At 44.5% G+C, this 72,089-nt stretch overlaps 1 protein-coding gene across 1 annotated transcript; it reads right to left on the reverse strand.

Moving 5' to 3' along the window:
- Window positions 1-10,819: 10,819 nt before the first annotated feature.
- NUDT22 (nudix hydrolase 22) lies at window positions 10,820-36,381 on the reverse strand. Its single transcript, XM_085625820.1, has 7 exons — window positions 36,243-36,381; window positions 35,362-35,445; window positions 27,366-27,860; window positions 24,590-24,697; window positions 14,671-14,768; window positions 13,745-13,838; window positions 10,820-12,398 (listed from the first exon to the last, which is right to left on the reverse strand). Exons 3-7 carry the CDS (start codon window positions 27,831-27,833, stop codon window positions 12,300-12,302), a joined length of 867 nt encoding a protein of 288 aa, XP_085481946.1. The 5' UTR covers window positions 27,834-27,860; window positions 35,362-35,445; window positions 36,243-36,381; the 3' UTR covers window positions 10,820-12,299.
- Window positions 36,382-72,089: the final 35,708 nt, after the last annotated feature.

Here is a 72,089-nt window from a genome sequence, read left to right on the forward strand (position 1 = left end):
TTAGTTGCTGAATGACCAGGGTTGGGGTTGTTTGTAGCAACCAGTTCCGGTCTGCTTCTCTTCAAGGGTGGGCTAACAGTATGAATTGAAGACTCATGCACAGTCAACATTGTAACCTTGGGCCACACAGCGTTATGTGGATGAATTTCGACAGATATTTTTTTGCGAATAGGTTCAAAGCCTACTGGGCAGGAGTGGTCTTGCACAGTCTGAGTGGGCAACTCTCTTTGCATTCGATCGGGGAGATCTAAAGTGGGCTACACAGCATTGCCGCCAAGTAGGCCAGATTGCCTTAGAGTCGTGTCCATGCTAGCTTCCGCGGGGCCAATCTCGGTCTCAATAACCCCCATGACAGATGTAAAATAGCTAGTAATCAATTTAGGGACGGTTTTCCCTTTGTTGGGACGTGGCTTCGTTTGCCCATTTAACATTTTTTAGACACAGTGAGTAAACAACAAACTTAAGACCTACTGATTCTCCAGGAGAAACCCATCAGGACTCAAGAAAATCATAAGCAGGAGACTTTGGCCCAACCTCATCCGGGCTCTGACAGGCCCGTCCTTGGCCACGGGAGGCCAGGCGCACTGAAAGCGGGAGGCTGTTCTGGTACCACCCCTTCCCCGTGACCAGTTGCAGCGCCAACGCTTCTAGGCGCTGTGGATTGCAGGCATTGGAGTCCTGTATGGGGGTAATGGGCGAAAGCAAAGTCAAAGCCCCCCTGACTCAGAACCTCAAGCTGCCTCTAAAGATCCCCTGAAGGCATCGGTCTGGAGAAAGGGCCCTGAGAACTGGGGAGCACAGTCTCCTGTGTTTCAGTTTCTGCCCCCCTCCCCCCAACTGGAAAGTGGTGAATAGTGTCGGCCCCTGGGGACTCAATAAGCGCACAGGAGGCCCTGAAACCGGAGCGGATGCCCCCCGCCTTTGGGCAGCGGCGTGAACCAGTCAGTGCAGGGCAAAGGTGGGCACGGACTCCTGTGGCATCCAAGAGGAAGGGAGCCTGAGGGAGATTTCCCCCCCCCCCCCCCCCCCCCCCGCAGTTTGGACATTGAAGGCTGCTGCTGGCCCCTGAGGGCCCAACAAGTAAGCAGGAGAACTGGGAGGAGGCTCGATTCAATGCAGGGGTGTCCTGCCAACCGAGAGGAAGCTGAGAACACTCATTATAAGGTGCATTCCTCCCCTTTCTTCATCCTTTTGACTGTTGGGGGTTCATTGGTGGACAGATAAAGATTTGGGATAGGCCGCACCGCCATGGAGCTCTGAACACCATCCTTCTTTATGCCGTCACCAACCTCAGGGTTAACGTCTAATTTCTTGCAGCAATTTGTTTGTGGGTGATCTTGGTTTTCAAATTCTGTAACTATTTCAAATGTTTTGTGAGCTGCTAGTCTGCATTGGCAACAATTCTTTGTAAAATGCTCAGATACCCCCATGGGTCTTGTCTGCTCTATATAAAATTGCAACAACAACAAAATGCACAAAGACTTTTAGGTACTGAGCATCATCGTATCATGCAACATAACTGCTGTCTGGCCAACAGGCTGAAAAAGCTGCTGCGGACATCAGCGCTGAAGATCGCTGATGTTCATTGATGCCCTGGTGGAGCTGGAGGTTGCAACGTTCAAAAGCACACCCACATACTCATGATCTGGACCACTGGTTGCACCGGATGTATCCGCGTGCCTTCCTGCATCTGACCTGGGCGGCTGCCAATGCTGAAGACGAGTTTCGCTGTCTGAGTCTGTCGTGCTGCTTCCGCCCTGTGGCTCGTGTTCAGAGTGAAGTTGCCCCCACATCTCCTGCAGTCACAGAAGGTCTTAATTACTTAGTGGTGGGGTAGCTGGACAGCTAGTTATTTAGAGGTTCTCACAGTTCCATATCAGGTTGATAGAGTAATTTTAGTGGATTCATCTTTGATGGAATGAGGGGTACCATTAAAATGTGAGAGGAAAAGAAACTGGGGATAAATTAGAGATTCTAATGTTACTGTGCACTTCCTCCTTGATGTGTACTTCGCTGCTGCTCTTCATCCCTCTGATGTCCCCAGACAGATACATGGCACACGCGGGTGGTTATTGTACTTAAGCATGTGTCATGAAGTTTTTCTCCCCAGTGCCCAACTGGCCACAGGCAAGGCACAATCTCCACAACAGCTCTTAAGGAGATAGGCCCAACAAAGTCTAACAAAAACAACGTAAGCAAACAGATTTGACATGTTTGTGCCATTGGGCTGACATTACTGTCTCCTTTTAGGACTTCTGGGCAACTGCATCTAAATGCAGGGAGGAGGTGAACATAGATGCCCTGTGCAACTAATATGCTGGAGTTAAGCTTAAGGAGAGCTTAACTCCAGCCTGAGAAGGTTCCCACCTTCCACGGTGATACAGATACATCAACAACGAGCGTTCTTAACCTCTTCACAGTCCCTAGGAGTTCATCGGTAGAGATATTCTTGGCCAGAACACCACATCAGCTCATCTTGCTTTTCATCTACCAGCAGACACGATGCAGAACATGGGACGTGCTTCTTCAAAGTAGAAAGTTATCTACTTTTCCTAATACTTTAGGTACAATCTGCTTCTTGCAGCTTTTGTTGATCGATGAGCAGTAGAGGGCCACACATCCTACAAGTATAGACTAAAAACACCCAGTATCCCTTCTTAGCAGGACCCAACAAGCAGGTATCATTGTGCCATTTAACTCCATTTCTTACCTTTTCAGCACCTGACCAGTCACCTAGATTTCTGCTTGATCAAAGAGCTGGGTGTATTACTCAAAAAACAACTAAATGAGGTATGAAATATTGGAAGCATGGACCAGCCTAAGCGTCCCCATCATAGCCCCCTGACAATACAGCCCTCTGCCAATCCAAGGTTCCTTATTTGGGGATGGCAGGTTCTTTCCCAACGAATCTCTGTAAATCGGCAGAAAGAGCATGCCTCCAGGTGTGGCAGCTGCTTTTTCTTAGAAAAGGGTGAAGCGGGTGATGGACCACAAAGATCTACCTTTTGGAGGCAAATGTTTCAGCAGGAAATCCAGTGCACAAGCAGCAACAAAAATTACGCATCTCCTCTCCAAATTCTGAATTTGGCTTTAAGCAGAAAAAAAAGCAGTCACCTTTGTGTGAAAAGAATAATCTGATATAAGTGAGAAAATCTCTAAAATACACTTGTCGTCAAGGTGACTATGACATTTTAGAGAAAGTAAAGTTGTCATGCAGGACACATTTTAAAATCCAGGTGAAGAACACAGTAAATTATCGGAAAAGAGCGAGCATGGCACCTCGCTACTATGAATCGGTGTTCACAGTGTTTGGTAGCCTACATCATGTGCCCAGATTTATGAAGCCATTTAGTAATTGCAAACCCTGTCATTCGCTAAAGCACTGGGTTTGCAAGCACAAAATACATTTATCAAAATAAATACTAAATATGAAATACATGAAGTGATTCAGCGAGAGCACAATGGGTTTATAAATGCACACCGAACCACAATATTCAGAATATTATGCATCATTGGCTTGCGATCACAAAGGAGTCCAAATGACCCCTTCCCCTATGTGAATGTTTTTTTTTTTAAGTTGGATTGGAAGTGCCAGTGGTCCAAGGGATTACTGTAAACTTAAACGTTATAAAAATGCATTTATTTCCTTAAACGCAGACCCTTTTCCTAAAAGGAAAACAGGCTGATGACATCCACTGGGAGTGAATTTTAATTTGCGACCTATCTCATGAATAGTAACTGGATGGGTCTAAGTGTGAACCACTCTCAATGGCGATTTTGACCGATCTATTAGTACATAGGTTGGTATGAAACATCAGAATCCATTCCTAAAAGGCAGTGGAAACTGACTTCATAGATCTGGACCCAAGTATGCAAAGCTGGAAGCATTGTTCGAAAAATGAGGCATTGGATTCAATCGAATTGTGGGAGGCCAATCCACAGGCAGCTTAGTCAACCAATGTGAGGAGCCTGGTATTTAAGACATAATACTGTTACACTCCACCTCCTAAGCATTTTAAAAGATTTCACAACGCTCTGGAAATTTGGTGCCATAATATATTCAATATAGAAATACAGATATTTCTAGGATTTTCTTTTCAAAGTCTACAGTGCCCCTTTTACTGCTCCTTTGAAACTCATTCTCTACTGAGACTGTAAGCGCTTTGCTGTACAAACTTAGGAACCCTACCTGGCTGGTGCTTGTGCCGCTAATCCTGGTCCTGCCGAAGGTCTCTCCCCGCTGCCGCGTCCTCTTCCAGTGGCGCGGCCGCAGTGAGGGAGGAACTACAGTACCCACGATCCCTTGCGGCAGGAAGCCGTCATCGGGGAAACCCATTTCGCGCCAGGAGGCATTTAAAACTGAGAGGATTTCCCCGGCAGAGCGGGCGCTTTGCTGTACAAACTTAGGAACCCTACCTGGCTGGTGCTTGTGCCGCTAATCCTGGTCCTGCCGAAGGTCTCTCCCCGCTGCCGCGTCCTCTTCCAGTGGCGCGGCCGCAGTGAGGGAGGAACTACAGTACCCACGATCCCTTGCGGCAGGAAGCCGTCATCGGGGAAACCCATTTCGCGCCAGGAGGCGTTTAATACTGAGAGGATTTCCCCCGCGTCGCGGGACGCGCGCGGGCGGCGCCGGGCTAAGGGCGGGCCCTCTGTGGCCCTCAGGGGACGGGACGGGCAATCCCCCTAACAACTTTCATCAGGGTGTCATCGCTGTAAGGTGATATCATCGTGACATTTAAATGCCATTTGGCAGATGTGTGCCTTGTAAACCCTATTCTGTATTACCCCAGCACTTGTATCCTATTGTATTTCTAAATAGCTGGATATCCAGTTTAAAATGACCAAGTCTAGAAAGACCACTATGGCAACCAGATCAACCACGAGAAATAAGTCTGTGCCAGCAACACCACTACCATCCCTTACAGCCATAGACCTAATGTTGCAAAAAACCATTGGAGTGGTCGCTGATGCAATCCAAAACACGGAGAGACGCCTCTCACTTACTCCTAATCTGTGTTTTCCGAACCTCTCTATGCACACTTCAGTGCAGAATAACACTGTGGAGTCTATTATTAGTGTAGAGGATTCGTTATTACTGCAGTCCTTCTCGGGATTGCCTAATGGTAATAGCTGCAGAAGAAACACGTTACCAGTCCCTCTCATTCTACCGACTAGTATTGAAGGCAGTCCCCAATCTACTGCTACTGGTGGGGTTATTCCATGTTCATTACATCTAAGAAACATGTCATTGACTCCCCCAGGGGTTGTACTTGCAGAAAGCTCCCCTTTAATTAACACCATAGATGCAGATAAATCTCCTTCTCCAAAACTAAAGAGACTGCGCTATGGAAGGAAAAAAACAAAACCAAAATCGATTATGAGGAAGACATATAAACCCATAGGCAAACATAAATCTTCAGCTAAAGATGTATGGTTAAACTTTAGATTGGCTAAACCAATAACCAGTACTTCTAATATAATTACAACAGCCGCAGAGCAAGCAGTAATACTGCCTATTGAAAATTCGTTTAATAGCAAAGCTGCTATAAACGAGACAACACAGACTGATGAGGTGTGTGTAATTGATAAATCATATTTGATGAGATTGGAACAGATGATCACATCCCTATTCCAGCCTATAAATGAGAAAATATCTAGTATAGAACAAACCTTAATGAATCTTGATAAATTTCAATCTAAGGATTTTACTAATTTGCCTAAATGTACTAATACCCTCACCCAGACAGACACCCTAGATATCATGGGTCATAACTTAAAATCCTCCATGCTACTGAATGCTAAAGACCAGATCAATCCTAATCAACATACAAGTATACGTAATAATGCATCAATCTCTCCGGCTATGCCTACTATTATGACGGGACCCTCATCCGGTAGTGATGAGAGTGAATGGGCCACGGAAGGTACATCTTTCATACCACCTGATATTCAGGTTGAGCCTGAAAGGCCTACTCCTACAGTACCTTCAACCCATAATACACGACTAGCGCAAAAGTATACGCAGCCCCAACAAAACAAGAAACCCATTCACATTAATCTCCCTCCTGAATCCCAATTTTACACCATAGCGATGATAGGTGTACCGCAATTAGAAATGGGTAAGACGGAGAGATATGGTGATTTGAAAAACAAAGTTAGCCATTGGTTAACCAGCCATAGGCCGCTCCCTCGTCACATTAATGGTAAGATCACAAACGTTAGGAGGGTCGATTGGGTGGGCCATAGATTTAAATCAACTGAGGGTGACTGTATTGTTGTTACTTTTGATGATAATCGAGTGGTAAGGCATATCACCAGTTGGAAGGACAATCTGATCCACAGCTTAATTCGCACCAAGGATTTAAGCTATTTCTATCCATCAAGAAATCATAGTAATTTATATCCCACTATTGAGGACGAGGCAAACTACACTATGCATAATTCAAATTATAATGGTGCAACCCTGAGGAATTATGAACCCTATACCATAAAGGATCAAAGTCATTTTAGAAGTGATATATTAGGTATGTCCAGTAAAACTAATTTCTCAACATTTCATCCTGAGAGTTGGGAGGACACAAATGGATTATATAATAATCATAATCCTCCCCGACTAACATATCCTAACATCCAATATAATGTTCCTACCTCAAATAGGTTCAACGCCCTCTATGAGCGTAACGGTTTGGAGGGTGTTGATTGACTGTACGATTTACCAGCCACATCTATGTCTATCGATTTTAAACCTAGTAACCTTGTCTATGTCGGGAACTTTTCCCCCTCTTTTACTGAATTAGATAGTAATGACCCTACAGAAATAGTCACAGATCTGTTTTTAGCTAGTTCTGAACTTGATGGCTTTGAGCATATTAGTACAATGCATTATCAGTTAGAAGCTTTTAATATTCATCCAACCCATGCAGACTTAGAACCCATTGCAGCAGAAACTGCGGGAGCTATTAGTGTTGAACAACCTGATCGAACATTAGTTCCTATTGTCATCGAGGCTGTATCCGATAGAGAATGTTGCTGTTTGTAATATGAATTTAGTCTCTTGGAACGTAGCAGGCCTGGCTGATAAAATAAGTGATCCAACCTGGCTCGCCTTTGTTAAAAAATTTGCAATTATATGCCTCCAAGAGACATGGTTGGAAGGAAATAATGCCTTCATTGATGGATATCAAAGCTTCCTTAGGCCAGCAGCCCCCTCAGCTAGTGGCAGAGCAAAGGGGGGTCTTGCTATTTTTGTTAATCTGGCTCTTTTGTGCGATATAACCAGCCTTAAAACTGTGAATTGTAATATTCAATTGCTTGTACTGAAGCGAGGTAAACATGCTTTAACTCTAGTCAATTTTTATAATGCTATAATTAACGAAGGGGAGTGTAATATACTATCATTGAATGAACTGTTGAAAGAAGGACCAGGTACAATGCCGTGTAACGTTTTAATCGTAGGAGATTTTAATGTACATCCCTGCGGTAACCCCCGAGACACCCCTATGGGTGTCCTGGGGTGTAACAGCATGGATGGATTCCACTTTCGTCACACTAGGCATGGGTCATATTTAAATGACTTGCTAAATGAAAATAATTTGCTTGTAGCTATGTCACTGGTCCCTGAGACCAAAGTCTACGATGTTCCAACATTCAAAGGCTCTGGTCCTGGGTCATTCATTGATCACATATTACTATCTGCCGATCTTGTCAATCAGGCTTCTAATTTTACGATTCAAACAAACATCCACAGTGATCATAACCCCCTTTCCATTAAATTGAGTGGGGGTGTATTTGAACAGCGAAAGCACTGTGAAGATGTGGGCATATTAAAATGCATCAATGGAAAACGTCGCTTGAAATGGCATCTGGTAAATCAAGAAAATTTCTATAAAGAAATTAACAAAACATGTGGCAGGGATCTAATGGATTGTGTATCAATATGTATGCCCCCAGAGCAAATTCTAGCCATTTTTGAAGGTATAGTGACAACAGTAGGGTCGTTGTTATCAGTTTCAGTGAAGGGGCAGGTTAAAAACACTCCTAAATGGTTTGATAATGCATGCTCCTCGGCAAGTAAAAACTTAAGAAAGGCGTTAAAAAATAAACCCAGAGACCCAGGTAATATTAAAAATCTCCGTTTGATATATAAAAAAACTCTTGTTAAACGGAAAAAGGAAATAAAAGCCTATACTTGGGAGTCTTTGCTTGATCCCTCAGTCCTGGGTAACAGTAGTAAATTCTGGGAAATTGTAAACAAACCTTTGTTCGACAACCCGAGTGATACTGCATTAGGTACAAACATTCCAGAGAAAGATTGGGTTACTCATTTTAGCGCAATTTTTAAAAGTGATGATCAACAGACAGTATATGATCTTTTAATACCAAAGGAGAACTTTTTATGTTTCTCAGACAATGAAATAGAAAAGGCTATCCAAGGTTTAACTGGAAATAAGGCTCCAGGCCCAGATGGCTTGCCACCGGATCTTTTTAAATCTCGTATCTCGGTATGGGCACCTGTTCTCACAAAGGTGATAAATGCAGCTGTAATCTCTGGATGCCCAAAGTCTTGGGGACAATCAACCATAGTCCCTGTGTTCAAGAAGGGCGACCGTAGTAGTCCACTATGCTACAGGCCAAAATCGTTAATTAATTCTGTAGCTAAAGTGGTAGGTGGCGTAATCTTGAATAGGCTAACAACATGGGCGTCAGAGAACAAAGTCATTTCCTCTATACAATATGGTTTCAGACCTGGTCATTCTACAATAACTCAATGCCTGAATCTATACCTGATTGTAGGCAAATACACTCTGGCCCGGCAGGGAACCATTCACATGGCTTTTATGGACCTATCGTCCGCCTTTGATTGTGTTGATAGAGGTAAACTGTGGGACATCATGTTAAAGATGGGCGTTGAGCAGAATCTAATTTATGTTTTGGCTGACTTGCACTCAGATACTAGAGCTAATGTCCGTTACACTCAAGATCTGAAAGTAACAAGTGACATTAGAATTAACCGGGGAGTCCGTCAAGGGTGTATCCTAGCACCATTTTTGTTCAATTTATATATTAATGAGCTAGAGGATTACCTGATAAAAACAGGAGCTGATTACCCCTATGTCAGCCGAAAAGGCGTCCCGGTTCTGCTCTACGCGGACGACGCCGTCCTTATTTCCAGGACGGCAAACGGCCTTCAGCTACTTTTAAACTCATTTTATGATTTCATGAGTTCTCGAGACTTGAGTATTAATAACTCAAAGTCATACGTCATGAAAATAGGCCAAGGGTCGCGAAAGCCTAATTTGTTCTCCATAAATGGGGAAAAAATTCCAAACTCTAAAACCTTCTCATACCTTGGAGTTCTACTTGATAATCAATTAACCTGGGGCCCAGCTGTTGTAAAAAAGAAGGGCGAGGTAACACGCACCAATGCAGCCATACTCGGGTTTGCTAGAAAAATGGGTAATAGCCCGGTGGCTGCTTTATTTAAACTTTATCAAGCTAAGAGCGTCGCCATCGCCTGTTATGGCAGCGAGCTCTGGGGCTACAGTCAAACACAAGCCCTGGAGATTGCAGAAAATAATTTCTTAAAGAAGGTTTTGAGGCTGCCAAGGGGAACTGGAAACTTCTCGGTGCATGAGGAGCTAGGTGTACCTTTTCTCAGTGATAGATTAGCAGCAAGCCCCCTGTTATGCTGGTTGACATCCTGGCTAAACAAAGATATACCTCTCACACATGATATATTAAAAGAAGCCTTAACTTGGGACGGCAGGTTCAAGGTCCCATGGTTAAGGTATATAAATGACCGCCTCACGGAACTGGGACGGCCTGACTTGTTCTCAGCCCCAGAGATTATAACTAGAGCTGATGTTACCTTTGTGAAAAAATCATTTTCGTCCATTAGGTATTTTGCCCGGGAGGAGAGCGAACTGTTGAAAGCTAGCGTCAGGAAACATGCCTTACTCCAAACAAGCCTATGTATGGAACCGTATCTATCATGGCCTATGTCTGGCTTTGAACGCTATTTACTGACAAGGTTCCGTTTTGACTTATTTCACCTCCTGTTGGCAACTCCGAAAGGGGCACACCGAGGTCAAGTGCTTGCGGCTGCGACGGGAAGTCTCCGCAAGACTTGGTGCACTTTCTATTTATTTGTCCTTATTACACAGTACCGCGGAAGATATATTTAAAGCCTTGTTTAAAAAAGTTAAATTTCACACAGATTAAACCAGCTCTTTATTACCTTCAACTTCTAAATAGCGACTGCACTTTATATATATGCAGCTTCTTGAAACTAGCCATTATTTTCAGGAAAAGTATGGAGGGATAATTATGCTGCTTTTAACATTGTACTCCTCCTTTATTTTTAACTTTGCATACTTATTTATATTTTTAACTTGTTCAATTTGTCTGCTGCTCTGGTTTTATAATAATTTTGCAATTTATCTTGTCTCATAACTTTGCTGTTCAAAAACGGAACTGGATGATCTGTCTTTTTTATTGCCTATCTGTGAAATCTTGCTTATGATTGTATATTTGTGACATGAACTTTTTTATTGTTTATCTGTGAAATCTTGCTTATGATTGTATATTTGCGACATGAACTTTTATGATTGTAAAGATTACAATCGAATAAAGATATTTGAATTGAATTGAATTGACTGTAAGCACACATCAGAAAGGCTTTCCTCCATACTGTACCTTGGCATCATTGTTACTACCAAATGGACAGTCACACCTCCTGTAATTCATGGAAACAATTACCATGCACAGACCCAAGAAAATGGACAATCAGATAGGGCATGCTGTAAAAAATACTGCAGCATTTAATCAAAAACAATACTTTATTGAAAAAATACATTTTTGGGTGCTGAAAGCACAACAAAGCCAGATGGCAAACATGTAAATCAAGACAGCGGCTCCAAGGGCGTGTGCTTCTCATATTGAGATACTTGTGCGTGTGAAATACTCCCATACCCTTGAATCCACCCACACAGGTGAGTACAATACATTTGATAAAGCTGTGCAAACGAATAACTGATATCTTTATCTCTGTGCAGGCTCACACAGATGGTGACCATAGTTCATAACCTATCAGAAGTCAATGTGCATCTTTCGTATCTCAAAGAAAGCTTCAAGCTGAAGTACAAGCATTCTTAGTCAAATATGCTTGAACCAAACACCAGGGCCAGACTGGGTACCCATAGCAGCCCTGGCAATGTTGACGGAGCAGCCGCCTGCTACTTTTGTTACTGGGTGCCGATATAGTAGAACTTCAGCAAAACAGGCCCCCAGTAACAAAAACGGCACCCACCCTTCCAGCCTCTCGGGGAAAGCCCGATGCCCGCTATGGCCAGTCAGGCCCTGCAAACACCACAGCTCGAGACACAGATCCTACCCTGGGCATAAGCTATACAGACGTTTGTATAATATACTTCAGAGAATCTTGATCTCTCAGAAAGTTTGCTTATTGCACCCCAATGTGCTTTGGTCTTCATGATAAGATCCAAGGCACTCATCCCACCTCCATCTATGCAAAGAAACTATGCATTTCACAGTAGATCTCCATACCAAGGGCCTGCTAAGCTGACTGTTCAATGCTTCCTTTTTATCTCCTACAGAGCTACTACATAACCGGATTCCCCTATTCAACACCACTTTCGTTCCCCACAATACCTTTAAATGAAAGCATTGCTGATGAGCATTCAAGCCAACAATCTGATCTGAGGAACGGGTGGTTTGATCTAATAAAGTGACTCCCCTTTGAAAACCATCAGCAGTTGTGTGCAAGAGGGCGTTCAAAGACAGCGCCACTATCGATCGAGCACATGCCCAATTCGCCCATTATGCTTGCCATATGCAGAGTTTTCACATTTCTGTGGCCAATCATGAATGCCACTCTGGTCCCACAAGGGCGATTTCTAGTCATCCGTTTAAATGCTAAACATCACCTTATTGGTTAATTTGGGCCAAAGAAAGCAGGTCCATCCCTAGGAAGTACCATCATACCTTTAGACAATCTGCAGACTGGAAATGCATGGGCTTCTAACTCTGATGTCCCATGAAGGGTGGCAGGAGGGCGCTTTCTGCTATTCAGAGGCCGAAGAGTTACAGTGCCTGCTAGTGTTGCACCAAACCCTAGGGGAGTCCACTTCAACCCTTCCATTCCTCAGGAGCGGCCCTCACTCTGTCCCTGGAATCAAGTGACACCCCATTCTTTTAGAACACTGACATGCACTGGGGCAAGAGACCCGCAGGTACAGTTGAGTCCGCAAGCAGAAAGAAGGATCCTTCGACTGTCAGCGTCATCGTCCCATCACGAGGGCGTAAAGTTTAACTCCGCCTTTCGCTGACGGGCACAGCTCCTTCCAAAAGTCTTTGTTTTCTTCTTGCCGCAGAACGTCCTACACAGGGTTTCAAATATAAACAGAAACGGCAGGTGTCAGTGGAACCAAGGGCCTGTATTATACAATCTATAGACAGTAAATATGGGATGGTCATACAAATAGCAGTGAAGCACAGAAAAGGAGCTTAAGAAGTGATGTAGACAAATTTATGGCTTTAAAAATTTCAGTAACAGCACAGGACTGAGAAAGAGGAGACCAGCACCAAAATAGCAGGCAGGTAGGCAGGATTGCTCAACCAGCAGTTCTGACCGAGAAAGGAAGCGGACAGCCCCTTTTCCTACACCTATAAACGAACCAAAACTCATAGCCTCTGTTATGCAATTGGATATTCCAACTAGAACTGGCACCTGTTTTTATCTAAGCACACCTGATTTTGGCAGAATAGCCTAAGGAGTAATATTGGCGGAAGACGATTTGCACAACATCACATATTAGGTAACTGAGGAGAGGGGACTAGAATTCTTGTAATTTGCTTCTAGATCCAACGATCAAGTTATACACCACACTGCCTCCTCGCTGAAAATAGGACTTTACATTCTTTGAAAAAGGCAAGCCCACTCTGCCTGCCTGGATTGTCCTATAGGGACAGGAAGGCCACTATCACAAGGGGAAATGAAGGGAGTGAGTCTCACCACTAATGAGATCCTTTTTTCTGTGCTCCTCCGCCAACAATCAGAGAATATATTTCCTCAGTGTTCTTCAATGTCTATCTCATTAGGTCTTTCATTTCTCTTTGCCCGGATGACATGGCACCACTATTAATTTCTAGTCTATTTCTATCTCTATCTCCTAAACGGCTGCACTTTGACTCTGGGTCACAGCTTATGAACTGAAGAAGAAAGAAGCAGAAGAGCTGTGACTTGTTAAATGTCTCTTTGAGCAAACCAAACACCCACTTCCAGCTTTTTGTAGCGGTCCTAGTGGGAGTGTGGTGAGGCAGAAAAGATTCAAAACACCTCTCCCTCCCCAGCATCATTTGAACAGGGAATAACACAAGCTTTCTACATTGGAACCGGTTACCCTCTCCCTACAAGCACAGGAGGGTGCATTCTCAAAACACTATTCTCTTCATGAATTAAAATGTAGAATGTGCCAACCTAAGGAGGAAGCATCAGAGTACTGTAAAGTCAGTGTGTTCGGTTTCAGTTAAGACTAGCTCACATTGCCCTGTTTTTTGCATGGATTTATAAAGAGTAAAAACCAAAATGACAAGTAGAGCAACGCCAAGAGGGAACTCAAGCTTGAAGATGAACGCCAGAGTTGGCGAGACTGCGAGCACGATCCACAAGGAACGCTGGAGGCAATAAAAGGCAGCATTACAGTTCATAGATGGTACCTCTTACCTGCCGCTTGACAAAAACAATGGAGGTGGACTCATGAGCTTCTGGGCCTCCGATGAGGTAGCACTTGCGCACCTGCTCTGTGCTCAAGCTGCATCTGGGGGAAGAAAAGAGGTAGCACTTATGAGCCAGACTCAGATATTGGGCTGGACAAGAGAGGGCATGAATCATCACAAGTGGCATAGCAGCATGACTGGACACCTCATGATTAGCTGGGACACCCAGGAAGCACAATCTAGCATCTGATGAAGCGCCCAATCGTCTTGCCAAAGGTGTTAGCGAAGTATGTCCAGATTTCACCTCTTCAAGTCCCAAAATACCGAAGACTCCTGAAAACAAACACTGGATGCACCTAGCTTCCAAATTAATTTCCCTTTGCCAGCCTCCTAACTAACAGCTGCCAGCAGCTGCATCTGAAAGAAAGCAGAGCTTCCCAACAATGTTTTACTCCCCCCCCCCCTCCAAATTAAACACAGCAGCTAGCTATAAAAACGAGCGACGGTTGTGCTCCTAAACCCTTTCTAAGCCAATAATATTCTCCACAAAATATCTCTGAAAACAACCACTGCATGAGCGGCATGTTTTAAATAATCTTTCACCCGATCTGCATATGCCCTCAAAAACAACCCCATAAGGCACCAAGCATCCCAAACCATCACCCCGACCATTCATGGTCTTCTATCCAAGTATCGCCCACCAACCACCTCTGAAATCAAGCCCTGTCCACAATTTCTGAATGTGCGACCATGCCAAGTCTTCTAATCTCAATGACTTTCTCAAACTAATCGCTACCCAACTTCGAAAACAAATACTTGATACGCCCAGCTTCCTAAACCTTCTCTATACCAGGACTCACCACTAACCAGGGCTGAAAATAAACCATCAAGTGTTGCAGACTCATTCAGAGGGAAGAGAAACACAGGTACTACCTGACATAGAACTCAGCACTGGCCCTGCCTGCACTGGTGTTGTTGCGGGCAATCCCAAGGAGGACTGGTCGGCTCAGTACTGGCAGTGGAATGTTCACCTGGAAGGAAGAAGGAAAATACTGATAGACACAGAAAAAGATCTGTTGGGTCTAGAGAAGTGACATACAATTTCCATTTAGTGCTTCCAGAGTGAACGTAAGCCCATGTTTGCCAGGCACCTTACCACGCTAGGTTACATTCACGATGAATGACAAACAGCTGGCTTAAGGACATGACAGTGGTCAGTTTTAAGCAGGTGGGCTCAACATGCAAGAGTTAGGAGTTCAATCCAGATACAGACAGTACAGTGATGTGAAGGAAATCTTCGATTTCCATTACAAAATTGTACTTCAAGACAAGCTCATGTATTCATAGGATTGATCTTACGGGACCAAACAATGAAGCTCAGAAACAAGCATGGATTGGGATTCTTGTTCGAGACAAGAGACCTAGTTGTTGTGGTAGATGCAATGTTTTCCACTTGGCTAGGGCACAAACAAAACAAATTTATTTTCTTGTTTGTATTTATTTTTAAATGTTGATAAAAATGGAAATTGGGCTGATATCATCAAGCGGGAGTTGAGCAGCCGCGCGTGTCTGTGCTATCTACCCCCACCTTGCTACCATTAGCGCGATGTTACCTGGTGCTTGAGCTGTGTTTCCCGTGGACACTTTCCAGGAGGTTGGAGGTGTAGTTGCAGAGTTTAGCGGGAGAGAGGCGAATGCTCATGGAGCCCCCCGGTGCTACCAACCCGCCCTGCTTTCCGCGCTGGTGCACGGCCGCCGTGGAGATGAGGCGTGGCCGCAGAGCGGTGGCTCGCGGGCTCCTCCGGGTCGGCAGCGCCAGTATCAGTTGCTTCTTCGGCGCAGCAAGTGCTGGTCGAGCGGGGTGTGTGTTCTGAGCCATTCCCATGGAGCTGGTAGGTCCGTCTCCTACAATTACTTTGCCCGAGTCACCTGGCCCAAAGTCGTCTCCGGGCAGCAAGAGGGATGTATACCCTGGCCAAATCTTGAAGTCCTCATTTTTAAATATAGAAGATCACTCGCACCCAGGAGGCAAGATTTGCCATCCAGCACAGGAGACTGTGGGGGCAACAAGAATCTTAAGAACCTTAAAGAATCCAGAAAGCTGGGATAAATCTGGTGCAAAACGAGGAGGGAAAAAAAAGGTAGGAAACGTGGGGGTGTGTGCCTGGCAATAGCAAGGTGAAAACTAAGGAGAAGGAAAGTGGGGGGCCAGGAAGTCAGCTAGAGGAGGGGCAGGCTTTGGAAGGAGCAAATGTCAAAAGTACCCCTAGTTCCTCCAGTGCGTTCAGTGACTGTTCTGCTTTTCAAACCTACCAGTTTAAGGGCAGGGGTATAAAGGGGGGGGGGGGGGAGAGGAGGAACAAAAACATCTCTATACATAGCAAAGTTAAAGTTAACCCCTCACTGAGGTCCTTTTTTAGGGTTCAACCGGAGGTAATGATTATCACAAAGCAGGGAGAGGACCGCAGGGAGGATGTTGATATCTGTTCTTCTGGCTCTACTGGCTGTGTATCGGGCGAATCCCTAGATAACATGGAGTCCACAGGAGCCTCACTTACTGAGAAGATATACCCACTGAAATTTAAAAATTGATACCTGAACCAGTGTTTTGGGGGGGGGGGGATAGAACTAGGCATTCAGAGCCCACCCGCAGTCACTAGTCAAACTATTGATGGGTATGGGCCAGGACAAAGGTTGCAGGAGCAGACTGGGCCCCCACTAGTCTCGATGGAAGCTCTGTTCGCCTCATTAAAGGAGGGTATCAAGCAAGGTTTTGCGGTATCAGCTGCTAATCAGGGAGAAATAAAGAACTCGTGCGAGATCCTAGAAAAGAAGGTGGATCTCTTAAATGCTAGAACAGAGTCCCTAGAGCACTCTGTAGACGAACTCAAGGCTGATTTAGGGTCTGCAGAGTCCAAGATCCAGGACCTACAAAGAGGGGAAGCTGCTCTGCGAGACAGAATGGAGACGCTTGAAAACACCTCCCGCAGGAATGATCTTCGCGTTATGAACGTTCCAGAGGGAAAAGAAGGGTCAGATCTCAAGGCTTTCAATGTTAAATTGATTAAGGAAGTCCTGCCACTTGAAGAGTCAACGGAGTTCCTGGAAATAGATATACAAAGAGTTCATAGGGACCCCTTTCGCCTAAATCCAAATAGGCGAAAGCCAAGGAAGATTCGTATTAACTTCCTCACCTATGCAGTAAAAGAAAAGATTCTGAACTTGGCCTTGAAAACAAAAATACTAAGGAGCAAGGATTTCTCTTTTGAAGTTTGCTCGGATCTCTCGAAAGTTACGTTAGAAAGGTAGTGGGAACTCGATAGAAGGATGGAGAATTTCAAGAAAATCGGCGCAGTAGTAAAACTCAAATTCCTGGCCTTCTTAAAAGTTATGTATAATAACAAAATGCAAAACATTAGGTCAGTTCAGGAGGCAGATGAATTGCTGGATACTATTAGCAAAGAGGTCCCATAGGCCCTTATGGATAACCTGAGTGGTTCGCCCTAAGAGAGGCTCAGTATAGCGAATCACAGTGCAGAACTGAATAAAGCTTCACATTGTTTTATAATGTAACTATCGGATCACATCATCGAAAGGTCTGTTTGGCTGGGTAATAAGTTTTTTTAGACCCTGCATAAATAAGCAAGGAAAGAATAAATGTAAAATATAGAAAACTGCAAGTCTTATAGGTCCCTTGGGCCTCTTAAGTTGCGCAAGAAACACAATTTTTACTCTTTAGGTTTTTGGTTCACAATACTTCGTTTTTGATTAGGAGCAACTTTTTGTTGGGTAACTCATTCGGAATAGGGGTGGGGGGTAGATCACGGATGCAATATCTGGGCAACACCTGGTCCAGACAATTGGGGGAAGGGTTCTCCAAGGGATGGGGTGGGAGGGGAGCACAGGGGGATAAAAAATAAAATCACCTCATTCTTCTTAGATCTCTTAGACCCGTTAACTTTAGCTTGGATAGATTTGGTCGAAATGCAATGATCCAGGTGCTGTCTCAGCCTCGGCCTAGTGAGGGCTTGGATTGTTAACCTTCAAATAACAGGACTATATTTGAGATCTTGTCTTGGAATGTAAAATTGCCTGCGCGTGAGGTCACGTAGAGAAAAAAATCCTACAATACCTGAGAGATTCCCCAGCGCAGGCCATGGTCATCCAGGAGACTCGTCTTCTTGAGGCAGACACGAAAGAAATGCTTAGAACCCAGAAATGGGTGGATTCTTTTATCTGTACCAACCAGACGGCTAATATCAGAGGGGTGTTGATTCTCTTCAAAAAGCAAGTTAAAGTCCAGATTTTACAATATAGGGGGGAGGTGGCTGATACTGAAGATTACTTTAATGGGTATCCTTTTTACCTTAGTTGGCTATTACGGCCCGAACCAGGATGCCCCCTCTTGTCTCAAATCTATTTTCTCGCATCTTTTGGATTTCCCAGAACCAGTGATATGGGCAGGAGATTTTAATATTGTCCTTGATCCCAAATTAGATAAATCCCCAAATAGTAGAGCGATAGCTCCCTCAAGATCCAGGGCGTCCCTCTTGACAATAATGTCCCAATTGGGCCTCTGTGATATATGGAGGGAAAGGTCAGGTCAACAATTGGGGGTATCTTATAGGTATTTTAAATATAAACATAAATCAAGGATGGATAAGATTCTGCTCAGCTATAATCTCAGGGATAGAGTTAAAGATATAAAATACCTGCCATCACACCTGTCGGACCACTCTGGTATTTTATTAGCCCTCGACTGTATACAGGTACAGCAGGCTAGAGTATGGCACTTTGATCGATCATTCATCCTTGAAGAGGATGAGACAGGCTTCTTCTCTAGAGAAACAAACCTATTCCTAGAGACCAACTTGGGTACAACCAATATCACTATAGTATGGGACACTCTCAAAGCCTTTTTGAGGGGTATCATAACTAATAGGTCGAGTTACAGGTGCAAAAAATATAGAGAAGGGACTCCAGCTTTTGAGGTACAAATGAGGTATGTGGAGTAAAAAATGAATAGCCAGGTGGGTATCGGCTTGAAGGAAGATTTGAATATATTCAAAAAATTAAAGGAACAGCTGGAGGGCACTCTCCAAAGGAGGCTCATGCGTAGATGGGAGGCAAGCAAGATCACCCACTTTGAGTATGGGGAAGGAGCCGGAAAATTACTTGCGTGGAAAATCAAAGCAGACCAGCTCCGGAACCACATAAAGGAGGGGGGGGGGGGGGAGAGAAGGTGTAGCCTCCACATCTTCGGACGAAGGTATTGGTGAGGCCTTCTTGGAATATTTTCAAGAGATATATAAAGAGACCTCCATAGAAGATCGATCTAAAGCACAAGTATGGTTGAAGAGAACAACTTTAACACCCATTAGTTCCAAGCAACAGATAGATCTGGAACAAACAATTACGCAGGAGGAAGCGAGAAAGGCTACGGCGGGTTGTAAAACGGGCAAAGCTGCTGGTCCTGACGGACTACCAGCTGAACTATATAGATCTTTAGGGGAGGGTATAATTCCAACACTAACCCAACTATTCAACAAGATATTTTTGGAGGGAATTAGCCCTCCTGAATCATGGAATGATGCTATAGTAGTCCTGATTTTGAAACTGGGCAAAAATCCTGCCAGCTGTGGGTCATACCGACCCATATCGTTTTAAATGACGATTATAAAATCTTTACTTCTATTTTAGCATCTAGGCTGGGGATGGTGGTAAAGGACATCCTTCACCCCGACCAGAAAAGGTCTGTGAAAGGGAGACAATTGGCAGACCTCACATCCAATCTGGTCGGTGCAATAGATATCGCTTCCACCTATTCACTTCCTCTTGCAGCTTTAACTCTGGATGCCACCAAGGCTTTTGACAGGGTAAATTGGACCTCCCTGTCGGAAGTCATGATGAGATTTAATCTGGGTGATAAGTTTTGCCGTACCATACAGCTGCTATATCAAGCGCCATCGACCAGGCTTTTGGTTAACAGAAGTCTTACTAAGGCATTTAGGATCACCAGGGAGACTCGACAGGGCTGCCCCCTCTCCCCCCTGTTTGATATGTACATAGAGCCTTTTGCGCAGAGGCTCAGAGAAGATCCTGATATTAAGTCTTTCTGACATGGGGATTGGGAGATGTAGGTGGCATTGTATGCGGACGACATCCTGATACTCTGCAGACTTGGATACATCCCTCACGGCAGTCATCAGACTGGCAGAGGAATTCTGGCAGGTCTCAGGGTATGAGGAAAATGCTGGGAAGACTGGGATTATGATTTGGAACATCACAGGCACTTTACATCAGATTAGTCACAGCATGTGTTACCTAGGGGTTAGAATCGTCCAAGACATAGATAAAATCGCAGAAACCAACTAAGCGCAAGTCCTTCAGGAATGTCAATCAGATGAAGTCATGGGCCCACCTCCCCTTATCCATCTTGGGGAGGGTGAATCCGGTTAAAATGACGATACTAACTAAGATCACCTTCCTCTTTAACACAATTCCCCTTCACTTCAATAAACGCATCATAGATAAATTCCAGCAAGAAATAAACTCCTTTATCTGGGCATACAGATCTAACAGAATAGCCTGGAAAAAACTAAGGCGTTGGAGAGAGAAAGGAGGTCTCGCGTTACCTGACCTACAGTATTATGCCTGGGCTTTTCAACTTTCACACTCTCGGATGCTATTAAAAATGCCTACTTGCACTGGGGGAGGCGATATGTTTTTGGCTAGGTTAAAAGGGGTGGGTCTACCGGAAGAGAGCTTCAGGTTTAAAGTTGGCGACCAAATAAATTTTATTAAGAAAGTCAAACTTAAGGTCATTCAGGCATTTGCCAGAATATGGGCAAGGTTAAAAAATCTCGTAGGTCTCAATTACTTCTCAAACCTAGCACCACTTTGGGACTCACCGGGCTCGCCGGAATGCCTTGAGGACAGGCTGGCGATGCCACTTAAAGAAGCCTGACTAAAAGTGTGGGGAGATCTTGTTAGCGAGGAAACACTCATCTCATGGGAAGACCTAAAAAGGAGAGTGGGTAGCGGTCTCTCTAGATTTAAGTATATCCAGTTACAAAGCTGGGCTCAATCCCAGATCAGACAGAAAAAAATCTATTGGTGGGGGAAATATTCTTGAGCATCAGTTAGTCGAGAGGCCAGTAGGGAAGAAGGAGGTTTCACACTGGTACTGGGCTATAGAAGAGGTGGTGGATGGTGAATTTAAGCTTGCTAATGAGCTATGGAGTGAACAGATGCCAAATGCACAGTGCGATCTCCTATGGCAGGATTCGTTTAAAAAACTCTTTAGTTTAGTTAAACCTGCCTGGTTGAAGAGGAACCATCTATTCACTGTGCATAGAGCATACCTATCCCCCCTAAAATCCTAAAAGGGTCTCAAGTCAACTGTAAAAATTGTGGGTTAGCCGAAGCCTCAGACTTACACATGTTTAAAGACTGCCCCCCCCCATTGGTGTATTTTGGGAAGAAATACGGACGATGGAGAGTATCTTGAGAGTACCAATTCAAATGAACCCGACGTTGATATTTTTTGGCCTTAACAGCTACATTGTAGGCACAGCCAGATGTCTTTTATTCTATTCGATCTTACTGGCCAGGAGACAAATATGTAAACATTAGGTGGACCCAGCCCCTCCAAAACACTCGGATTGGTTGACCTCACTATATGAAACATCTAAGATGGACTTGTCCAGAGCTTGCAGCAGAAAAAAGACTGCATATTGGGATCTGCTGCTTCAATGGAAATAAACCAAGAAATAATTGTACATTTTATCCATGCTTTGTTATTTTATTTAAATCGGAAGGGAGGGCGGGTCCGATGATTATGCCTTTTGGATACTCCTTGGACTATGCCGGGTTTCCCCGAGTCATCGAAAGCGTCCATCTGGTCTTTACAGATCAAGCTGGAGTGAAACCCATCCTCTTTTTGAGGGGAAGTAACATTCCGGTCTGGCAATATACCCCTACAGGCTGAATGCACCAAGAGATTCCATCAAAGAGCCTATGTCGTCTCAGGTCGTTGAGTAGGGGTATGAACAGACTGTCTGTTTACAATGGTTGAAGGCGAATGAGGACAAAAAAAAAAATAATTGAAATTGGGTTGCTTTTTCATTGATTCTAAATGCTGTCAGTCATGACTGCCAGCCCAATAGCACTGTGTATTGACAGGTAAGGATGGTTAAACTAAAACAAAGGAATTTTAGTAAAGAGGCTTAAACAGCATTAGATATGCACATGGTTGATGATAAAATTTGCAGCAAAAAAAACATGAGCAAGAGAGGGAATATAACCAGTTAGCCCTCCACTCAAGGATTCCATACAAAACTAACCTGGTTAGGCAGAACACTTTATAGACTTTATAACTTATGTTAAGCGGGTATTATGTACTCTTAGGTATGGATATGCTAAATTATCTAGGCATGCCTACCTCTAAGTGTTCCTCATTTAAAAATGATCAACCATCTACAGCTAGCCTCACACCCATCAAAGACAAAATGTGAGAGATGTCAGAAAGTGCCTCACGTAAGCACCATCCATGGAGCTACTGGTTGGTACTCACTAGTTTGCTCGTTCTGTCATCGGCAACTTTCTTGACAGAGAGAAAAAATGTGTGACCTAACTCTTAGGCTCGTGTGTAGGGTGAAGAAATAATAACGTGTAAATGATGGTGTCATCTATCAAAAAGTCCAAGCCCCGTAGTGGAAAAAAAGGTGAATAAATATCCTAATTAAAAGTGAGTTGTGAACAACTATTCCACACATTCTTTATTTTCATAGTGTCCACACTCTGTTAAAAGAAACTGTGGCTCACCATGGGGGTGCCAGCAAGTTAATGCATACCCTACCTTTGCTACCATAGGCAGCAACCGCGTGGCCTAAAAGGAAATTAAGTACAAGAGTCCGACTTTATGAATAATGGTAATAAGATGTGAGAATGCCACTGTGTTGAAGCATTGTGGGATGACCAGAGTTTGTGTATACCCTCCGGAACGTGAAAACCTCAGTGTTTGCAAGGGTGACAAAAGGTTATCATTTGTTTTGATAAGCAGGGAAGTGTGTGAATAGTGTGAATGCAGGTGAATGAGCTGAACAAAGAACTGCCTCCATCTGCCCATCCATCTGGTCGTAGGTGCAGCGGTGGTGGCTCCTCCGTTATGGCTGAGGAACCTCACCCCGCCTGCTGCCAGCGAAGCCGGCACACACATTCATAATATGGTAAAAAAAAAAAATACAATTTTATCATGTGTGGCAGGCTCACGCTGCTACAGCACGAGGGCAAGGGGCGGGCTGATTAGTGCAATTGCACTATTACGTCAGGCCCCGGTCAGTGCGCATGAAAGATTGGGAGGCTGTCTACAGCCGACCAATCTGACCTGTGCACTTCAGAGCCTGCAATCCCAAGTCTGAGAAACAGCAGAGACATGGCAGCCGCAGGTCCACAGCCTCAAAAGCGTATGGTTAGCCTACTCCAACCAATCCTGGAGCTGTGCTGCAGCTCCAGGATTGGTTGGATTCGCTTTGCACAAGGGAGGAAGTCACGCCCTTTCCGCCGAGAGTGCCAGAAGAAGAGAGAGAGGGCGACTGGATCCTATGGCCAGCAACATAATTCTAGTGAGTTTTCGGGGCATCGCACTCCACCATATGTTAATGTTGCCGGCCAATCCTGCGTAAGTGAAGTATGAAAAAGATGTTATGGGCATGCATGGCAGAGGACACTGTCAGTTAACCCATTTCTAGCCGAAAAGAAACAATGAGCTCTGCACACCAAGCACTCTTAGACATCCATGATTCCACTTTTCCATCGTACTGAGACGCCAGGTGTCAAGCGTTTTTCCAACAAGCTGCTATGACAGGGGCCTTTTGCACCTGGGCAGTGTAGCAGAATAAAACGTCTAATTGCAGACGAAACACTCAAAAGTGAAGGGTCAGAAGGGAGGTCATTGGGGTGTAGAGACGGGGATAGGCCGGTTATGTGTTGGTAAAAATCAGGCTTATTTATAGAAAGCAACACCACCTCTGGAACAGGACCACTCTGAACTCTAACTGCCACAACTGACCGTACAAACATTGTCCACCAGATTCACACGAACAATGATTCAATGACCCAGCCACAAACTACAGAGACTGCTAACCCAGGAAAAATGCCGATTTGACAATATTTTTAACCCCCCAAGAATTTTTTGTCCAGAGAGCTGCTGAACTGGTGTGCCTTGAAATGCATCTCTGTGGTATGCTACCATGTTACAAAGGCAAAGCAGCCCGTCAACAACTTCACTCCACATACTTTCTTTAAATGCACATCTAGGGATTTGAATGTGTTTTAGGGATCCCGTTTGCGTTTCTGGGCACTTTGGTAATTGTTCATTTGCTTGAGTAGTTCATATATTGATAACATTGGCAGTTCAAATAGTCAACATGTGTAACTGAATAGTCCTTTGGCACTTTTAAAAAGAGGTGCAATTGTTACCCAGTCAAAGGACTTAATCGCCAACCCCTATTAAAAATGATGGAGCCAGACAAAATTTGAGGATGTGATCTGATGGTTAAAAACTCATTGGGTTACAGAAGTTATCTATCTTACTGGCATAGCCCTCAGAAAACTATGCCTATCGCTGTGGCCAATTCCCCAAAGCGACTGCACTTCAGGATTGCAGAAAGAGAGAGGTGATGTCGCCGAGGAGCATGGATCGAAAGGGGGGGCTCTATTTGTAATTTGTGGAAGGAATTGGTTTAGAAAGAAAAAAAAATTTAAGAAAAAAAAAAGTGTATGCCCACATCAAAGTAACATTACATGGCAAAATTAAGAAGAGCATGAAAGTTTCCAGTCTCAAACCCACCTCGTCTCTGATCTCTCCCAGAACAGCGGAGAAAAGTTCTTGTACCACTAGTTCCTCCGATAGGTCCTCCAGACTGATAGCTTCTTCTGGAACGCCTGGTGCTACAGCCTGAAGGAGAAAGGAACATGCCAGAACTTATTGTACTCCCTACATATCATAGGAACATGCAATGCATCAAAGACAATTCAATAAGTCCCTGATCTACACATAAAATCCAAGAAAAATAGATATATTAAAATAAACCTCTCCAGTCTGCTGAAATTGAGGTAGGGCTATTATTCCCCCCTACCAATCTCCAAATTGGATTTAATTTAGGAGGCCCTGTTAACATTATCCGGCACGCTGGACTAAATGAAAGGAGTTTATTTTTTTTTAAATAATAATAACTACTGCGCAACACCATCACAGCGCTAAGATAGTTCAAACCTATTTTTAAAGATAGTTAATTACTAAAGGCATCAGCAATTAAGTCCTAAACAGCCACATGAAACAAAAAGCACAGTGTCTGTAATATATTTAAATACTGGTGAGGTTTGCAGGGAGAGAGAGAATAAAGCACTGATCGGTGCAAAGGCATGAGCCAATGCTTCTTTATGACCAACAGCCCCCAAAGTATTTCCTTTCGTAGTTGTTAAGCACACCTTTGTACTTACAAAGATATGTGCAGCCTCTTAACTTCGAAGCAAACTGTAAGAGGTTTGTTAAATGCAAGTCTCTAAATTTTGAGTTTTGATTGAAATTTCTGCTACGCAGGTGTGATTTCATGTTACGTTTGTTATGCAACATTCATGAAATTACGTTAACCTGTCTCGATGTCTAATTAGGGGTCGTTTGTGGCAAAAATGTAGTGCAAGGGTACAAGGTGAGCGATTAGAATACAAGCAACGGCCGTTCGTTTATTGCGCTGTTCCCCCCCTCCCCCCAACGTGCAATAGGGTCGCACATCCAAAATGCACGCAAAGGTACACTTTGCTCTAAAATTTTGCGCCAAATTTTGGGTTTGCATGGGAAATAATTAAACCTACTTTTGCATACTTTTTCCAAATTGACGCATAATTGAGCAAAACCATATTACTCAAATGTTGCACACACCAACCATGTTATTAATTTTTACACATAAATAGAGGCAGAAAATAATGTGGTTCTACGCCTGTATTATTTTAAATCCGAAAACGCAGCAAGTCTATCAAATTTTGAGTGACTTGACTGGCCCAGTGTGCTCCAATTTTTGAGTGCCAGTCCACAATCTGTGCAGGCTGACAGCAATGGGAGTTTTAAAAAGTATTCCGAATTCCTTAAATAACTTTAGATGTGCGCAAAGGTTTGTACAATAACGTTAATTATTTCATATTGATACATTACATTATTACGCATATTTTTAACAGTACTAGAAAAATAAAGACATTTAAGTGTGAATTCACATTTCTCAGTATCATAGGTCTAGAAATACACTTGTTGGAGCTTACTTTTTTGTTCGTAAAACAAAAGAAATATGGATGAAAACCAATAATATGAAGAAAAAAATCTATTATAGATATAGAGGGAAATATTTAAGAAATAGCATTAACGTTGTTTAAGGCCAAATGTACTAAGTATTATAATAATGGCAAATACTCAGATTCGGGGTTTATGATTGTTAAAATGCTTTTTTTAACATACTTAAGCCATTGTAGGAGACAGTAAACTTTTATAAACTGCTTTAATGGCTTTGTGAATCTGTATCAATGTGTTGCTACCATAATCCAGTCACAAAACAGTGACCAATTACATTCTCAAAGAGAAGGGGTCTACTGGTGACCCCTTCCCCTTTGTAAATGGCAATAAAAAAAATGTTTGTTGGAGAGTCGGCAATAGTAGTCTAGGGACAACCTCCAAATCCTAAACGTTATGAAAAAGAAAGACGTACACTCACATTTTTAGACGCAGCACTGCTTCACCTAAGGAAAATCGGCTCGATTAAAAAAAAAAAATCAACACTTTATTAAAAGGCTATCACTGACATGGTGGTCTGCATCCCTGTGATGGCCACTAATCGGAGTGAGTCACTAACTGCATCCTAACCCATTAATTTTCATGAATTAGGTCGGAGTGAGACAGACTCCGAATTGGAATTTTAAGAAATAACCTAGTAGCATGTAGGTCTGTTTACAAAAATACTGGGCACAACTTTTGAACACATTTTTGTGACCAATGTTTAGAATATCTTGTAGTAACACATAGGCAGGTGCAACTAAGGAGCCTTTTTATAAGGGAGGAAGAAAGATTACCTAAAACAACAATACAGCCAGGATAACATCAATGATTTCTCAATGGACAGGCTTCACCTTATCCTCATAAGGTCTTCAATATGATACTAAAGATGTAACAATGTTGGGATAAGAGTGAAATATGATAATTTGGTAATCTAAGTAGACAAAGATTTTATGCAGGACATGTTCTTATGAATATAATACTGTACAGGATGTTATGATATTTTATCCTATATGATGCTTTTAATATAAACACTTATATCAGACAAAATTTATGTCTATCATGCGGCTTATATGGTTAGATAACATAAGCGTGTCCGTAACAAGGAACATCTTTTACTTTAATTTTATTTGTCATTTCAATTGTCATTTCATTTGTGATTTCATCGGTAACTTTATTTAATTTCATGTCATCTGGTTTCTTCATTTTCATTATTGTTCTCGTTTTAGAAAACCCAATAAAAATTATTCGAAGAAGGAAAAAAAATTAAAAAAATAAAAATAAAAAAGGATTTCTTAATGCTCACCTTGGGTTCTGGATGTCCACCTGGGATGTCAATAAGTCCTGGAGCTTCTCCAACTTCCAGACTTCGCCGCAGGAAGACAAAGTAGTCATCACTGGTGTGCAACATAGCGCCCACACCCAGAGGCTCTGCCAGGTAGGCCTGGCTTTCACCACAGTCTGCCAGGCCCTGTCTCTGCAGCTCAGGAGCCTGGCTGCTCCAGTTGGTGGCGATAAAGTCACGGTAGCAGGTGAGGCCCAGGCGGAAAGTGAGCACTTCCCGCTCCATCACAACTGAGTGCACACGAAACTTGGCGCCATTGAAGAGCCAAGGCTTCTCTAGCCGACAGGCCTTCCAGACAGCAGCAATCTGCGGCTCATACTCTGGCAGAATCCGTCTGTTATACTTGAGCGAGATTTCTGCCTGCACCCGGTCCTCAGCCAGCCCTTCAGGGAACGGGCACTGGAACATGATAGAGATGTCAGGATCCATCTTGTCCCAGCTTTAAAGATCACCAGCCTATAAAGAAAAATGCTTGCTTTAGATTGTGAAATAATAAAAGAGGCCACTGGCTGGGTGTCGTGGGAAGGCTACTGTAAGCAGGTATGTTTGTGTGAATGTGGCAAGCATTTTATTTTCGATCCCCACAGAGCGCTCATGCAATCTGCACGTTCATTACATCCCACTACAAGCATTAAAAATGCAATAGGTCTCGCCTTTGATTAAGTTAAAGCCATTTGCTTTGCTAATGGTATTGTATAGCAAAGCAAATGGCTTTAACTTAATGAAAGGTGAGACCTATTGCATTTTTAATGCTTGTTTGTCGATAGACACTAGATCGCTCGCTAGGATGTCTGCAAGTTAATAAGAAAATACTATGCAAAGCATTTCGAATGCGACAGATAATCCAATTGCCACTGGTGTTCCTGTACAATGATATGAACTTTTTGTCTACTGTTTTCTCCCACTTTTGTGTTTTATATTGTGAAATTCCATGTGTTTTGTTCGGTTTCCCTTCCTTGACACAGTATAGGTATTCTGTATGTTGTTTACTGTGTATATCTAATAATGGACTGTGTTTAGAGAATCAGATGTAAAAGTAATGCTGTAAAAATCTTACAAAATGGACAAAGTATTCCTTCAATTGCCCCACTTAAGATCTTATTTAATTCATGCTGGCCCTTGCACTAGTTTTAACTTAAACATCCAATTTCAGGCACGAATATTTTCAAGTAAGATTGTATCTCTCCACTAAAATCCAAAACCATAAGATGGGCAAATAGCTTTCTTTTTCAAAGCTCTCAATATCTTTTTCTAATGGCAGACTTCTTAATCAAGCTTTTAGCACCTTCTTCCTTTTTAACACTGAAGTTTCCCCCAACTCTGGGTATGGCTGCAAAATCTAACATCCTCATGATACTGCTCGTCGTCTCCTGCCAGGCTACTGTGTTGCCATTCTGAAGGTGGGATTTTATCGTGCACTTCAGGGAACCCTTGGACACCACTAACATACCATAACAATAATTATTTCTAATCGTTCCCTGCATTTTACATTTATTTTCATTGGCTGTTTTTCAGTTGTGATCTTCCGCAAAATTGGTTTAAAATGTTGGCTGGCTCCTTCATATGCCCAGTCCACCATGTATGCCCCGTTTTTATTTCAAACGTGCCACCGCCCATGCCACACAACTCTGTCACCCAATCATCACTTTCCTTTCGGCTCTGAATGGCTAAGAAGAGGATTATGAGCAAGAATGGCATCTTACCAGCCCACTGTCTTAGTCGCTAGCCATGGTTACAACATGCAATCCTTATAAATAGGGCTGCCAGTTTTATCGTATTTTCTTTTACATTTCCTTCTGTATTTATTATCCATGTTTGTTTTTGGGGCATTTTGTTGGTATTTATCCATTTTTTTTGTTTTGAGAATAAAAGGAGTCATAAAATTGTATATTTCTACATTTATTTAACTGATAAACATGCACTCGTATGAGTGCATGTTTATCAGTTAAATAAATGTAGAAATATACAATTGATGCCTGAGGTATTTTAGCAAATTAAGCAGCTAAACATAATAAAAACACTACACCAAAAGGTAAATATTAGCATTATATTATAATACATGTTAAGATATGCCTGTATTTAAAGGAAACTTATCCAGCACTCAGCGCCCGAGGGGACCTGCGAACTGCTGACAATGTTGCAGAGTCTAACGTAAAAATTACATAAAAAGCACTTGGCATTGGCAAAGGCAGCGCCGTGTTTATAATTGCATCGCGCTTTCACTCAAAGTGAAAGCGCGATGCATTATAAACACGCCGCTGCCTTTACCAAAGGGGAATGATCACAAAAAAAGTGCGTAGCAGCTAATTAGGAGACACTGTCTCTCGCCGCAAATAAAAGATCAAATCCCTGTGGGCGGGGCTTAAAGGAGACAGGGTGGCAACTAGCGCCTATTGACATGCCTTCAGTACAATCATTGCACTGCCTTTGGCATAATTCGTGACGCCAAATGACGCACAAATCAAAAATGAAGGCGGAGCTGGGACGAGGCTTCTGGAATCGTAGCGATTCCAAGAAGCCTCGTAAGACGAAAGCAGTGCATGTGCTGCTTACTCCAGGCCGAGACCTAAAAGGACATGGTAATCCAAGCGGATTTCTTTGCATTTGGTACCTAGCAAGGAAGGGGGATTACACCATGCGGTAAAAGTTGTTTATACAATACAACAACAGTCTACCAAGCATTTTCAATGCAATAGGTCTCGCTTTTGCGAGTGTTTAAGTGATTGGCATTGTATATGACAATACCTTTTATCTGTATATTTTAAACCCAACACATATATAAATGGCATTGTTATTTTTAATAACAATAGCTCAAACTCTCGCAAATGCGAGAGCACTTTAATATTGGCTGTGCCCATTTCTTTAGAAGATGCTCACCATATTCAGGTTACAGTGAGCAGCGTCTAAACAAAGGGGCATAGGCAATATTAAAGTGAAAGTGCATTTGGTGCGCTTTCACACAAAGCAAAAATAAAATAATTTAGAAACGTTCCGCGCAGCCGCTGAAGTGAAAACTGCCTGTGCTATTAATTAATAAAAATAAATAAGTTTGGCCGCTAATGTGAAAGCGGCCACCTGTAAAATAAATAAATAGGCGGGGCCACTAAACTGAATGCAAACCTCGCAGTAAATTAAATAATTGAATAAGTGTGGCCGCTATAGATAAAGCGGACCGCATAGTAAGTGCTGAGATGCCGTGGGTGGAATAAGGAAAGAGCATTAAGGAAAATAGTGCTCAACCATCTATTAAGCAAAGCATTTAACAACACCAGTAAAAGGTCCAGTCCTTATGGGCGGTAACAAATGGAGACATGGTTGGACTAACAAGCCTCATAATGAATCGGAAGCCAGCGTTTACGAAAGACAATGACAAGCCAATTAAAAATATGAGTGGAGAGTGGGCGGTGCTTTAAAGCCATACTCCACTACTGCATGCCTCGCGGCAGCGCATGCGCTGCCCAGGTTCGACCTAAAAATGATCCCAAAAATTTAAATTCAATTGGCACTACAGAGTGGATTGCCTATATCATCTATCCTACATATTATTACATGCAGTTAATGAGTTTACAAGATCACACTACAGATCCATTTGTTTGCTCTCTTTCCATGTTGGTACTGCTCCAACTGAGTGACAAGTCTTAAAACACATTATTTGGTGGCCCCTCATATGCACCCAGAGCATCAACTGTGACGCTCTACAACGCCCAATTTGCTTGTGCCATGACTCCACATAGCTTCATACCATTCTCTTCTCTCTCAAACACTCCACTATTTGCCCAGCTGGACACAACACACATATGAATATCTAAGCAGCTATATATATTTGTGGACATCACTTGACCCTACTAACTAAGAGAACACACAGTTGTAAATGTAAGAAGTTTATTTTGTGAGCAAGATCCTTTCTTGTTTACCCCACATCTGCTAATTCTTGATCGCCAAACCTTAAATACTGGCCAAGTTGTTAGATTTTCTCACATTGTCTCTCTCTGTCGTCCTTTCAGCTTCCACTTATTCATTTATTTACAGGATTTATAAAGTGCTCTGCCATTGACTAGTATGCTGGCACTAGCTACTAAAACGGATAGACATAAGAGGTAGAAGTTTGAAATAGCGGCAGAACATGAAGGTTTATGGGTCAGATAATCAGTATGGAGAGCAAAGCTCAGATTACTTAGGAAAAAGCCAGTTCTTAAGGGCCTTCATAAACTGTCAGGTTAGCTGAAGAAGAGTGGACAGATGTGCTGGGAATGCATCTTCTTAGTCGCTTTTGTAAGGGAATCGGTCCCAGTCGAGCTCTGAAGACAATACAAAGCGATTTAAACCCAATTCTTTGTTTTAGCAGCAGCCAATGGAGATCCTTCAGTGCTAAGGAGGCAGAAGCTGTTCTAGGTCTATTCAAGGCAAGTTTGGCCACTGCTATCTGAAAAGTTGACGGACAGCGTAATAAATATTCAGGAGTGCCCAAAAGAAGAGCATTACAGTAATCCATGCGATTGAGAATGACACTACGAACTACCAAGGCTCTAGAAGAAGGGGCAACACCAGCAGTATCCTTCACAGGGCTCTCAGAAGCGAAGAACAGGTACCCATGGTTTGATTCATACATCTCTCCATGCAAAGTTAATTATCAAAGATAACTTCCACATTCTGGAACGAATCGGCCGAGACAATAGTCCGGTCGGATAGCACCAGCCAAAAATTGTCAGGGAGTATGACCGGAGCTTTATTAGCTGAACAGCATAGAAGTTCAGTCTTATCCCCGTTGAACTTCAGGGAATTAAAGTTAAGCCACTGGAGAATGCCCTTCATATAATCATGAAAGGTGGAGAGCTGCTGGTATCTTGCCAGAGAAAGAATAAGTTGGGTGTCATCAGCATAACTGACCAAAGTCACCATATGCAATTTAATAAGTGTGCTCAAGGGAGCCATATAGATATTAAACAGAATTGGACTGATAGATGAGCCCAGTGGCACACCCGGTTTGATTGGTCTAAACTCAAAGGGAAATGGAGGAAGCGCAATTGCCTGACATCTGTCCCATAAGTATGAGCGCAACCAGTCCAAGACTGTTTCGCCCACCCCAATCACCAAAAAACAAGCAAAAACAGTAGTATGACAGACCGTATCGAATGTAGCTGAAAGATCAAATAAGATCAGAACTGATGATGGCCCCTCATCGACATGCAGTCGCTACTCATCCATTGCTGTTAACAACGCTGATTTGGTCCCACGGCCGGGTCGAAATCCAAACTGCTCCTCCTCCAGACATTTATTAGTTTCTAGATATTGAGCTAAAGACTTGCTCACATAATGTTCTAAATTTTTAACAGGGTAAGGCAAAAGGAATATTGGTCTGTATTTACTCAAACTGAATAGAAATAGCATACTCTCTTTCTATTACCAATTGCCTTAAAAGTTTTCTTGTGCACTAGGGGCTCCTTTAAAATTAACTAAAAATGTGTGCAATCATTAAAAGACTCATGCACATTCTATCAGAGTAAGTGAGTGGTAAATTGTTCTAACAAAAAACAGAAAGGCCCCCTGGGGCTACAAGGAGAGATGAGAAGTAAGACAAAAAGGTGTGCTGGGATATCCATTTTATAGGACGGTTCCCCTCACCAACCCGCAGATGGCATGCTTCATCATTGGGAAATCTCCTCACATGGCAAACCTAGTTGTAATGCGGGCTATAACCCCCTCTCCGAGAGGGAGGAACTCGGGCATGTTTTCAGTGTTTTCAAGAGAGGTTTCCTAAAACCAATGGTGTGAGTAGGGTGTGGTGAGGAAAAGGAAAAAAGGGTGTGAGATAAAACTAACTCTAGGGTAAGCCAAAAAGTTTCATTGGGGCCTCCGTAAGTTACAGCTAAAAACAAGTACTATAAGAAGATGTGATTCAACCTTTCATAGCTGAGTGATGGTCAACATGTTTCTGCCTTATACCCGCTACAGAGGTGTGGTGGCTTTCACCAGGACCAGAAATAATTTTTGGGTGAAAAACGATAGAGAAAAGGGGCGGTTGTTAAGCAAATGCCGCAACAAACTTGCCAACCTAAAACATGAAATACTTCACCAGGGGTTGGAGTGAATATTCACTCAGATAGATGTCCGCTTGTAGTGGTGTTTTACCCGCTATGTCACGTAATCAATACCACCTCTACCTTGGCACAAACTCAAGGGAGCCTCTAAGTCCTTCTAGAGGAAACTGCCTCGGGTGCTTGCTCGCGCCTCGGAAGAACCTTCACCTGCAAGCGCGCTAGGCAGTTTCCTCTAGAAGGACATAGAAGCTCCATTGAGGCTTGAAAGCCGCCGTACTTGTTTTTAGCTCTAACCTACGGAGGCCCCAATAAAACTTTTTGGCCTACCCTAGAGTTAGTTTCATATTACACACTTCACACAACCAAATCTGGGAAAGCAGTAGATCACCTATCTATCCCCTTTGTGTTGTCCTCTGTTTCTTTTCCCTAGTGGCACTCTTAAGAGGCTTACAAACGCCGCAAAGAGCCTTAAAAAACACACAAAGCATAATAGGGCTAGGTCTGGCATTTTGTTAGGAGGAATATTTTGGTAACTGTGTGTGCTAACCCATGCTGTCCTATGAATTAAGCCCCACAATGAATCATCCAGGGCTACGGCAAAATTGATGTCAGGAGTAGTGCTTATTTGCTGATCAAACTCATTAGTAGAGTACGCTGTACCCTCAAAAACGAGTGTCATAAAAATCAGCCAGAAGATTAAGCATGTGTTTGAAATGGTTAACTTAATAGGCAAACACAGCAAAATATTGCATAGGAGCCACTTTTGGCAAGACAGTATTTTTTCTGGGTCTTTAAGCATGTCCACGTGCACGCACGAACATACTGCTGAACAAAGCAGCACATGCAAGAATTTATAACGGCAACATCAAAACGAATGAATGTGCAAGGCCGATTAGTGGATAGCAAGGTGAGGTTTAAGAAGCCTAAACAACAAGCACTAAAGCAACATACAAAAATACACCAAAGAGCACAAACTGAAACTAATTTTCTGACTTCAGTCAAACAAAAAAAAAAAAATGTATTGATATATCTCCAAAACCTAAAGGTAACTCAGACTGAACAACGTAACCGTCTTCAAAAAGCCCTGGGTTTGATGAAAAAATCCCCCAGGCAATGACAAAGCACGAAAAACACAGGAAAGCCAGGGGCTAATCTCATACCCACTTTCTCTGTATTTCCTATTGTACTTTTTGAAGAACTGAAAACATGATCAATTTAAACTAAAACTGTTTACAGCGAGACCTAAACAACGGCAGTTAGTTACACAATACAAAGGCTTCCATGCTTACAATAAAATCATCACCACTGATTCCCCATCACCTTCCAAAAGAACTAAGAAATACACCTAAACTCTGCCGATGGATTAAAAAAATCCATTTACCGAAAGTTACACCCCCAGTTGGTAATCTAGGTCCCAATACATCGGGATCCTGGAATCGAGATGGGGCAGCGAAAATCAGGTCCGAGAAATTCAGACATCCCAACCTTCAATAGACATGGAGACATCGCATCCCCGCCTTGAAATGGAAGGCTGGTTTAGCCTTATATCCGTAAGTGGTAGTACAAAATAGGGTAATAAAAACACATTTGCAGCACACAGAAGCGCGAAATGAAAAGCTATATAAAAATAGTTATTCTGACTATTGCAGCAAAATACATCAAGAAGAGCGCAATCCAAACGAACGAAAGTGGGCAAAGCATGGTGTGAAATAGGTCCAAGACATGTCCCTTCCTCTAGCCCCAAACAATCGAGTAGCCCACCCCACTACCTCGGTCCATTCCGCAGGCAATCAGTTCATATAATAGACTGCCATTACATAACCCCACGCCAAAAAAATACTTTTATTAATTATTTAAAAATCATAAACACGTGTATTTCCCCACCATATTGCTGAAACTCACCGTAGACTCACACTTACCGTCCGTACTCTCTCGTACTTGCCCGGCTGAAAGTCAGTCTCACAAAATAGTTGGCTCTCGTCGCACAGCACAGACAAGGGACTCTGCAGACAAGACAGACAAATGCTCTATTTTAAAGGGCTCGTGCCAGTGGTACTGTAAACAAAACCCAAACACCAGGCTTAGGCCGTCTCTAGGCAACCCCACCCCCAGGGACGGTCCTGGAAATATTGGGCGCGACGGATCGTTATGACGTTGCACAATCCGCTTTCGTAGAACAGAGGCTCGGCTTGGCTGTTTCCAGGCCTGGGGCCAGGGGTTAGCGCCATTACAAAGATACAGGTACAATAGGGTGCGCACTTGGCAAAGGTGAGTGCATACCTAGGATACTACGAACCGTGAACACACAAGAAAGGCAGCAGTGTGACGAAACAGTGTTGTGCAGAGAGGGCCAGGAGCGGCCCAAGACAAAAAACTGACTAAAATAGCAAGAATGTTTGAGAACATTTACAGCTGAAGGCAATAACTGCAGGGGCAATGAGTAACAACTGCACGAGTGGACACATTCTATAAGGAAAAGAAGGACCTGCACGGGGGGGAAGGGGGTTAGGAACTGTAGAGAAACCCCTGGAAGGGTGGAGTTTACAAACTACAGGGGAGATAGAGAACAAACACCGGGTACAGATTAAGAACTGCTGCAGGTTGCGGCCAAACTAACTGCAAAGAAAGAAATGACATGAACTGCTAAAAAAAATAGTAGGAATAGATTTCCCGGAATATCAACGAGTCAGAGCGCAGGGAAGGCTTAGAGATTAGAATAAAGCTGAAAACTGCTGAGTGGAGTGAGCGGGAATTGCTGAGGCAAAAAAGCAGCAGGGACACGTTAAAACATCGAATGTACCTCTCTCAGTATGGGGTTACTCGATACAAACGCCCGCTCTTGGGATCGGAAGAAAATTTCCGAATCCCAGACAAACAGCCGGCTTCTCTTTCAGCATGCAGGATCCACAGTGTCCACACCAGGAACAGGAAGGGCTAGATCCATTTCCCGCCTTCCTATTGGTCGAGCGTTCTCCGTGACCCTTTCTCCTACTGGCCGAGCCTCACTAATCACATTAGACGCAGCGGTTACTCTCTCATTCATAGACAGGTTACTGTATCATGGCGCAACTAGTCCCGAACTTGGGGGGGGGGGGCAACACTAAAATAACGTTCCATTGCCATGCCTTTAATTTTAAATGCCGAACGAGAGCGCGGCACCAGCTCCATCTAGCCTCCATTTTACCGAATTTCGTGATGCATTACTTGGCAGCAGCAGAGGGCGCTACAGGACAGGCAATAAGGCAGGGTTGTCTGAGAAAGTCGGAGTCTTACCATTATCTACCAGGGGGTGGCGCTCCAACCCAAACAGATCAATTAAAACGAAACTCAGTTATAACGAATAACAATATTAAAACATATTCAAATAATACCACAAATAGCATTAGATTTAGTGTAACAAATTGACTATGTTGTAAGTGAGCATAACTAAGCTTTTGTTTCTAAACAGTAATAGTATCTGGAGGCTAATTTGGAAATTGAAGATGTTATTGTCTGACCCAATAGGGTAAAGTGCTTCCTAGCTGCAGGTTGGAAACGAAGCTCGTAGTGTTTCGACGAGTGAATAAGTTACCTCTGAGGTTTGCCCTCTGACTTTGCTGTGGAGGTATCGCGGGGTGGGCTGTGGCGGTATCGCGGGGTGGGCTGTGGGGGTAGTGCGGGGTGGGGTCAGTGGCGTAACGAAACTTGAGGGGGTCCCCCTGCAAAGTACATGGAGGGGGCCCCCCATTCTCCTTGCCAGTCAAAAGCGCTCAGGCCAGTGTCGTACGTGAGGTTAGCGTACTAGCGCCGCAGGGAAGCACGCAGTCTTTCCTCCCTGTTTGCCCGGCCTCCTGACGTCATGGCCAATCGGACATCGTGGTCGTCCGTGACGTCAGGGGGGCGCGGCGGATCGGGAGACGGAGCGCGGAATCCTGACGGGCGGTTGTCTCCCCGCCTGCTCCTCGTGGGCCGTTGTATTGAACGCAAAAGAAATAAAGTTATTCCAGCAAGCAGCTACGTCTCGCCTCCCTCATTCCTGCCACTACAAATGGCGACGAGGGTTAATTAGTGCGGTGCGGCCCACGAGTGAGTTCCGGTGTTCTGAGCGCCTCGCGCTCCTCCGTCACTGCGGTGCTGCCTTCTACTGGTCCCCTTGCAACCCCGTGGGACTCCTGCTGAAGTGTTCTTCCGTCCTGCTGCATGCTGGGTGCTGTGAGTTACCGCTGAGCCCCGGCGTTACAGTCTGCTGCCTGCTGAGGGGGCTGGAGTGTCTGGACCTTGCTGCCTCGTGTGCCCAGGCGGTGTGCTGTGAGGACCGGACATCCCTGTCCCAACCAGTGTGCTCCGGTGGGTGTAGGGCCCTACCTGCAGGTGCATCTGCTGGCGTGGCCCGGTTCTTCGTGCTGAGGTTCCAGGTTGTACAGTCTGGACGCGTCTGGACAGTGGCTGACCTTGCCGTCGTAGTCCTCCTGCTGTGGTGCCTGTTCTCCAACGATGGCGCAACCTGTCAACATCTGCGTGCCTCCCCTGTTCCTCGATTCTCCTGGTAAGCCGTGCATGAAATGGAAGGGGTGGCTATGCGCGTTTGAGAACTATATTGTTTCCATAGACGGTGAGGGGTATAGCCCCGAGCGCAAGAAGGCGCTCTTATTCGGACTGCTGGGGAAGGCCGGCCAGGAAGTTTTCGACAGCTTGCCAGTGTTCGTGGACCCCCCTGGGGCTCCTGCTCCTTTGAATGCGTATCAGGAGGCGGTCAAACGGCTTGAACTGCAGTATTCCGAGGAGGGTAACATCATGGTGGGGCGCCATAAGTTTGCTTTGCGGAGACAGGAGGAAGGAGAGACTATCGAGGAGTACATTGCCTGCTTACGCGTCTTGGCTCAAGACTGTGAATTTGCGGAGATGACCGATACTTACATCAGAGATCAGGTGGTGTTCTACTGCCATTCTAAGAAGGTGCAGGAGAGGTTTCGGTCCTGTAGGAACCCTTCCCTGAAGGATGTGGTGGCCATTGCGAAGGCCATTGAACGATCCATGGTGTCCACTAGGGAGCTTGCCTGCACGAGTCAGGCTTCGACAGTGTGCTACGTGCAGGACAAACTTAAAAGTGCGTCTAAGACTCCTGACAAAGCAGCGAGTGATAGAGGGGGTGGCAGGAAGCCGTTCGCTTGCTTTAGATGTGGGGCACGGGACCACTTGGCGGACAGCAGGACTTGCCCGGCTTTGACCAAGAGCTGCACAAAATGCAGGAAGGTGGGCCACTTTGCAGCTGTGTGCAAAACAAGGAGACCGGGGGGGGGGGGGTATGAAAGTGAGCTCGGTGAGCGATAGCGATGCGGAGGCGAGTGCGGACATAGTGTTGTCCATTGATGCCGAGGACGGCAGATTGAAGGGGCCTATTGGCTCCGTTATGATTGGTGCTGTAGAGCTGCAGTTTACGGCTGATTCCGGTTCCCCGATAACCCTGATATCTGACACCACGTTTGATGCGAAATGGCAGGGTGTACGATTGCGTGAGACTGATGTGAATCCCACGGCCTTTGGGGAACAGGATATAGTGATGAAAGGGTTCTTCTGCGATACACTCACCTTTCGAGGGCGCACTGTGATGACGAAGATCTATGTGGCTGAGAAAGGGAGAAGCCTTGTGGGGTGGAAGGACCTGGCGAAGCTAGGTGTGATGCTAGTCCCGGGGGCTGACGATCCCATAGTTCTGCGAGATGACTGGGTCAACTACATACAACCAGGCGAAGTGCATGGGGGATTGGCTGAGGTCATTGGCAACTTTGAGTCCGTTTTTAACCTCTTCAGTGCCCATGACGAGATAGTCTCGTCATGGAGCACGGTTGCGCTGTGCCCATGACGAGACTATCTCGTCATGAACCCCACCCGCTAATAAAACGCCCGGCACAGGAGGGGGAAAGGGCGTGGCACAGAAGGGGTTAAAAATGAGGTTGGGCGTGTGAGAGGATTTGTACACGCCATACAGTTGAAAGAAGGGGCAATGCCGATAAAGCATAAGGTCAGAACAGTCCCTCTCTCTGTCAGAGGGGAACTGAAGGTGGTCCTCGATAAGTTGAAGCAGGAAGGAGTGATAGAGGAGGCAGGCGCATCAGAATGGGTGTCCGCGATTGTGGTGTCCAAGAAGAAGAGGACAGGGGACATTCGTCTATGTGTGGACCTGCGGTCCTTGAACAAAAATATCCTAGTAAACTGCCATCCGCTACCCAACATCCAAGAAATTCTGTCGTCCACGTCAGGTTCCAGGTTCTTCACTTTGATAGATTTGAAATCAGCATACCACCAGGTGTGTCTCACGGAGCAGTCCAAGAAACTGACCACCTTCATCACCCCGTTCGGAGCGTACAGGTACGTCCGTCTCCCTTTCGGCCTTGCATCGGCGTCGGGTGTCTTCCAGAAGTTGATGGACTTGCTCTTCTGCGACATGGAGGGCGTCGAGGCATTCCAGGATGACATCCTGATCCACACGGAGGATGAGAAGGGGCACCTGGAGCTGCTGGGCACGGTGCTGGAGATTCTGCGGGAGAAAGGGATGACGGTCTCCAAAGACAAGTGCAAGTTCATGGAGAGCAGGATAGACTACCTGGGGCACGTTCTGACTCCGGATGGTATTGCGCCCAAGGAGGACCTGGTGAAGGCCATACGAAATGCCCCATGTCCCGGAGATAAAGACGCCTTACGGTCATTCCTGGGGCTCAGTGAGTATTACTCGAAGTTCATGCAGGGTTACGCAACCACGGTGGAGCCTCTTAGGAAACTGCTGCGGAAGAACGAAAAGTACGTATGGGCGCAGGAACAACGCGCTGCCTTCGAATCTGTCAAGCAGGCCATTGTTGCGGCTCCTGTGTTACAACCCTACAACAAGGACCACCCGAACGTCATCACGGTCGATGCCAGCGCCAAGGGTATCGGCGCAGTGTTTTGCCAATTCCAAGGGAAGAAGGAGAGCACCATCGCGTTCATATCCCGGTCGCTGAGCGACGCCGAGAAACATTACAGCACCATCGAGCGGGAAACGCTCGCGTGCGTCTGGGCAGTAGAGAAACTGAAGAACTATCTGTGGGGCAAGGAGTTCGAGCTAGTCACGGATCACAAACCGTTGATTTATATGATGGACGGTGAAGGCCGCGGTAATGGAAAAGCCAGCTCGAGACTCCTGCGCTTACTGTCCAAATTGCAAGAATACCACTTTACCATCAGACACATCAAGGGTGGCCTCAACAGCAGGGCGGATTGCCTATCACGCTTGCCAATCGCCGGCGAGGAAGAGGGTTCCCTGGACGACACGGAGTGTGTGGTGGCAATGGTGGACGCGACGGCCATTTGCGAGGGATCTATCTCTGAGAAAGAATGGCTGGCTGCCCAGGGGAAGGACGTGACCATTCGAAGGGTGGTGGACCACATGACGACTCATTGGCCTCCGGTCCGGAACTTGCACGGGGCACTCAGATGTTTCCAGCAGATAAGCGCTGAACTTACGATTGAAGATGGTTTCTTGAAGAGGCATGAACTGTTTGTGCCCCCGGAAGGTCTGAGGGACAAGCTAATCAGGATAGCTCACAGGGGCCGACCGGGGAGTACTGCCACCAAAAATCTCCTCAAACAATACTACTGGTGGCCGGGGATGTGCAGCGACGTCTGCAGCTTCATTGATAGATGCGGGCCGTGCTTGAGAGCCGACAAACATTGGAAAACGGCCAAGGGGGAGCTGCAGATGGTGGACATTCCGGTCGGTGCAAGATTGCCATAGATTTCGCAGGCCCGTTTACCATACTACCGGATGACTGCAGACATCTCATTGTTCTCACGGACTACTTCTCCAAGTGGATCCACTACAAGTTTGTTAGGGAGGTTACTACTGAACGGGTGATCAAGGTGCTGAAGAGAATCTTCGCGATGGAGGGGCAGCCGAAGATCATGGTTTCCGACAATGGTACCCAGTTGGTGTCCCGGCAGATGACGGAATTCCTGGCCAAGCTGGGAATCAAGCAGGAGAAGACTCCACTGTACAGTCCGAAGAGCAATGGGCAGGTAGAGCGGATGAACAGGTTCCTCAAAGAAGGTGTCCAACAGGCTGTTGCGTCTCAAATGAACGTGAAGGCGTTTTTGGCAGATAAGGTGCACACTTTTCATAACACGCCTAATGAAGTCACAGGACACACGCCGTTCTATTTGATGAGAGGGAGAAGGTGCATGAGCGAGCTTACCCCCAAATTCAACAAATGGTATGACATGAGGGACGGAACTGAGGATATACAGGAAGAGGGGTTGAGAGTCAAGGAGCGAATAGTGGCTAAGCAAGAGAGCAATAAACTGTATGCTGACATGGTTAACAGAGCCAAACCGAAGGAAATTGCGCAGGGAGATTGGGTACTGGTGAAGAAGCCCTACAAAGTGATGAAGGGAGAATCTGTATTTCAAACCCCTGTGCGGGTACACGGAGCGACTAGAGGGGCAGTGTGTCTGGAAGGTGGGGGATGGCGTAGCAAGGACGACATAGTCAAGCTCAAAGCTGGGCAAGAGGAAATCATCATGAAAAGTAGTCACATGCGTGAGTCCGAGAGCGATGGCAGTGTGCTTGAATGGCAGGATAGTGAGGTCACTGGCGGAAGTGTGTGCGATGATGAGGATGGGGGTAATTCCCCCGCACAAGGTTGGGCCGGACGCGGAAGTGCAGACACGAGTGGGAGCACATGGCATGGCACGGGAGGTGCTGAGGGGCGGATCGGTACCGGCTCCAGACCAGTGAGGTGTGACAGTCGCAGCATGGGGAGCCCGGGCCAAAGTGGTACTGGTGCTGGCAGGGTGGGACAAACCCCGTATGTTACCCCTAGCAGGCCGACACGGCATATCAGAGCACCCAAGAGATTTGATGATTTTGTTATGAGATGAAAATGTGTTTTACTTGTTCTTTCTGTTAAGAAGGGAGATGTCGTACGTGAGGTTAGCGTACTAGCGCCGCAGGGAAGCACGCAGTCTTTCCTCCCTGTTTGCCCGGCCTCCTGACGTCATGGCCAAATCCCTTTTCGTGTTGGGTGCTAAGGCCTGGAACAAGCTCCCCCTTTCCTTATGTTCCATGTCGGATGAAACCTAATACAGGAAAGCATTAAAAACTTGGGTATACTCTATGACCGATTCAGCTCGCATAGCAATGGTTTAAGATGTAGTGTCTTGCGCGATCTGTGTCTACTCCCCCCCCTTCTCGTACATCTGAGCTGGGTGAGCGCCAAGATACTCCCTGGAGTGATAGTAGCGCTATAGAAGTAGACTTTACATTACATTACATTACATTACATCGTGGTCGGCCGTGACGTCAGGGGGGCGCGGCGGATCGGGAGACGGAGCGCGGAATCCTGACGGGCGGTTGTCTCCCCGCCTGCTCCTCGTGGGTCGTTGTATTGAACGCAAACGAAATAAAGTTATTCCAGCAAGCAGCTACGTCTCGCCTCCCTCATTCCTGCCACTACAGCCAGCGACCCGCCATACTGCAGGGGCTCACCCCAGCCATAAAACAAGCATTTGCAATGCAATAGGTCTCGCATTTTCGAGAGTTTAAGCTATTGGCATTGTAAATGACAATGCCTTTTATTTATCTGTTTTGATAATTAACTCATAAATAAAAGGCATGGTCATTTACAATAACAATAGCTCACACTTTTGTAAATGCGAGACTTATTTCACTTCTAAGATGCGTCCGCCTTTGTCCTGTACTGCCTGGAAAGTGAAAGCACGCATGGAGGCTGAATGTTGCAGGAAAGCATGTTGTGCCTGCCGTAGGAGAAACTCATGAAAGAAAATAGTGCTTACAGACTATATAGGACATACTGTACAGCAACATAAGTAAACATTATTCATGGTAATAGCTGGTACCATGGCAAGCAGATTAATATACACACACACACACACACACTCTCTCTCTCTCTCTCTCCCCCCCACATGTAGTGTTGTGGTAAAATCTAAAAGATAATGTTTTATCGCGAAAAATGTAACAATTCTTTCACCAGTAAATTTTATAAAGTGGATTCTGTTCTAGATAAACGTGGATCAGAGGCATCTTACATGCCATTACAACAAAAGCAAATTACAGGCTGCAGGAACCAAGCGGGATAAGAAATACTGACTAAAGAGTCAAATTGATTATGCTTCCACAATATTTTAGTTCTCAAATGCAGTGAAACCAAGCAACGTCCAATTAAAATAATCTGATCATTGCAATGAAACACTGGCGTGAGTTCCTCTAACAACACAAGTTAGCAAAGGACATGCGGAAGGCTCTTAGATATCGCTACTCAGTTTGGACACAACGAACATGCCACACATGAAGCAAGAGCGATCAACCAAATATTAATTTACCGAAGCAATAGTCAATATTTTATCTCCACCACAGTTACATACGGATTCCTTACATTTCACTAAATCACTTAAATTTTAACTCTCCATTCAGCTCAACAACAAATTATTGGTAACGCGTGCAGAGGAAAAATCTTCAGGACAACAACCACACTCCAAATTAACATTCAACTGCTGTTTGAACACCTCAATCTTCCAAAATGGCTCTACTTGCTGCTAAGTGCTTATAAGGGCTCGTACTAGCCCCATTCTGCAAATGCAACACAACAGCTAGCAACATAAATGGACACAGCATAATGAGCCTGAAAGAAACACCCGACCAAGAATAATTGATAAAATCGAACATTTTTACGAGGCACTCCGAGAAACAAAACTATTTTTTCCCAAACAGTTGGTTACTGCGCATCGTTACTTACAAAGCCCAAACTTCTGTATTGTAAAGACAGATTGGTACTGTATGGTTACTTGTTCCCCTGGTAGCGCCTATTACACATAGTTTTCTGAACCAAGCCTTTCGTGTCTCAATACTTAAGAGCATCGGTGTGAATGTTGCTGAACTAGACGTACATAACACCGAGTCCTAGAACACGGAAAATATAAGTGCTGGTACACACTAATCCAAGTCCAGTTTGTTAACACAAAGTGCTGGTACTCTACTATTAAAAGTATTTAATCTAATTTCTGTTGCTTATTGCTGTATTTGGGTGTCATACTGGTACAAATGTAAAAAAAAGGTAAAACATTTGCCCAGATAGTGTTAACATATGTAAAAATAACAAAGTAATGAAGTACTATTATTACAAAATGTTGTGCGGCATTATGTTGCAATCTCTTGCCACATGATTTAGTAAGCCTTCCACATAATTTGGTTCTCCCCTCTTGCATAATTCCAGTTGGCCTGCTATATATTTACCTTAGTAATGTGATACAGTGACTGAACAACATCAGAATACCTGTTCTCCCATGCTATGGTGACAGTTTTCCTGCGATGCCATTGTGCCGTCACTGGTCTACAGCGCTGAGAACTTCCTTGGTGCTTTATGAATAAGGAATGGTAATGAAACCAGAGCGATTGAAAGCAGCGGGGCTGCAGATGGAAAACAGTTTAAATGAAATAAAGAAAGAGAGAGGAATGGAGATGAGGACTGGGTCTGCGCTCGGCCTCCCAGACGATAGAGTAACTAGGCAAGGCCTGGTACCGCCGTACAATCTGCGGTGTAACAATAAGCACTTAACTCTCGCTAAACACCCGCAATGAGAACGCTTTGGAGCAGCGGGGAGGGGAGGCCATGGGTCGATGGGATGCGGCCACCTAATACTGCATTACTGATGGCCACAGAAGCAGTTAGAGTGCGTTTTCCACCACAAGCAATTAGCCGTCATGAGCCCAGCAGTGATGGTACCAGCCGCCCCACCCCACAAACCCCCAACCCTTACAAGTGTCCCCCAAGAGATTCCCAGCGTCATTTGTCAACACCGCTCGGCTGATGGTGACCCTCGCGTCGGTGAGAGCGCGGGGAGGTTCGGGGGCATGGTCCGGGCGTCGAAGATTGGGCCCCTAGAAGGAAGAGGGTAGAGCGTTGCATCACCTCCCCGCAGTAATACTATCCAGTAGACACAGAGTCTGTTGCAAGCGCGGGTGAAATTGACTGCAATGTTGTTTTTCTCAGTGTGGTAAAGAAGCGGCTGATTTCTCGCCTCGGCTGTCTTCTGTAATCACACATGAGTGGTAAGTGGAGGAGAGGGCCAGAGTACAGTGAAAGATGGGGTGGGGAGGGAAGGGCAGCGGAGGTAACTACAGGAAGAATCGCTAATCAAGCCCAGCAGACACTAGTAAACACAACTGTACATCGCGCTAAAAAAAAGCACTGAAATACAAGTGCGGCCCCGCGGCCGCGAAAGTTAATTGTGAGAGGGGGAGCAGGAGGTAGTGAGCCCACGAGTGGTGCGCGCGCTGGAGAGAGCAGCAGCACGGAATGGTCATCGACATAGGCAGACCTAAAAAGGCGTGAGCAGGAGGTCAGGCCACGAGTGGTGTGCGCGCGCGCGCCACAGCAAGCCATGTGATTTCAATTATCGCGCCCGTGTCTGGGCACGATAATTGAAACCACATGGCAGCGGTGCGCGTAATAGACACAAATAGGCCATGGGCGGAGCAATGCGCCCGCCTTTGGCCTATTGCGTGCTGTCTTTGATAAAAAGACGCACGCAAAGGCCAATAGCGTGGGCCAAAAGGAAAAGCACACGCACGAGCATGTGCGATTCCTAGGTCCGTTTTCAAACCCCGTACAAGAGGTCTCTCGCTGCACGAGCAGTGCTGCGCACTGCAACGCTAGGCGCGAGACCTAACTGCGTAAACAGTGCTACGCACTGCAACGCTAGGCGTGAGACCTAAAAAGGATTCTGGCTCCTCCATTGGTCACATCCGCCCTCTCATCGGGCGATTTACATACATCAGTAAATACTGCTGCTGCACCCTCCAGCAAAGTTACATAATACTGCCTCCATCCGGCCCTCCAAACACACCCTCCTACTTGATGACCCACCTCCAAACGAACCCCTCTCAGTTAACCACCTCCAAACGCAGATCACTTCCGTCGTGCCTGCTACTAACACATCCATTACACTCTACTCTCACCCCTATGAAACCCGCAATTCTGCTTTTCCGCCCGCCTTTAAAACCACCCCTCGGATGTCACTGCAAACCTGTGACCGCCGTCCACTGCTCCCCTGTCCACCACCGACAGAAAGACTGATGGCCGGTCACCATCTAACCTACCAGTAAAGACAGAGCCTTTCAGCTGCTGGCCTCCCAAATGCCACCGTGGAAGTTTAAAACATGTTAAACAATCTCTTCAACTGACCACCTCAAAACGGTTCTTCCTGCTAGCCTCTACGGCATCGAAGCCGTTCCTGCTACTTTTCATCCTCTGCATGATGCACACAATAATATCAAATGTACAAAGGGTCCGATTTTTGTTTCCTCACGGCAACATTAATTTACACTATGTACCCCACTAAACCATATCTCCTGTCAAAAGGCAAACCAGATCCCATATGTAGCACCAGTCAACAAGTACCCCATGGACAAACACCAGTGAGAATGAGCGATTCATGAATTAAACCTACAATGACAACGTAGCATTTCCCCACCCACTGTCAGCCCAGCAAAGTCTGCAACCGCACAGTAGCCATCAATACCGGCAACGTCTAAAGCGCATTTCCACTTCCTTTCATTGGCAGCTCCCGATACATATACTTATGCCTTCTGGGCGCCATCTACCACAGACCACAGCATTCTTTGTCTCCCTAAGACTAACCGAAAGCTGTCAGTGAACGCTTCCCTTTCCCCTTCCTTACTAATAACTAATGGAGGATAACGAAAAAAATATATAGTATTTTCTTATGCAAATAGCGTATCAAGCACTTGCTGCCCGCAGTCCTCACCAGTGCCACACAAATCAATATTCTGCTATCGCACCATCCTGTCAACCCTATTATTATCTGGAGATATATTTTATCCCTTCCGTGAACTGGGAAAAGCAATACTTTGCACAAAAACAAGTCCCTTTAAAGCCTTTGCTACTTATACAGGCTGGCAAAGCACTTACTTGTTTTACTAACTGTCGTTGTAAAGCAAACGGGTAACTCATTCTAGGATTGGGATTACTGCTTAGAGGTGTGGAAGTTAATACTGAGACGTAGGATGATTTTTTGCATATCTGCCAGACACTCGTTCTTCCCTGCATGCGCACACAATGCAACATTACAATTTAGCTTAACAAATTGTTCAGAAATGTACCGGAAGGTAAAGAAACAGCCCAAATTATTTTTACAAAGAAAGATAGACAGTCGTCAACTTTATACCCCATGACATAAAAGCCTTAGCGTGCACAGCTTGCTCAAATCCACGCCACCTAATTCTACCACACACAGCACATTTGACCATCTCATAATTCCATGCCACACAATTCAACTATAAATAATTTAACCTTACATTCCATCCCACATAATTACAATCCTAAAACTGAAAAAACACATATTTCTACTTCACTTCATACCACATAATTCCACATCACATAATAACATTCCACACAACTTAATAGCACTCCAAACCACATAATTACACTCCACAAAACATAATTCAACTACACATAATTACACTTCAACCTATATAATAATACGTCACACAACATATTTACATTCAACTCCCTCCACAAAATACAACTCTGCAACATGCTGCATGATTCCACTCCGCACAATTATACACCACCCCATCCCACACAATTCCACACATCACACAATTCCACAATTCATCCCCACACAATTCATCACACAATACCACTCAGCACCACATATTTAACCTCCACATAATTATGCTCTCCTCCATATTGCATAAATACACTCCACATAAATCCAGTCTATGCCACGTAGCAACATTCCACATAACTACACTTCACACCATGCCTCATAATACTACTCAACATAATTTTCACACAGCAGCGCACACTTCCACGTCACACATTTCAACACTGCACGTTTCCATTCCACACCACATAATTCAACAACAAACTATATAATTCAAATCAACAACAGAATTACACAACACACCACACCACATACATCCAATCTACACCACAAAATTCCACATCATGCTACAATATTTAACAGCACAACCCATAAGTAAACTCCACTACATGCCACTCCACAATGCAAAATACCATTCCAGATAATCTCACTCCAAGACACACAATCCCACTGCATGACACACAATCCCACTCCACATAATTCCAGTACACTTAATACCACATAATTACTATCCACATAATTACATTATTTCACTACACAGATCCAATCCACACAACACAATTAACAATTCCAATCCAAACCACATATGTCCACTTGACACCACACACATTCACTCCACTCCAAGCAGAAAACACATAGGTAAAATACACTGTCCTTTACAACGTCAATATCTCTAACTCTCACAAATGCGAGACCAATTGCATTGCAAATGCTTGTTTACCTTCCAATGCGTCCCAGCAGACCCTGTTCATTTTTTATTTTTTTATTTATTTTACGGAGTTTTATATAGTGCGAACTTGACCCGTATCGGGTATCAGAGCGCTTTACATGAGCACCATTTGTGTTACATGAGGACACATTCATATTTGTTAGGCACGGGAGATTAATTGATTTGCCCAGAATCACAGGATGTTCAGCGTCATTGCCAAGACTCGAACCCAGTCCCCAGATTCGAGGTCAACTGCCCTAGCCGTTAGGCCAACTCCTCTCCCAAGTATGAGTAAGAATAGGCATACGAAAGGCTAAGCAGAAGAGCTGAAGTATGTAGATGTAAAATTAGTGGAAGGTAGGTTCAAGTAGGAGTATGCAGGAGTAAGAGTGCAAGTAGGAGTAGGTAGGACTAAGTTAATGGTAATAAGGGCATTGGCAAATACGGTAGTAAAAGTAAGAATAGCAGTAAGCAGACGTAATAGGAGTAAGAGGAGAAATGAGCAAGAGCAGGAGGAAATAGGCAAAATAAGTTGTAAGTGGAAGCAAGAGTATGTTGGAATAGTAAAATGTAAGAGTGGGAACAAATATGAGGTGTACGAGAAAGGTAAAATTAAGAAGTTACGTAGCACAGTAAGAGGAAGTATGAAACATATGAGTAGAAATAAAAATCTGAAGTAGGCATAAGTAGGAAACGTTGGTGCTAGTAAATTAAGTGCACGAGTAATGAAAGTAAGATTGAAAGAGTCAAAGATGAGAAAAGAAAGACGAAGACAGCAAATCCTTCCATATTCTTCTAGGACTCCAGTGCTAACAAAGCGTGACATGCTTTTCATTTTATGCACACATCAGATGAAGAGCAAGGACCTTCCATTAAGCACTATTGTAACACGCTTCAGTTGGTAACTTGCGTGCAGCTAAAATAGGTACAATTTATGTGTTTTATAGCGCTCACAAACAGCATAAGCGTGTTTCTTGGCACTATTTCAACAAAAGTTATCGCTATGCCACTGGCAGAGGTACAATTTCTTTCATTAATGGGGTGCACACAGACCGGTCTCTGTAACATGCTGTTCGACGAAAAAGTGCAAGAAAAGACTTCTTAATACCACGTGAGCAGCACTTCAGAACTGTTTGGATAAAGCTTAGCGGATGCCCGGGAGCCGAATAGTGATTTTTGTGTGTCTCTGGCGCCCAGTAGCAGTGCGTTTAGCCCGAGGGCCACATTTGGGATGTTCTGACTTGAACTCACCATTATAGAGAGAATGTAATACTAGGTCATTTATTATCACGTGCAGCAAGGGTTGCCAATCCCTGCCCCGTTTCTCTGTAGTCCCTGGACAGGAAGGAGCCCTCTCTCCTTCCAGCACAGCAAGCAATACCACAGAACAGCGCCAAAACCAATACAAAAGGCTCCCGGTAGCTCAGTTCATGTGCCCCGGTAGATGTGAGGCTGTGAGCTGATGAGTAAGAGGTTCAAGGGCAGAGTGAGGAGCTGGCAGCCTACACCAGGGTGGAGCAACAGCACCGAGGCGTCTACAGCAACAGGTGACGGGTCTCCTCAGCTCCGAAGTGCGAGGCCGGTTGTGGGAGCCAAGTAGCGGCAGCCAATGCTTGTGAAGCAAGTAATCAAGCATTGGCAAAGGTAAAATAAAACCAAGCTAGTGCCAACTAACACGAAGGGTGGGACGGGGGATGGTAAAATTGGGGGCAGGAGGTAACATATCCTGCACTTGTTAGTGTTGTGAGACAGAGAAAAGAGTCAGCGACAGTAGGATATTTACAGCTGGGACTAATTAAAGTCCCAGATAACCTAACTATCTGTAGTTGAGAAATGTAAATGCTGCATTTTAAAACATATTAGGCATTTGTTATCAACCCACAACATAACATGTTTTTGGTGGAGCTCACAATTAGAACTGCTAGACTTACCGACAACGCTGCCGAATGTTATCTGTCCTACTCTTTACTAGTCTAACCTCTCTCGCCGAAAGCTGTGTTTCTCAAGAGTACAGGGCCCCCATCCTTTTTCCTGCCTGCCTGGCTCTGACTGAAGAGAAACAATGTAACTTGTTACTTTGTTTCTCTTCAGTCCTGGGTCAACCCGAGGTGCTCAGAGCAGGCTGCACCCTGCAGCTGCTTTAGAGCAAGAGTGCAAGACAGACACAGCTCTCTACAGATGAGCTGAGGGGGCCCCCTTCATGTACTGAAGACTGGGCTCCCCCCGCACCGCGGGGGTTGCGGGGGTGTTTGTTACGCCCCTGGGTGGGGTCCTTCTACAATCGCATAAATGAACTAAGAAGACTAGTTTAAAAGTTACAATGTGGTTGGGCCTAGCTGTGCTCAATTAGTTTTTAGTTACCGTGTCGTTTTTTTTCAATCGTGCATTGCTTTCATACCTCCCAGCCCTACCAACTTCCATTAGTTTATACTCAAGTCAATTACAAGTCTCCTTTGCTTTTGTATTGAAACAGGTTTCGTTAACCATGTTTCAGGACAATTGTACATCTCTCAGTCTGGTTCCTTTCAAGCACGTCAACATAGCAGTTTCTGTGGGCCAGCACTTTCTATGATTAACGCAACAAGCAATAGGCCTGGCTTTAATGTGGCAACACATGTAAACAGGCATCAACTAATGTTCTTTACATGTTTGCCTTCAGACATGCTATTTATCCTGTTAAAGCGTGAACTATTGGCTTTGCAAATGCGTAAAATTAGCAAAAAACAGATTTGCTTTCTGCATAAAATGCATATAGTGATAAAGAATTGAATGTGACAAAAGCGTTATAATTGAAATGTAAACTAATCCCTCATGCAGTCCAGTGGAAGCACTTCCTGGAAGGCGAAATGATACATCATGATGTCAATAGCATACAGCGAGAGGGCTATACTTTTCTGGGATGTCCAATGTATGTATATGTTAAAGAATTGGTAACATTACGTATTGCGCACAGCTGCGCTGTCAAGTCAGACCTCAAAATAGTTTATAAACTGCAGCAGAAATGTGTTATGGCTTGTCTAAATTGTGTTAATAATCTAGTCTAATCAACTGCTACATATATTCTGCTAACTCTCTAAAGTCTCTGTCCCTAAAATTCCAATTGCTTGGCCCGACCAGCCCCAGGTTCTTCCGGCACACAGATACTCCATTATTACGCACCATACCTGGTCCCTAAGCAAACCAACCAGTTTTTTCAAACTATCCACAACCAACCAGTAAAACCATTCCCAAAATGGACCCACTGGTTCTCACTCTCTTTCTGGTTTTACTGGTCCAACGTTTCATTTTTTAATCCTACCAATCCTCAATTTGCTTCTGAATTCACTGTTGTTGTTTGACCTCTGAGTCCTACTGGTCCTCATAACCTATGGGCAACCAACATAGGTCCAGACGGGCAGAAAAGCAAAAAAAAACATTTACATACACTGAAATCTTAAAACGTATTTATCTAATCTGTGGTTTTCTTAAAGATCTGACATGTATCCAACTCTCATGGTCAAACATAGTACAGCCCTCTCTTAACACCTCCTTACCCACTGGTCAACCCTAGATCACAAGATTCATTATCTCTCAAAACTCCTAAGTCAATGTCTGCCTCCTACAACTAGATGGAGAGGGCCCATTGTCCGTGTGCTTCTGGACCCTGTCCTTCAGACTTCTTTGGCAGTAAGGGGTTCCCCTGGGGTAGGTTTTTCGAACCATCAGTGACCTCGTTGCCAAGTCTATGTCCAAACAACTAGAATTAAACCCCAATTAATGAGTAAACAAAGAGGAATAAAACATAGAGTGCAATTTGAAAATGGAAACCTAAAGCAGGATTTAGTGATTGGCAAAAAAAACAACCTGTCTATTCATCATAATTGCAAATGTAGTGTAATATTTACAATGATTAGAATAGATGGAAAAGTTTCCCAAGTGCATTATACTCGGTGCTTAATTTGTAACAAAAAAAAGAATAAATATGGCTAAAATGTTTTTGTTAAAAGCACACTGCCAGTACGGTTGAATTCTGGGTTGCCCAATTCTAAGACTGCCTAGACTTGATTCAAGTGCGTCACTTTCCTCTACCATTCCCCACTCATGTTTCTGTAGATCTCTATTGCAGGTTCTTTTTTGTCCCTGCTTTCTCCCTTTGTTACTGTTCTCCAATCTTTCTCCCTCTCCTTCTCTCTCCCGTTTCTGTTTTTTTTGTCTGTTGCTATGGATCAAAGTCTGATAAAAATAAGTTCTGAAACCCCAAAATGGGTGACAGTGACCTCCACTTGCACGAATTAAGCACTGGTTATATTTCTTAGCAAAACAAATGCTGGTCTAATTGACCATGCAGGTAACTCAAAAGATGCATCAAAGTAGAAAGAAATTCATCGCATGGCATTGATCACAGCCTTTATCAGCCCACATGTTTCGACTCCATTTAGGCAAATAGGGGGCCTTCTTCACAATGCTAAATTGCTTATAAGATGAAACAGTCGTCTCTGTTGGACCCCTATTTGTTAAAAGAATGTTCAGTCAATTAGCAGATTCAAACTTGCGCACTTCAGGGGCTCAAAAACAAATTAAGGGCTGTGGAGAGAGATTGCTCATCAACAGAAAAAAAATCAGAAACAAGCACAAAGAAAAGGGAGAGCTGATATTAGGAAAGGTTTAACTCATTTGGTGTACATAAGAACCACATACTCCACAGCACAGGTAGCTAGACAGAAAATTTGTAGCGGGCAACAGTGGTTTCCCCTGCGTGTGCTGAGAAACTGTGCAAATAAAAATGCTGTTTGTGCATGAAACAAGAGAGAAGCAAACGTGCAGGAAGGTCGCGGAAGAGGGAAAAGACAACTAAGACTACAGCTCATGCCTGAGGTTCAGACATGTGCCATCCCTGCATGTTTCCACAGGTGACAGAGAGAGATTCCTCTACCACATAACTAGACTAAACCCAGACTCTGATGGTCCTTGTCGCTGAACAATGGCTTTTGGAACAAAGGAGAATGAAAGGCTGATTGGGCGGATGTGTTACTCATGAGGAGCTTTGGCATCGTTCCATCTACTTAAGCACAAACTAATTAAGACACAGCTACCAGCTCTGCACAGCCTGACGTCTGCCTGAAACTCCCCTCTAGAGAAGTATCTTCATTATAACATTAGTCATAAGGTTGGATTGACATTGATTGCTCAGTTACAGCCAGTTATGGTGTGGTGTGGCTACATATTGTATTTGTAATGCATTTATATAGGGCTTACTACCCCATCCGAGGTGTCAAAGTACTTTTCAGCGAGTAGCACACTACTCCGGAAAACCCAAAAAGGATTACTGGTGAGTTAGTATAGAGAAATATGAAATTTATTTGAGTGGTGGACATGTGAGTCTGTTATTTAAGTTGAAAAGGATAGTGGAGGGATAGAAGATGAAGGGGTTTGCATTTATATTGAACTTAGTACCCCTGATGAGGCATCAAAGTGCTTTTTTAAGGTATGGTAAAGTACAGCCATAATCCAACCAAATGCTGCTGCATATACCCATCCACATCCATCACGTGCCCAGAGTGCCTCATATGTTTGGGTACAGAACTGTGAGCCTTGGAATTGATATTGTGTGTTATATGTGTATGTCCTGCAGGGACAGAGTTTGTGTGAGTGAATATTTTCTGCAGACAGGGGCTGTGTAAATATGTGACGTTACAGCGCGGTCGTTACACTGCGGTACGTTACATCACAGTTCTTACAACGCAAGCCGTTACAACGACTTGCGCTGGAGGGCCCTGGACTTAGGAATAGTATGATTTACCATTCCAACTCCAGCCTACGTAACAGTAGGGAAGGTGTTGGAATTGTAAATCATACTATTCCTTAGTGTATAGCGCCATCCAGCGCAAGCCGTTGTAACGACTTGCGTTGTATTCACCGCAATGTAAATGTATCACTGCTTTGTAAAGGTCATTCGCCGGGCTGTGTGTATATGTGTGTGTCCTAAAGGGATAAAACATGTTTGTGTCAGTGTCCTAAAGGCACAAATGTGTTTTTTTTTGTCCTACAGGAACAGACCTCACATGCATGAACATCTTGACGCGAAAGCACCCATACATTTAAGTGTGCAAAAGAGAGATAATGCACATTTGAGTGTATATTAGTGTCATGGGGATAGAATCAGTGCTTAGTCTATGCAGGTGGTGGGCACTAGCATTCATTTTTGGTATTCGTGATTTACTTTCCATCATCAGACTTTGACCAATGGAAAGAGAAAAGTAGATTAGGAAAAAAGAAGATGGAAGAGTAAGATAGGAAAATAGAGAAAAAGGGAGGAACCAACGATGAAAAAGAGCTTGCAAGAGTGAAATAAAAAGAATGGGCGTGTAGGGTGAGGAGGGAAACGGACATGAGCTGAAATGAAGTCTATGCAACTCGGGTATTCAAGAAACTAAGAAAAACTTTGTGTTCCCTGACACTTGTTTTACAAGTTAAGTACGGAGCTGGAGAAACTATATGTGGGTCCTAAAATGAAAGAACCTTTTTATATGACAGCCTTACAGTGACTGAGCCTGTGTATCTGAGTGTCCTGTAGGGAAAGCCACCAGCTGGAAAGTTCCCACTGTCACTTGAAAATCAGACCCCTGTGCCACTCTGCAATGCCAGCACTGGGTGGTCTGCCCAGATATGTCCCGAGGCCCATGGACTAAGTCACACATAATTGATGGTCAAAGAGAATGCTTAGCCACTGAGGATATGTCAAGAGAAGTGAAGATATGCCTTGTGAGTGAGTTGTCTACTTGAAAGAAGAGGTGGGTACAGGGCTGGCTTTGGCCATATGTGTTTGTTAATTGTGCATAGGTAGATACATGCTAGGCACAGGAGACATATTTCTCACCACCAGGATTCCACAGTATGGTGATGACGCCCCTCTCGGTTTAAGGCCAAGATCCTGCTAATCTGTTTGCGTGCTGCTTCATGTAGAAATCTTGGGGCAAAACAGAATCGTTTCTATGACCGGCGCCCCCACGCATCCATTGTGCCTCATGGGACGTTAAGCTCTTGTTGGCACACACCCAAGAGCACAGGGCTCTCACTGAGCAGTTCTGAGGTACAGTGAGCTACTAATTACTAGTGGTAGAGACAAAGTCATGCATAACCCCTATGCTGTTTTTTTAGGTCTCGCCTGGTGAAAGCAGCGCATGCGCTGCCCTCGCCATGTAGAGGACCTTTTGGAATCGATTCAGCCAAAGCTATCGCCATCCGCAAAGCTAAACATGCACGCGTAGGGACAAAAATATGCACCCGCATGTGGACAGCCCGACGCCATCTTTGTTTACTTTCATTAGCGTAGGGATGGGCACACTCGCGCGCATTTTTTTGTCCCTACGCGTGCATGGCGGCGTGCTTTTGCTTTCCCAGACAGGCTGAAGGGCCCGGCGGCAGTGCTGAGGAATCCGCCATGGCACGCGCAGCCACCGCTCGACCCCAGGAGCTGGAGCGAGGCATCATGCGAGCATTAAAGTCACTTGCCCAGTAAAAAGATAGTAATACAACATATTACTAAACTTGGTTTTTTTCGTTTTAAGTGTAGCACATACCACGGCCAATACGTTTTTTCGCGAGATACATACACTGCAATATTCAAGACTGTAAAAGGACAGTTCCGTACCAGAGCTTCATGTAAATGCTGAACCAATTCCATTCTCAGACTAATTACTGATGCCATCTCGAATGACATTGATTTGCACCAGTCCCTTCGCACCAGCACAACCCAGGCGACTTACCACAGTAATGCAGTGGCAACAGGCCTTCACGCCTATGTTTGCCCCATCGGTGCACTATGATATTGAAAACACGCGGCCTCAGAAGCTTGTGATGTGAGCCTTCTACTATGGAACGCTGGGGCACGCTCGTGCGTCTGCATGATTCCAGGGGGTGTTTCCTGCAGCGCCTCGAAACTCTTCCAAAGCTGGTATCCTCAGTCTGGATCTAGACAGCTGCCCTGCCAACTCTTTGCATCTCCTGGTTCGTTCATTCCTCAATAGGATCTCTAACTGGGGTGCAGTCCTGCTTCCCGTTTTCATGGTCAGCGGTTTGCTCCTCCGTGTCCACACAATGGCCATACACCTTCCTCTTCTTCCAGGTGTGGGCACAGTATGAGGGTTCCATTCCACCCCAGAACGACTCTTAACCTAGAGAAATACAGGAACTTTCAGAGTTTTGCTGCTGATAAAACGTTCCTCTTTGCTGGTTCAGCAGACCTTCTCCAGAAATCCTGATGAATGCATGGGAACCGAATGCTGGCGCGAAGCCAGAGACAACCAAGCTAGGGTGCCAGGTTCAAACACTATGCCCCACACAAAGAGGCACACATTGTTGAAGGCAGAAGGCTTTCTTCCTCGTCTTTCACAAAACTCTTTAAGTTTAAGAACAGATTTCAAAGAAGGCAGAACCAACCCCTTAAGTGGCACCTCTGTAATCTACACAGAGTCCTTGGCAACGTGTGCATAAAAGGGAAGTCCTAAAATGGCCACAACATGTGAATTGGCCCGCACACAGATCAGGCAGCCTGGGTGGGAGGTCACCCATTTCTAGAAAGATCTGGGAGTAAACCTGTTGAGGCAATTATAATAGTTTTGGTCAGTCTTCTGTGATGGAGTAAGAGCCTCTGCTGAATGTATATTGCAGCCAGGATCCAGACTGCTATGTTTCTAAGGCACAGTGTTGGGGTTTGATCCTACTACAATGTATTTATTCACGTGATTTGTAGAGTGCATGGCTACCTAAACAAGCATTGAAAATGCAATAGGTCTCGCCTTTGATTAAGTTAAAGCCATTTGCTTTGCTAATGGTATTGTATAGCAAAGCAAATGGCTTTAGCTTAATAAAAGGCGAGACCTATTGCATTTTCAATGCGTGTTTGTTTTGCAGTTTTATATAGCGTGAACTCAACCAAAAGATATTGGAGCGCTTTACATGAGCACCAGTTACGTTACACAAGGACACGTTCATTTTTGGTAGGCCCGGGGAGATTGAGTGATTTGCCCAGAATCACAGGATGTGGAGTCGACGCAGAGACTCAAACCTGGTTCCCTGCAGCTCTGGCCGTTTCGCCACATCTTTCTGCGATAGACACCCTCAGGGCGACAGGTATGCCCCGATATGAGTCCCATAACTCACTTTGACACAGGACTCAGGCTGCACTCCACTGATGAGGCCCAACACTAACCGCTCTGCGGTGGCTTGGGTTTCCATTTAGAAGGGCACGTGAGCTGGAAGTTGGATTAGACTGCTCCTAAACTAACAGGGCTTGATTTGTAATTTTTAACAATTGGTTAACTGAACGTATTTTGAATTGCATTGTTATAAACCATGTTGATTCAATCAGGCAACGACATTATTTCCTACTCTATGTGAGTGTGCAGGACAGAACACCTCAAACGACATTACAGTAAAGAAATTAAGAACAAGTGAAATATAAAATGTACATTGTAATAACTAGTTCAAAGAAAAATTTACTTGGAGAGTATCAGGAAAGCGGAAAATGGTCTTGGTCGGGAGACACTCCTTTAATGTGCCCATGAAATGGGTAAACTTAGTAAAATAATGTCCAAAGCGAAACTTAAAATAGTCCATTTGTGATTAAAGATCTCTTAGACGATTCTGTAGGAGGCAGTATAAATGGGATGCACAGAAAATGACACACTTAAATCTCTTTTCATGAAAGTGTTCACTAAAGTGCCATAAGGGAACAAGGAGTGTCCAAAGAGGCGTGTGGGGCAGCAGTAAAATCAGTCACTTTGGAAGGTGCAACTGGTTCTCTGCAGTGATTTGTTTCTCTCTTGGTTCTCTGCCGTGATTGTTCTCTCTCTTGGTTCTCGGCTTTGGCTGGTACCAGCTTTTTCTGAACCAGAGTCTGCAAACTCAGTTAAATTGGGCACAGTGTCTGGCAGTGCTGAATTTGAGTAAAAAAAGTAAGTGCAGAGTCTTCTGTATTTCTCAGGGGGAAACTGCAGCTTTCACTGCCCTGCCATCTTTGCCAAATACACTACCAGTGCCAGCCACTAAGCATCACACTCCTACAAATGTGACAGGTTGGACTATTCTAAGTCACCCAAAGCTGTACAAATTGCTTGGGTTCACTGGCATTATTATGCTATGATATTCAATTATTAAGTACGGTGTTGATGTGCTCATTTAAAATATAATCAGGCAGTGCCACCATGTGGTAGACTATCAAAGTGCCGCTGTTAAGAAATAGGGGCCGCACCGAGCACTGGGCACTGAACACGAACTGCCAGCTAGTGGAGAACATCTCCTCACCTCAGCAAGGCTCGGTATTGACAGCACACACACATCACTGGGCTTTGGGAGCCTTCCTGGCTTCTGGCTCCTTTGTCACCATAACCACCAGCTACGGCAAGACCAGGATGCGAGCAAACAGCACCGGTGCCTCCCGGAAGTAAGGGAAGCCCAGTGCTCACCTGACACAATGCACTGATGGCCAGGTAGGTTGTGGGCAAACAAGAGAAAGACTGAACTAAATCCCTACCAGAAACATATAATGAGATGGGCACACATGTACATATCATTATTACAGAATCGGACAGCATCGATGACGCAACTCAATACGCAATGTGAGCGAAGTATGTATGATTCACCACCCTTCGCACTGAAGGTGGTCATTCTGTACTCTGGGAGGGGGCGGGCAGGAGACTGTTCCAGCGAAATATTAGAGGCAAAATCAAGGACAAGACCCAGGAAGCACTCGAACACAAATGGAGCAAAAGAGGAGCCAGGTAACCCGAAACGGAACAAAAGTAAACAATAATGCACAGAAAGGGGGGCAGGCCTAATTAAAGGTGCAGCAGCAAGCGGGGGCGTAGGAGTGGTGATAATATCATAAAAGGTCGTTTCAGTTTAGATGTGAAAGACCATCAAAGGTGTCTCGGAAGAGCTACTTTTGCAAGCACTCCCTGCCACAAAGGAAATAATATCAGAAATCCAGGAGAAATCATCACGCTGTGGTATAAAATATATTAAGAAAATACAATAACGTTAATACCAAACATGGTAGACATCTTCTGAAAAGTACACATTTTGCTCTTAAATATTGGATTTTGTATTTAATTTTTGCTAAATAAGCACAATTCCTTCAAACAAAATCTTGCCATTTTCGGAAAGTACTTTATTTATCCCCAAATACAAACTTCTCATTTGTAGTAAATGTTTCTGCTCCCCAAATAGGACCTTGTCATTGTTATGAAGTATTTACATACACAGAAAATAACCAAAACAGAGCGAGAAGGATTAAGGGTCTGTTGTGATGAGAAAAGCAAAAAAGATAACTTAGACCCAGTGATGCCTGCATAGTTGGGGTGTGAGGTAGTGGATTCATAATACATTGTCTGGAAAAATTAGTTTGGAAGTGTGGTGAGAAGCAGTGATCGCTGGCAGGCTGCGGACTTCTGCTACCAGTGCCCATTGCCCTGGAGGGGAGGGCCTTCTTCAAACATGCCATTTAATACCAGCGAAGTCCAGCTGGTGGCTGAAGCAGTGATTGCTGGTGAGCCGCGAACTTCTACCACCAGTGCACCTTCCACAAAAGGGGCAGGCATCCTTCAGACACGCCATAAAACGCCAGTCAAAGTCCCGCTCCGCACGATGCGCCCAGGGCCGGACTGGGAACCAAAACCGGCCCTGGCAAAGTGCTCGGCCGGCCCCCGGGGGGTTGGGGGTGCCGCCGAGCTCTTTGCCAGGGCCGATTTTTGACCGATTTTGTTACAGGGCCGATTTTGCAGCTAAAAAGCCCAAAACCGGCCCCCACCCGAGCGGCGCACCGGGGGATTGCCCGGTGCCCGCTATGGCCAGTCCGGCCCTGGATGCGCCCAGTTGTTGCCAAGAGTGGGCCTGTCGGCGCCTGACCGAGACCAGACCCTTGGTTGTTCCTGCTGATAAGCTACAACATGGGTAAGCACATATTTTCTCCACTTCCCAATGTTCAGAAATGGACTTGCAAAGGCTCCAATATTCGGATATTTTTTCTTTTCGCACTGGGGGCCATAACTCATGAGATTATTACAGCTAAAGAAGAATTGGGGCTGATTGCAAATGTGGCTAGTTCCTCTAAGGTCCCTTATCCTAGGATTCCCACAATTACATCTTCGGCTAACGTCACTGCCACTTCAAATCTTGGTTCGATGGCAACTGGCAACACCCACACAGGGTTTATGCTGTAGTTCATCAGCCCTGTGATCCGAACCCCTTTGCCAGCGCTGTTGTGAACAATAACAAAAAAGCATAGCTAAGGGTCATGGGAAGGCATTATTTGGGAGGAAGCATGATGTCAGCGTGAAAAATGAGATTTTGGACTCCCCACTAAGTAGTCTTTTAATGAGTCTAGAAAGTCTCGCTGATAAATCCTTTGCAAACTGTAATGGGAGACTCACTAAAATAGGAGAGGAGAGATCCTTACCTCTTTCTCCTCTTTTGGCCAGCAAGGTTTATAAAGAACCAGTGGTCTCTGGAGTGACATCTACATCTGACCTGTGCTTGTCTGTCTATTCCAAGCATACCCCTAAGGGCTTGGACTCCATCAAGATTGGTACCAGAAATAATTCTAGAGCAATGCGATGCATCATTTCTTGTTCAACGGTGCAGCACGTTCTTGTCGGCGTCAGCTATTTTTCAGCGTCCTATGCACAACCTGTTTGGGGATTATAAAAATGCTGTTTGTTTTCAGGACGATATCCTAGTTTTCGGGACTGACAAATACGAGCACAATTGCATGCTAGTCAAAGTTCTGAAGGTTTTTGGCGAAAATGGTTTGACAGTGAAACATTCAAAGTGCAGATTTGCTGTTAATTCCGCATTTATCTGGGACACGAGTTGTGTGAGGAAGGTATAAAAGCAAAAAACTGATTTTGTAGAAGCCATACGTGCTGCTCCCTATCCTAGTTCCAAAGATGATGTAACATCTTTCGTAGGGTTGAGTGAATTTTATTCAAAGTACGTGCAAAATTTATCTTGCAGAACATATAATATTAGGCAATTGGTAAAAAACAAGAACAGATTTGTATGGAGTGATGAGTGTGAAAAAGAATTTTGTGATGTGAAAAAGGCAATTTGCAAGGCTACAGCACTTTGTGGTTTCGATCCACAACTCACATGTATCATTGCCACTGATGCAAGTTCTAAGGGTTTACGTGCTTTCTTAGCACACAAATCTAAACGTGGAAAAGAATTCATTATAGGGCATGCATCCAGAGTACTTACACCTTCAGAGGAAAAATATTACACTATTGAAACGGAAACCCTTGCCTGTATGTGGGCACTAGAGCATGTTAACGTTTTTATTTGGGGCAAGGAGTGTATAATAAGAAGTGATCATAAAACTTTAGTGCGCCTTTGAACCATTGAGGGTATGGTCAAAGCGTCAGCACGCATTACTAGAATGTCTATGAGGCTCCAGGACTTTGTTTAAAACACAGTGTATGTTCCTGGAAGAGGCAATGTTACAGCTGATTTTCTATCCAGGATGCCCTTACCTATCAAAGAAGACATCCGCAACGAGTGGGATGAGGATCAATTTGCTTTGGTGCATGATGAAGGTACCATTCCTGTGGATAAAATTGTTTGGCATGAGGAATTTGCAAAGGATAAAGTGTTACAAAAGGTAGAAACGTACATTGTGAGTGGGTGGCCCAGTAAAAACTTCATAGAAGCTGACCTTAGGTGCTTTTGAGAGGTAAGGGATGGGTTGTCTTGTATAGAGGGTGTTATCAGAAGGGGTGACAGAGTAATACCTCCCACTAGTTTAAGACGCAATATAGTTCAACATGGTCATGAAGGACACTGTGGAATTATTAGAACCAAACAGACTGTAAAAAGATTATTTTGGTAGTCAGGTGTCGACATTTTTGTTCAGCATTTAGTCAGAAACTGTATTACTTGTGCAAATTTGTATTAATAACTTAAAACCTTAAGGCCAAACATGGGAGAACATGTTGTTCCGGAGAACCCATGGGACACCATCGCTATGGATATTATGGGTCCGATTGGTCTTAATTCAAATATTATTCTTGCTGCTAGTGAGGTTTTTTCATGGTGGCCAGTTGTAGAAAAAGTAGACATAGATGCAGTATTAATGTTTCTTGATAAGACCTTCAGGGAAGAAGGTTTACCTGTACGTCTCATTACAGATAATGATGTTCAGTTTTTATCTGGCAAGGCCAAGAATTACTTAAAGAGAGTAGGAGTTACACATTGCACCACTTCCATGTATGACCCTAGTGGCAATAATGTTATTGAGAGATTTAATAGAGTGCTCAAAAGTGCTATACAAATTGCTGGGCTGGACAGTGATAAATGGGAGACACAAATATTTAAAAACGTTTTGGTGTACAGAACAACCATAAATAGCATGACAGGGTGTTCTCCATTTGAAATAATGAGGGGTAAGTTGCCTAGGACTAAATGCAACCCTGCTTGGATTGTCCAGTCAACTTCCACCACCATGGATTTGGAAGTGGTTAAAGAAAGAATTGCAAAAACACACATAACCAATAAACAGAAGTTTGATAGGAAAAGAGGATCTAAATGTAATCCTGTAATCAGCATTGGAACGTTTGTGAAGGTAAAAAAAAACATGGAGAGTAAGAAAAGGGGAAAGCCAGTACATGGGTCCTTTTGAAGTCAAAGAAGTTTAAAAAAATGCTGCGAGGCTTACTGATGGCAGTGTGTGGAATCTAAGCAGAATAGCGGTTCTCAAAGGAGACAAAAATGTCTATGAAGATAAGTGTCAAAGTAGTATTGAGAAAGATGATTGCGGAGGAAAGGACTTCAAAAGAGAAGTTCCTCAGGATTTTCTTGAGGAAGAAGAAATATGCAAAGATTTGGTTCACGAAGTTTGCAAAGAACCTATGGAGAGTCAGCATAATGAGTCAACAGACAAGCATTCTCGTAAAAAACCTAGATTGTTGTTCGATTTTGTTACTCTTGTAAAGGCAAATTTGCAGTGTGAAAATATACTCTATTGTATTATCTTTAATTGCACTGTGCCTCGTTTTACTTATTGCATTTAGTTAATATTAAAAAAAAAAATGTTTTTATTAAAGGAGGAAGATGTGTTGTGTATTTATGTTTGAAAGCACCGCCTCAAGGCACGACCATGGCGGTCCATTCTAGAACATCTGGTCTGTGCTGTGGGTTGGTGCAGGCAGTTTGTGAGAGACTACCGGAGCTGGAAGATGTGTACCCGGTGGTTCTTTCATTCTTACAAATTTGGGGGCATATTATCAAGCACGGCGTTAAAATTATCGCCACTTTAGCGGCAGAAAACTGCTGCTAATCGGCGATAATGGGCTTGATAATATGCCGCTGAGAATTCCAATAGAAGCCCTGGTTCACACGAGAACATGGGCTTCTGTGGGACTTCTCAAGGGCATATTATCAAGCCCATTATTGCCGCTTTAGCTGCACTAAAAAGCCGCTAAAGCGGCGATAATTTTAACGCCGTTTCTTGATGATATGCCCCAAAGTACTTTTACTCCTCTTTCTGCGAGCCTCCTTACTCAACAGTTGTGAAGTTTGACGACCAGTAAGATTGTGAATAGAGTCTGTATAAAGCCGCAGTGGGGTGACAGTTAGAAATCCTGCTAACTTTATTGACGCACGGGTGCGGACAGACCACAGAGGTGCAGCACGATTGTGAAATACTGTACACCTACCACCTGCTACAGCCCCGTTTGTTCTTGTTTTTGCCAATTCTCCACACTTGAAGGCTGGATCTAAGGAGTAATATACAAAACTGAGGAACCACGTTGCCCATTGGTTTGAAGGATGTTTGGGACATAAACCTCTTTTATTAAATCATATTAACATGGTCAGAAGAGTTTCTTGCCTGGGCAAGGCTCTCAAAACCTTGGTCGGTGAATGCATGTAATAGCATTCATTTTGCCACATATCTGCTAAGAGAAACATAGTGCACCAATTGGTATTGTGCCTCTTCCTTTGGGATTTTTCTATAGGCACTTACAATCTAACACCTCTGCTAAGTGCCCAGCCACATTACCCCTCTCAAATGTTGCACAACCTATCAAGAAACATTTTACCATCCCTACTAGTAACATTCTTGAACCTTTGAGCGATCTGGAGGGCAATAACTGACCCTCTCCTCCACCTTGTAATCATGTGGCTGTTACATCCAAGGAAATTATCTTTAAGGATGGATCCCTTTTCTCCATTGACATTTTTTTGTTGGAATTTTGCAGCCATTGTGGGCAAATGGGATGCTTTTAGTTAGTTCTTATTTCTGAAAAACTATAAATAATATTGATTGCTTTCAAGAAATTCGGGAAGTTAGCAATAGCCTTTTTCTAGATAGCTACTGTAGATTTTCTGTACCGGCTCGCAGCTCCAAATCAGGGAGCGCTAATGGGGGGGGGGGGAAGGGTCTCTTGCTCCTAGTAGCCCTTAGATCGAATTGAAAATTGCAGCAGCTGGACACGGGTTCACCCAATTTGCTTGCAGCCCGGCTCTCATTCTAGTTCTTGCAGAATCCTTGTTACTAATTTTCATATTGTAATTAGTGATAATATACTGCAGATCATGTTAGTATTTTACATGGTCTTCTCGACAGGCATTTCCATTCTGCTGAAGGGTACACTCCTGTCATTGTGGTGGGTGATTACAACTTACATCTCTGCCGCAATTGTTGTACCTCAGAAAAGGACAACTTTTTAATCTAAAATTCATCTGGCTAGCATTTTACTCACTGCCCAGGGGGAATTGATTTTTCAGTGATTCATGATTAAAATTTGGGTGAGGTTCTTGTTGATTTTGGTCCTATAGTGGACACGCCCACTGTTACTGGGAGCGGATCATTCACGGTGATTGATTTTAGTTTTATATCTTCGGTCTTGATCCCCTCTCTGCTCAATTATAATATGCATTGGGACTCAACGGATTGATCCTAATCCTCTAACAGCGTCATTATTCTTGTCTTCTAACACGGTCCCTATCATGAACTTATCATGAGGACTGGAGACTACCCAGGATCAAGGGCGAAGACTTGGATAGAAGGGTATTAACCTATATTCTTTTCACTCTAAATTGCTTGGTTCATGTCAAGGCGCTTTTATAGAGTGCCTTGATGACAAGCTCCCTGATGACGATTTCCTTAGTTCCTTTAAAGTCACTGGTCATAATGTGAGGTCCCATATCTCTTCTGGACAACCTCTGCCTGTACCTATAGATGGTTTGATTACTCTTGCTCTAAGACCCATCTTCTGAAAGCCCTCAAATAGACTCCTAGTGATAGATCTAAAGTAGCCTCCTTCTGTGCTCCTTTTAAATCTGCAAAGGTAACGATCCTTGAAGCAGGAGGATTTGGCGGGATCTGTTTGAGGCCAGCAGTTGCAGGGATGGCACTACATTTTGGGAAATTGTTAATCGCCTAATATTCAACCCAGATTTAGGTTCATTGTTATCACATCACTTCTCATTTGATGTAAGGGTCAGGCACTTTGAGGACATTTATGATGCCCCAGGCCCTGCTCCCACCGTTTTTTAAATGGGCTCTAGCAGTCACCCCTGGTGTTACCGCCCTATTTCATTGAGGGACTCAGTCATTAAGGTAGTAGGGCGAATGGCCCTCTCCATGTTGGTGTCTTGGGCCAGTGACAGCCAAGCTAGTTCTGAAGTGCAGTATGGCTTTCGACTGGGAAAAGGGACTGTAGATCAATGTTTGATTCTCTATCTTCCTATATATAAGTATACAGTGGCTAGAATGAGAGCAATACACTTGGTCTTTATGGACTTGAGTTCTACTTTCGACCTGTACAATAGGGAATAGCTGTGGCTTATTATGATGAACATGGGGATCAATAAAAATACTGTCCATTTTTTTAGTGATTTACACTTAAAGCTGACTTCTTCTGTAAGGTAGGGTGACAATAAGGAATGCACTGAGCACTTTACACATGGACGTTGATTCATCAAAATGCCATGGTTAGCTGAAGTGACATCACATGCCATGTGACCCCGCCTGAAGTGACATTACATGAACTTTGACCTGATGACATCACAGGAAGTGGCATCACCTGCCTTTTGGCCTCCCAGATGATGTCACAGGAAGTTAGATCACACAAACTTGCCCTGGTGACATCACAGGAAGTGACATCACCTGCCCTTCGGATCCTCATGAAATCAAAAGAAGCGACATTGCATGCTCTTTGACTTGGTGCTCTCACAGAAAGTGAAGCATCTAACTATTGGTTACTTACATCACACACAAAGACTGGAAAATGTCTACAGATAGAAAAGCAATACCCTATGAACAGAAATACTCCAAATCCTATTGAAAATGCAGCTGCACACATTGTTTCAGGGAGTATCTTCAGATATACAGTTAAGATAATGTAACATTGATTAAGAACCTATCCAGTGGTGTAAAACAATGGAGATTGCACTAGTCAAGTTGAAATCAGTCAATATCAAATAACTTATAAAATGGGAGGGTTGATGGCCCTATAATGTTCAAAACAAGTTTACTTTATCATTTGTTTTGAAAACTAAGAGCACCATGTAATTAAATCTAAGTCTTGGAACGTAGATAACAGTGCTATTTAATGCAGGTAAAGTTCTACCAGCAAACTTCCTTTCCATGACATGGTATACATACTTCTAAACCTATAGAGCCATTGAACCTTTCCAGGTTTACTATCAATAATTTCTTCTACAAAAAACATGCCCATCACTGGTACAATACACCTGTGTTGATCATTATACCTGCATTAGCAATTTAAAGAGTGTTACGAACATTTGGGCAGATTTAGTAACATGAACGAAGATACTGGCTGTCATGTTGATACTGCATTACTGATAAGAGGAGATGCTGCAGCACAGCTTCCTAGGAAAGGAGAAGGTGCTGACTGGGCGGATAGAAAGAGACAGACAGTTCACACGCCGCCATCTAGAATTGAATCTGCTGGTATGAGCCGCAGCTGGTTCTAGTGATGATTGGGGCATTCTCCTATGTAGAGACTGACTTGAGGATTGTTGATGCTCAGCTAATATGAAATCCAAAATAGGCTGACAGTGCCACAGATATGGTATACAGATCTCTGAGTAGGTTACTGGCTGGTACAAAGAATAGCTGCTGTACTAATAATTGCCAGAGAGAACAAATAGGCGGACAGCAAGTGCCTGCCTACAGGAAATCAAGGAGGCTAACAGTGCTTTGTAATACTGGTTCCATATTTCTACACATGACAAGCTGATGTGATAAGGCTGCATATCCACTTTAACAGAAAGAAACGAAATGGACAGCAAGTTGGTGCTTTGCCAATAGTGCTTAGAAGCGTGGTGGCTGCTCTCATCTCACCCCTGCGGAGTAACTGTTGTTTGTCTGTCCATTCAGGAGAAGGCCGATACTGCATGGGTGCGTTGAAGCTGCTGTCTTCGTGCTCCTGCATAGGCTATCGGCTTCTGTGATCACTGGAAGATTTCTTTAGCTAGCATAGGCCTAAAGGGGGATAGAGACTGATTGAGGAGTAACTATTGTTTGCCTGGCAGAGTGTAAGGCCGCTTCTCTGCTTCGCTGAGGCTGCTTCTGTGAATGAGAGATAGGACCAGCTCATTTTTTAAGAGAATACCTCCAGTGGCACATGTTAGCAAATCTGTTGATGGCTTCATTCAAATTTAGCTGCTTATGCTCATTAGGTTTGATGGAGCGCCGAAACCCTGGTAACGGGGAAAACAACCCGTACCGCTATCCTCCCTGAGGCACAGACCCGACGTCACACTAACTCATTCACACATGCAGTCATTGGTGGGGAGCATAACACCAACACTCACACGTCACTTCCACACCGGTCTGCACACACAGGAGGAATGAGTGATTCAAACGCTGGACTTGTGTGTTTACTTTCATTAGCGTAGGGATATGCCCACTCGCGCGCATTTTTTTGTCCCTACGCGTGCATGGCGGCGTGCTTTTGCTTTCCCAGACAAGCTGAAGGGCCTGGCGGCAGTGCTGAGGAATTCGTCACGGCTCGCGCAGCAACCGCTCGGCCCCAGGAGCTGGCGCGAGGCGTCACGCGAGCATTAAAGTCACTTGCCCAGTAAAAAGGTAGTAATACAACATATTACTAAACTTGTTTTTTTTCGTTTTAAGTGTACCACATACCATGGCCAATACGTTTTTGCGCGAGATACATACACTGCAATATTCAAGACTGTAAAAGGACAGTTCCGTACCAGAGCTTCACGTAAATGCTGAACCAATTCCATTCTCAGACTAATTACTGATGCCATCTCGAATGACATTGATTTGCACCAGTCCCTTCGCACCAGCACAACCCAGGCGACTTACCACAGAAATGCAGTGGGAACAGGCCTTCACGCCTATGTTTGCCCCATCGGTGCACTATGATATTGAAAACACGCAGCCTCAGAAGCTTGTGATGTGAGCCTTCTACTATGGAACGCTGGGCACACTCGTGCGTCTGCGTGATTCCAGGGGGTGTTTCCTGCAGCGCCTCGAAACTCTTCCAAAGCTGGTATCCTCAGTCTGGATCTAGACAGCTGCCCTGCCAACTCTTTGCATCTCCTGGTTCGTTCATTCTTCAATAGGACCTCTAACTGGGGTGCAGTCCTGCTTCCCGTTTTCATGGTCAGCGGTTTGCTCCTCCCTGTCCACACAATGGCCATGCACCTTCCTCTTCTTCCAGGTGTGGGCACAGTATGAGGGTTCCATTCCACCCCAGAACGACTCTTAACCTAGAGAAATACAGGAACTTTAAGAAATTTGCTGCTGATAAAACGTTCCTCTTTGCTGGTTCAGCAGACCTTCTCCAGAAATCCTGATGAATGCATGGGAACCGAATGCTGGCACGAAGCCAGAGACAACCAAGCTAGAGTGCCAGGTTCAAACACCATACCCCACACAAAGAGGCACACATTGTTGAAGGCAGAAGGCTTTCCTCCTCATCTTTCACAAAACTCTTTAAGAACAGATTTCAAAGAAGGCAGAACCAACCCCTTAAGTGGCACCTCTGTAATCTACGCAGAGTCCTTGGCAACATGTGCATAAAAGGGAAGTCCTAAAATGGCCACAACATGTGAATTGGCCCACACACAGATCAGGCAGCCTGGGTGGGAGGTCACCCATTTCTAGAAAGATCTGGGAGTATACCTGTTGAGGCAATCATAATAGTTTTGGTCAGTCTTCTGTGATGGAGTAAGAGCCTCTGCTGAATGTATATTGCAGCCAGGATCCAGACTGCTATGTTTCTAAGGCACAGTGTTGGGGTTTGATCCTACTGCAATGTATTTATTCATGTGATTTGTAGAGTGCATGGCTACCTAAACAAGCATTGAAAATGCAGTAGGTCTCGCCTTTGATTAAGTTAAAGCCATTTGCTTTGCTAATGGTATTGTATAGCAAAGCAAATGGCTTTAACCCGTTCCCCGCTCATGACGGAACCACTCCGTCATGAGCCACGGGTGCGCTGTGCTCATGACGGAGTGGTTCCGTCATGCTGCGGCCGTTGGCGGCTGCTCCTCCCACGCGGCGCTAATTCCCCGCCTGTGCGGGCGATTAGCGCAGTGGGTGGAGTCATGAACGAACCACGCCGTCATGAGCACAGCTCACCCGTGACTCATGACGGCGTGGTTCCGTCATGAGCACAGCGGCGCCGTCAACCCCCCCAAACCCCCCCAGCGCTGCGGCGGAATTCGCGCCGCAGCGAAGGGGTTAACTTAATAAAAGGCGAGACCTATTGCATTTTCAATGCGTGTTTGTTTTGCAGTTTTATATAGCGTGAACTCAACCAAAAGATATTGGAGCGCTTTACATGAGCACCAGTTACGTTACACAAGGACACGTTCATTTTTGGTAGGCCCGGGGAGATTGAGTGATTTGCCCAGAATCACAGGATGTGGAGTCGACGCAGAGACTCAAACCTGGTTCCCTGCAGCTCTGGTCGTTTCGCCACATCTTTCTGCGATAGACACCCTCAGGGCGACGGGTATGCCCCGATATGGTTCCCTTAACTCACTTTGACACAGGACTCAGGCTGCACTCCACTGATGAGGCCCAACACTAACCGCTCTGCGGTGGCTTGGGTTTCCATTTAGAAGGGCACGTGAGCTGGAAGTTGGATTACACTGCTCCTAAACTAACAGGGCTTTATTTGTAATTTTTAACAATTGGTTAACTGAACGTATTTTGAATTGCATTGTTTTAAACCATGTTGATTCCATCAGGCAACGACATTATTTCCCACTCTATGTGAGTGTGCAGGACAGAACACCTCAAACGACATTACAGTAAAGAAATTAAGAACAAGTGAAATATAAAATGTACATTGTAATAACTAGTTCAAAGAAAAATTTACTTGGAGAGTATCAGGAAAGCGGAAAATTGTCTTGGTCGGGAGACACTCCTTTAATGTGCCCATGAAATGGGTAAACTTAGTAAAATAATGTCCAAAACGAAACTTAAAATAGTCCATTTGTGATTAAAGTTCTCTTAGACGATTCTGTAGGAGGCAGTATAAATGGGATGCACAGAAAATGACACACTTAAATCTCTTTTCATGAAAGTGTTCACTAAAATGCCATAAGGGAACGAAGAGTGTCCAAAGAGGCGTGTGGGGCAGCAGTAAAATCAGTCACTTTGGAAGGTGCAACTGGTTCTCTGCAGTGATTTTTCTCTCTCTTGGTTCTCTGCCGTGATTGTTCTCTCTCTTGGTTCTTGGCTTTGGCTGGTTCCAGCTTTTTCTGAACCAGAGTCTGCAAACTCAGTTCATTTGGGCACAGTGTCTGGGAGTGCTGAATTTGAGTAAAAAAAAGTAAGTGCAGTCTTATGTATTTCTCAGGAGGAAACTGCAGCTTTCACTGCCCTGCCAGCTTTGCCAAATACCACTTCCAGTGCCAGCCACTAATCAATCAATCACATTTATAAAGCGCGCTACTCACCCGTGAGGGTCTCAAGGCGCTGAGGGGGAGGGGGGGGGTCAGTGCTCAAAGAGCCAGGTCTTGAGCTGCCTCCTGAAGGAGAGGTGGTCAGGTATGGCGCGAAGGTTGCTGGGCAGAGAGTTCCAGGTCTTTGCTGCCAGGAAAGAGAAGGATCTTCCTCCGGCGGTGGCTTTGCGGATGCGAGGTACGGCTGCCAGGGCATGTCCGGTCGAGCGTAGGGTGCGCGGAGGAGTGTAGAAGGAGACGCGGTGGTTGATGAGTTTTGGTCCGAGGTTGTGAAGGGCTTTGTGTGCGTGGGTGAGGAGTCTGAAGGTGATCCTCTTGTTGATTGGTAGC

This window comes from Triturus cristatus, chromosome 9, assembly GCF_964204655.1.
Source record: "Triturus cristatus chromosome 9, aTriCri1.1, whole genome shotgun sequence".
Classification (NCBI taxonomy): domain Eukaryota; kingdom Metazoa; phylum Chordata; class Amphibia; order Caudata; family Salamandridae; genus Triturus; species Triturus cristatus.

Excerpts from the sequence above, each read along its gene's own strand:
- NUDT22 (XM_085625820.1), bottom strand. The coding sequence starts at position 27,833 with ATGGATCCTGACATCTCTATCATGTTCCAGTGCCCGTTCCCTGAAGGG. Across the intron at positions 14,769-24,589 it reads TGGGAGAGATCAGAGACGAG|GTGAACATTCCACTGCCAGT; the intron begins GTGGGTTTGAGA and ends TCTTCCTTCCAG. Across the intron at positions 12,399-13,744 it reads TTGTTTTTGTCAAGCGGCAG|GACGTTCTGCGGCAAGAAGA; the intron begins GTAAGAGGTACC and ends AACCCTGTGTAG.